Source organism: Triturus cristatus, chromosome 2_1 (genome assembly GCF_964204655.1).
Source record: "Triturus cristatus chromosome 2_1, aTriCri1.1, whole genome shotgun sequence".
NCBI classification, from domain to species: Eukaryota; Metazoa; Chordata; class Amphibia; order Caudata; family Salamandridae; genus Triturus; species Triturus cristatus.
The window spans coordinates 52,206,440-52,278,528 of NC_140581.1; the positions used below are offsets into that span (position 1 = coordinate 52,206,440).

At 44.3% G+C, this 72,089-nt stretch overlaps 1 protein-coding gene across 1 annotated transcript; it reads left to right on the top strand.

Annotated features, from left to right (window-relative positions):
* Positions 1-18,259: 18,259 nt before the first annotated feature.
* LOC146863715 (vomeronasal type-2 receptor 26-like) lies at positions 18,260-43,405 on the top strand. Its single transcript, XM_085640672.1, has 2 exons — positions 18,260-18,383; positions 42,501-43,405. Exons 1-2 carry the CDS (start codon positions 18,260-18,262, stop codon positions 43,403-43,405), a joined length of 1,029 nt encoding a protein of 342 aa, XP_085496798.1.
* The last annotated feature ends 28,684 nt before the right edge of the window (positions 43,406-72,089 follow it).

Sequence of the window (72,089 nt, forward strand, 5' to 3'; positions counted from 1 at the left end):
TCCTGGGCTTCCTGGGTACTAAGGTGGCAGGAGGACTCAGTCCCGATATACCAAGGTGCTAGAATCCTATGCACAGTTCTGTTCTGAGGCAGAATCCCTGCAACATTAAATGAGCTACAACAAGTAGAAAAATTCCTAACACGAAGATGGTTAGCAAATAAGTAGTCTGTGAATAATAAAAGATGCTGGCATTATATGCATCAGTGTTGCCTATCCTCCCTCCCCTTCTAAAGAAGCAAAACGATTATATCAGAAGGTCTCTGGGTGTTCATGGCAGACTCTGTACCTATAGATGAAAGATCTCCATCACAGGTGTGTCATGTTCCCTTCTCTGGAAAGATCTCTCTCCAAGTGTGTGTCACCCACTCGTGCATACCTATATGACCAAAGTGTATTTTCCCAAACAACAGCTGCATCTGCATATTTTGTCTAGATGCTGGGACCTGATCAGAACAAAATAAGAAGGGTAATTGTTGTTCAACCTTGTCTACAGTGTTCAGTCAAAATCTCAGGAAAGAACAGAATGCAAAAAAACAGCGGAATATTCTATGTGAATGTTGAAGTTGCACAAAGCAAAATACGTTTGTGTAGTAACGTGCACAAAGCAGAGACACTGCCACTGACTCGGGCTCACATAAGGAAAACAACAATGACCACATGGGCCACGTCACACCCTTTGGTTTAAAAAAACACCTACGATAAAAAGTCTGTGACATTGGCTATCAAGAGTTCCCTGCACTAGCCAAGGGATGACACGATTTCTGGACACGAAGGGACAGCAGCTCTGATGATGGGCCATCTGTTAATGGGCTATTTTGTTAGGTTAGGATAGTACTCCTTTATTGAATAGTAAAAACACTTGAAGAATGGTTGTAATAGGTGACTGGTTTTGATTAGTGCAGTTTTGCATCCAGGGGATCCGTTTGTGACATCATTGCATCAGATATTGTGGCTTTTCTGAGTTTTTTACAGCTCCAGTACAACCCTTTGCTTCTGCTGACGCATTCCCATGCCAAGGTTTTATGGAGCTTGCCCTGGGGATCTTCTATTGCATGTGGAGAACCCTAGGAGACAGGGCTGAACACCAGATGATGAAAGAGTGGATGAAAATGTCCTACTCTAGGGAAAAGGAGAAGCATTTTACAAGTTTCTCATAAGGGTTCCATTGCAGCACTGTCCTGATCTAAAAAATCGGAACGCTTGGCCAGGCATGAGGGAACACATGACACCACCGGCACATGTTTAGGGAGGAGGCTTGCATGCAATACATTGCTGTAGAAATGAAGGTAAAACTTTTCAAATGTATTAAAATATGTTAATGCACATTAGAGAAGCATCAATCAATCAATCAGGGGTTTATAAAGTGCACTACTCACCTGTGAGGGTCTCAAGGCGCTGGGGGGGCCCAGTTACGGATCAGTCGAAGAGCCAGGTCTTGACTTCCTTCCTGAACATGTGCAGGGTCGGGAGCATCTGATGTTCACAGCGAGGTCGTTCCAGGTCTTGGCCGTGATGTAGGAGAAGGCTCTTCCGCCAGTTCTGTTTTTGCTGATGCGGGGGACCTCTGCCAGGGCGAGTTCGGGGGAGCAGAGGTTCCTCTTGGGTACGTGAAAGGATACTCTTTCGTTGAGGTATTTGGGCCCGATGTTGTTGAAAGATTTGTAGGCATGGGTGAGAACTTTGAAGGTGACCAGGTTCTCCACAGGGAGCCAGTGGAGGTCTCGTAGGTGCTTGGTCATGTGTTTGTGGCGCGGAGTCCCGAGGATAAGTCTGGCTGCGGCGTTCTGGATGGTTTGGAGTCTGTGTAGAAGGGTTCTGTTGATTCCGACGTATGGACGTTGCCGTAGTCGAGTCTGCTGAGTGTGTGGGTGACGGTCCTTCTGCAGTCGGGGGGACCCATTTGAATGTCTTGCGGAGGATGCGTAGGCAGTTGAAACTGGGGGAGGAGACAGCGTTTCTCTGGCGGTTCATGGAGAGGGTGGAGTCGAGGATGATGCTGAGGTTTCATGCATGGTCTGTAGTGGTGGGTGGGTTTGCTGAGGGTGGAGGGCCACCAGGTGTTGTCCCAGGCGGAGGTGCAGGGTCCGAGGATGAGGGCCTCGGTCTTCTCTGATTTGAGCTTCAGACAGCTGTCTTTCATCCAAGCTGCCATGTTCTTCATTCCTTCCTGGAAGCAGAGTCTGGTGTCTTCAGTTTTTTTTTTTAGTGAGAGGATGAGCTGGGTGTCATCTGCGTAGGATACAATGCTGAGCCCATGCTGTCTGACGATGTCGGTGAGGGGGGCCATGTAGATGTTGTAGAGTGTGGGGCTGAGCGATGATCCTTGGGGTACTCTGCAATTGATATCAGGGGGTTCGGAGAGGAAGGGAGGGAGTCTGAACTTCTGGGTTTGGCCGGAGAGAAAGGAATGGATCCAGTCGAGGGCAGTTCCTTGTATCTCTGCGTAGTGAAGTCTGGCTTTGAGTGTGCGAAGTGAGATGGTGTCAAAGGCTGCGGAGAGGTCTAGCAGGATGAGGGACGCAGTGTGTCCCTGGTCAAGTAGCATGCGGATGTTGTCGGTGGCTGAGAGGAGAGCAGTCTCGGTAGTGTGGTTTCTGTGGAATCAAGACTGGGAGGCGTCCAGGATGAAGTTCTCTTCGATGAAGGCTGTCAGTTGTGGGTTTACGAGTCTCTCTGTGACTTTGGCCGCAAAGGGGAGGAGAGAGATGGGCCGGTAGTTTTTCCAGTCTGATGGGTCAGCCGTTGGCTTCTTGAGGAGGGGTTTAACTTCTGCCCGCTTCCAGTCATCTCAGAAAATGCCAGACCTGAAGGAGGCGTTGGTGGTCCGTCCTAGTTTGGGTGTGATGGCGATGGTGGCCCTGTGGAATATGTGCGGTGCGTAGCGGTCTGTAGGGGCTACTGAGTGGGTTTTCTTCATGGTCGCTGTGATGTGTTCTACGGTGGCGGGATTCCAGGTTTTGATGGATGGCTTATCGGTGGCATGGGGGGGTGGTGGTGTCCGGTGTCTGTTCACTGAAGATGTCATAGAGGGCCTTGATCTTCAGATGGAAATAGGATCTGAGCTTGTCGCTGAGTTCCTGGGAAGGAGTGAAGTCCGTGGCTTTGCTGGGGGGTTTTGGGAACTGCTGTATGATGCTGAACAGTTCCTTGGCGTTGGTCGAGTTGGTCTGGACTTTGTTTCTTATGGAGGTCCATTTGGTGTCTCTTATGGGCTGGTGGTATTCCTTCAGGGCGAGCCTGTGGTTGTTCTGTGCTACAGTAGCATCTGCAGGAGCGTCTGGCTTCTTGCAGTCCTGTGGTGAAACAGGCGGCCTTCATATGTCATTGTTTGGCAGGGTGGCGGAGGGGTGATAGCTTGTCGGCGCAGCTGTCAATCCAGAGATGAAATTCCATAGCTGAGGAGTTGGTATCAGTCGTGGCACTGGGGGGGGTCTTGGAGGAGGGTGGTGTTGAGGAGTTCCTCAGTTACCTTGCTCCAGTTCCTTCGTGGCGGGTGCCAGGTGGGCTTAGGTGCAGAGTTGGTTTTGAAGTGGTCCGAAGGTCTTTTGCAGCGTGTTTACTCCTTCCTGACGGCTACTGACAACTGCTGCCCTGACTACCGCCCTGCCTTGGCCCTCTTTTGGTGATGTATGGTAAAGCGAGACGATAGACGGGCCTCTGTTGGCGTAAGAAGACATCTTAGTTAAGTATTGGTGGGTAGCTCCCACAATTTTGTTTGGTCTTTGGGTCTTTGATTCGGCTATTGCAAATGCCGAATCCGAGGGGTGAGTACATTTGGGCTGTGTTAATTGATTTAACCCCCTTGATGTTTGTAAACAGTCCAGTGAAATAACGATGCCTGGTCTGAGTAAGTTTAGGAAACTTTGTTGTTTTGGTTGTGATAGGGATTGGGGTTGGAACTCCCACTTATGAGCTCTATTCTAAACATGGTGTTGGCCCCATTGCCTTTAACGAGGCATGGATCCGATACACGAAGAATGATGGTGTTTTAAAGTAGCCAGAAAATGGTAGCTTTGAGCCTGATATACTAGATAATTTGGAAGCAATTTTATTTAAAAGAAAAGCCCGGCCGGCAATGTTTGACTCTTTCCGCCTTTGGCATAAGGAAGCCAAACAAAGAGAAATTAAGCAAGCAAAACGAGATAAGAAAGCACACGGTATGATGATTATACAGGCTGCTCAGCAGTTTAAAGATGATAAAGTTGATAATGCGATAGAAATTTCAGAGAGACAGCATCGTATGGCGATAGATAAATGCTATCCGGTGTTGCCTACTTCCCCTCCTGATAAAAGAATAAAAGAAAGGACTTAGAGGAAGATCCCTTGATGTCTCACTTATTGAGATTGCCTCCGCCCTATGTACAAGGTGCTAATGCACCCCCGTTGTTACAGCCTGTTCAGCCGCCAGTTGTACCTCCGCCTGCACCGGCTCTTCCACATTTGCCCCTTCATGTATTGCCCCTACCAGCTTTGCCTTCGACTCCTTTGCCCTCATCTCCTGAACTTCGATCTCCTTTGCCTTCTGCTCCTCCTGTAATTACTGGTTCCCCTTCTGTCAGTTCGCCTAATACCTTGTCCCCTATCCTTATGTCCAATTCTCCGTCTGTGCGTAAACGACTCACAGATATTGTCTCTGGTCTTTTATCTCCTTTCTTTGAGGCTTTAAATGTGTCTCCGGCTTTTTCTCAAAGACAGTCTCATAGTCAGTTTCCAGATTCCGAAGAACGGGAAAGGTTGGACTCTCTCACTCGCAAATGGATCAAGTAGGGTCCCCAATATAGTGTGCTCGATATTATGTCCACCTTTTCACAATGGAATGCGCCCACGCAGAGATATGTTTTCAATGTTATGTGTGACACTCTCGTTAAAGAATGGGAAGACATGGATTTGGGTTCGGTTCCTCAGGGTCTGTTAGATGTTCAGGCTGACTTCGATAAAGGACTCATTGTGGGTTCCAAGGTTGAGGACGCTGTAAGGACACTTGTTACCTTTAGATCCTTATTTTCCTCGCAGACTTTTCTTGACTCCGATCCTTCGGTTAGGCTAACATTAAAAAATTATCCAATGAGAGAGGTTCCTCCAGTGTGGAAAGAAGCGGTTGCAGCCCAGGTTGTTAATCCAGCTGTTCCCGCTCACTTCCAGCGTATATGGGTACATGTCCCCTGGAAGAGATCTGAAGTTTTGGCTCTTAAACAGTCTCTACCGGATCCTCGTAAGAATCCTGCGGGTTAATATAAAGAATTGTCTCAGACTGTTGATGCCTGTATTATGAATCTATCCAATATTGATATGTTGATGGGAAATGTAGTCCCACAAGCGTTATGGGCTAGGATTCGTAGAGAGGATCACGCTCAAGAGTTGGGTGGCGATTGGGACGCTATAATTGCCGCAGATATAGCCCAAGTGGGTGGTGCTAAGCCTGAGGCTTGATTTCAGAACTCCCTGGTAGGATTATTACTTTAATGAAAACGATGATGCCCGCCTTGCGAGTTAATTGGGATAAACTAGCGGCGTGTAAACAGAAGAAAGATGAGAGTGTCTCTGATTTCTTCACTCGTTTTGAGGAGACGTTTATTGATCATAGTGGCCAAGATATGACTACAGAGGGTGGACAGCGATTATTTGTAGATAAGTTCGTATTTAATTTACTTCCCACAAGTTGAAGGATTCAGAGAGTATATGGGCTGTTTCTTCTTCTGCCCAGATATTGGCTGCTGCTCAATATTATGGGAACAGAGATAAAGAGGAGAAAGAAAAGCAAGAGAAAAAGACTAGAGAATTGAAAACGAAGGTTCTTCTACAACAGGCTTATCCTCCTCGTTATGCTCAGCCCCAGTTTCAACAGCCTTCGCAGTTTCAAAGGGTGTATCAAAAGCCTGAGCCGTTTATTCCGCTGCCTTTGTTAGGTCCTAATCAATGTGCCTATTGTAGGGAGGAAGGACATTTTAAGAATAGTTGTCCGGTTTTATTACAGCGAAATGGAGCACTATCTGCTCCACAAGGTCGTGGTGGCCTCCAGTCAGCAAACAGAGGTAGAGGTCGAGCTGTGTTGACCCAAGAACAGCGTTCCCTTCCTCCTCCAAATTCCATGAACTACTTTGATCAGCAAAACGCTCGGTCTACACAGTATTACAATGATGACCATTATGTTGAAGGCGAAAATAAAAGTCTTCATGCTAACTAGGACAGCCATGGACAAAGTAAGGGAGATGTGTCGATTCCAGTAGATCAGAATGGACCTTATGTTAATGTCACTACAATGGGTGTTTCAAAGCCATTTCTTTTAGATACTGGTGCGATGAGAAGTTCTATCATTCATTCTAAACTCCCTGGGGCACCTTTGTCTGGCTTAACAAATATATCTGTAGGATTTTCTGGCGCCCCAGTTCGTAATCCGGTCTCTTGCCCTCTGCCTATTTCAATTGGCCCTTATGATTTGGAAGCTCCGCTTCTCTTGACGAATGGTTGCGGCGAGAATCTGTTGGGCTTGGATTTATTGAAAAGAATGCATGCCACGATATATTGTTCTTCTTCTGGTGTACATCTTACTTTAGGACAAAAATTGACTTCTCCAATGTATTTGTCTAAAGATCAATTTCCACCCGAATTGCTCTCTCTTCCTGCAACGCTTTGGGCTACGGGTCCAAATGATGTTGGTTGTCTTGAGATCCCACCTTATGTTGTTACTCTCAAGCCCAATGCTGAATTGCCACGCATTCCTCAATACAGAATTTCCACTGAAGGTGAAAGAGCGCTTTTGGAAATCATTCATGATTTGATTCAGAAGGGTGTAGTTGAGGAAACAAGAGGAAACATATGTAGTAGTCCTATTCTTCCTGTTCTTAAACGCACTGATCCTTCTCAGCCTCCTGTTTATCGCTTTGTAATTGATGTTCGGGAGGTAAACAAAATTGTTGTACCGCAGTTTCCTGTTGTCCCAGATATCACTGCTCTGTTGACAATGATACCTTCCACAGCGGCTTGGTTTTCCGTTATTGATCTTAAAAATGCTTTCTTTAGTATTCCCATTGCCGAAGAGAGTAGGGATATTTTTGGCTTCTCTCTTGGAGGCCGAAGCTTCCGGTTCAAGCGCGCACACCAAGGCTATTGTGAGAGCCCCTCTATTTACAGTCAAGCTCTGAAATGTCAGTTTGATGCTTTTCCTTTGCCGTCTGGTGCTACTCTTATACAGTACATGGACGACTTGTTAATCGCTGCTGATACAGAGGATATATGTAAGAATGTGACTGTTGCATTGTTGCATCACTTGTATGATCTTAATCATAAGGTTTCACCTTCTAAGCTACAATATGTTCGCCGAGAGGTTACCTACTTGGGTCATCTCTTATCAAAGGAGGGAAGGCGATTAACCCCAGACCGTATTCAAGCAATTGCGCAAATGTCTGTGCCATCCACACAAAGAGAGGTGCGTGCCTTTCTGGGCATTACTTCTTATTGTAGGCAGTGGATTCCGAACTTTTCTTTGTTGGCCAAACCTCTGTTGGCACTCACTTTGAAAGATACACCTCAGCCCCTTCCGTGGACTGACGAATGTCAGAGGAGTTTTACTGACTTACGCGCTGCTCTGTGCTCTGCTCCTGTGTTGGGTACTCCTGATTACAGTAAGCCTTTCATGCTCTATGTCCATGAGAGAGAAGGTTGTGCGTTGTCAGTCTTAACGCAACGATTTGGAGACAAACAGCGACCGTGTGCCTATTTTTCGGCTATGTTAGATCCAGTAGCTAAGGCATTGCCTAGTTGTCTTAAAGCAACAGCAGCAGCAGCAATTTCTATTCGTCAGTCTGCTGGAGTGGTGCTAGATAATATTCTCATTGTTATGGTACCACATGCAGTGGATACCTTGCTAAATAGGACGAAAACGCAGCATCTTACAAGTGCTCGTTTGTCTGGATATGAGCTGACACTCGGGGCTAGTCACGTGCACATCAAACGATGTAACACTTTAAATCCAGCTACTTTGTTGCCTCTTCTGGAAGAGAAAGGTGTTCAAGAACAACATGATTGCTTTCTCCGTACTGAGGAAGAGACAAAAGGTAGAATTGACTTAAAAGATACGCCACTAGTGAATCCGGATGGAATCCTATGGGTGGATGGTTCTTGTTTTAAGCTCCCTAATGGAGAGACAACTTCAGCTTATGCTGTTACTACCTTGCATACAATCGTAGAGACAGCACGCATCAGACATAATTCAGCTCAAGCAGCTGAACTGATAGCTTTGACCAGAGCGTGTGTGTTATCTAAAGGAAAAAGAGTGAATGTATATACCGACAGCCAGTACGCGTTTGGTGTGGCGTTTAACTTTGGGCGTCTGTGGAAGGAAAGGGGATTTCTTACCTCCCACGGCACTAAGATACAGCATGGTCAGTTGGTAACTGACCTTCTTGAGTCGCTTGCTTTGCCTACCCAGGGTCATGATAGGAGTCTTGGTTGTGACCTGAGTAGTGGCAATAGGCCTGCAGGACGTGCAGTGTCATAGGACGGCAGATAATCATAACCAAGTGATTGAGGAAGATTGCCGTGAGCATCCACTTAGAAGATGGAGACTACATTAGGAGAAAGAGAGAAAAAGGACAAGATGAGAGAAAAGTATTGTAAACTAATGTACAGTCGTTGTGGTGTAACGTTATATGTTTTTAGATTATTGTGTATTTTGTTGGCGTGTATAGGTTGTATTATTCACGCTATGCAGCCAAAAGTTGTCCCTACTTCTATCTCTTTGCCTTTTTTATTCTACTATCTCTCCACATCTATTTTATACACTTCCTCAACATGAACTCATCAGAAGAACCGAATACTACAATAATTCATTTATCCTGTCATTGCACCAGCACCAATTAATAATCAATACAACCGACTGATGGGTGTGTGGACTTATGCCTCATACCACAGATAAAGGGATGCCATATTTAGTCCTTCCGTTCTCTTATGAAGGTTCCGCTTCGGCTTATTTTGTGATATTCTCCAACGCATATCAGAGCCGATTTAAACGACCTGTCAGTTCATATATTGGTGGACCAGATTTTAGTCATAGTTCGTTGATAAAGGGAATGGTAGCTATGGCTAAAATCATGGAGAATAGTAAAATTTCTGTTGATGAGAGAAAAGCATATACTGATTGGAACGTCACTCATTACATCACTAGCCTTAGTGATAAAGTTAAACAGGGAAAATCTCCACCAATATGGACTATTCCTCATCAAGGCAATTTCTGTTTGCAAATAAATGGCCAGACTACTGACACCGAACAAAGAAAAAGCTTATGTTCCTATACATACATCCACTCATCTCCGAAGTCGCCGCCGCTAGTACCATCTAGGGCACGTATTTTATCTGCCACGAAAGAGCCTATACGTGGTTGCCGACTGGTTTTTCTGGAACATGCTATATAGCATTCCTTCTTCCCCCTACATACACTGCTTTTTCAAATCTTCCTTTTTGGGGTCCTATGGCCAACAGCAGAAATATGAGACAACTGGTTCGTGTTGTAGAGACTACTATAGACATCACTGTAGGAGTTTTGAGTAATATCACAGCAGAACTACAGGCGGATCGTCTTATGACATTACAGAACCGAGTTGCCTTTGATGTTGTTCTTGCGGACCGTGGTGGAGTCTGTAAACTGATCAGATCTAGTTGCTGTATTTATATACCTGACGATGCCCCGACGGTATACCAAGCTATCTCTAAATTACATGTAATCTCCGAGTCGATTCATCAGGACGAAGAAGATTGGTTGTTATTGGGATGGTTTTGGGGATTACTGTCTAAATGGGGATGGAAGGTATTAACATTCCTTGGAATGGTTTTAGCCATCATTTTCTCTTGTTGTCTCTGTATGCACTGTGGCCCCGCCATCTGCGATCTTTGTGCTACTGTGTGCATCCCAAGACCAAAGTCACAGAAAACAGAGAACATTAAAATGATGTTGCAGCAACAGCTTGATGACCTCATGGCCATTGATATCGACTCAGATTAACGTGAGTCTGTGTCTTTTGCCTGAGTTCTGGCAAAAGGAGGGTCTGAGGAAATTCGATTTTCGATCTCGATCGTATTGAGCCGCCATTTTGTGTACCGCCGCCATTTTGTGTTGCCCTCACTCAGGCAGCACGGCAAACAAAGTCTTTTCTGCTTTTCCTGCGGCATCGTGTCAAAATAGCCTTCTGCCTCTGTTTACGAAGCTGGTGTCAGGGACTGGCCGAGTACACTAATCCCCGTCTGGTTTTCCTAATCCCTGTCTCAACTATCTGTTGGTTCACACTATTCTCTTCTGACTTTATCTTATCTTCTGGCCTTCGCTGTTCTCTGCTTGTATTCTCTCATTTCACAACTGTCCTCCAAAACACACAAATGTGTCCTGCCACCTGCAAGTCAGCTACAGGCGATAATTAATTAACCTGTGGGGAGGGGTGACAAACACAGTTGGAGGAGAGATTTATTTGGGTTACTCGATATCTTGTTTTTGAACTCTTTTCATTGGATATGTCTTGTTTTCGAACTTTCCTTATTGGTTCTTCATGTATGCATTGGGAGTGTTCTTTGTTAATCTGTATGCTATCTATGCGCTATAAAAGATTGTGCGCCACGGAGTAAAGTGGCAGTCTCCTGAGAACATACCGTGTGTACTTATGGGACAAGTGTACTTGCTGCAGCTAATAAATCTGATCTTATACGCCTAACAGAGTGTCCCGTGTCTCTGTTCGATGAAGCAGGTGAACCCAGGAGATTAAGGTGTACCCTGCGCCGCCAGACCCATAAGGTTCTGGTTCTTCAGAGTGAGTGTGTTGACCAGCTGCTTCAGTCTTAGGTTGTCGAGTTTTTCAAGGAGAGTGGTGGAGTCGGGGTTGTCGCAGTTGCCAATGTGGAAGTTCAGGTCCCCGAGCAGGACATAGTCCATGAAGGTGATGGCGTGGGGTGCAGTGAGCTTGGTAGGTAGTTGCGGACTGGGTGAGAGGTCCCAGCAGTCTATAGATGAGGATGCCGCGTAGCATGGTTCTGGGGCTGGTCTGGATCTGGAAGTGGAGGTTTTCTGTGTTGCAGTGGGGGTCACTTGTGCTGGATGTGGAAAGTCATAGGGGGTCTTGTGTGCGATGGTGAGTCCTCCTCCTGGGCAGTGGGGGTGGTCCTTTCTCTGGATCTTGTAGCCCTCTGGGATGGCAGTGGCGATGTCGGGGCTGGAGGTGGCGTTGGTCCAGGTTTCCACGATGAAGGCAATGTCGGACAAGGTGGTGTTGATCAGGTCCCAGATCTCTACAGCGTGTCAGTGCAGGGAGTGCAGGTTGAGGACAATGCAAGTCAGGGTTTCGGTGGCAAGTGCGTCCGGTGGGTCTTTGGTGGTTGTGGGGGTTTTGTCGATGGTAAAGGATTTTCGGCAGCATCTGCATGAGATCTGTCCATGGAGTTCAGCAGAGTTGTGTCGGTGGGGTCCCGGAGATCCAGGGTTCCAGGTGCTAGCCGTGTTCGGGTTGTGGACGGGCGCAGACGGGCTTGCCTTAGGTGCGCCTTTGGTGCGCCAGTGGCGCGACTGTGCTTCGGTCGCCATTAAGTAGAGAAGGGGGCAGGGACGTGCAGCAGGAAGGCGGGAGCGGGGGTGGGTTGCGACAGGAGAAAAGATTAGCATTGCGAATATGAGGAAAAGGCACAGACTACAGAGTTGCCTACAGTGCAAGGACAATTCCACAATTACACAATGGAACAGTGGGTACAGTCAGCGAGATTCTGACACGGACACAATTTAGTCAGGGGGAACAGCATTATTGGCTACAGTGGGGGGATGCAGGGGGAAAATAAAGAAAAGAAAAAAGAAAGAATTACTGGGGAAAAATAAGGAAAAGAAAAATGAAAGAATTACTGGCGCGGCAGCAAAGCACAAGCGGGACCGAGCAGTGTGCGGTCTCAAACCCTGCCTGGGTGGGACAGAAAGGCCAAGCACAGTAAGGCAGAGCTACTGGGAAAGAGTTTGGTAGGCAAATGCTGCAGAGTCTATATGGAGCCCCTCTCAATTATAAAACAAGAAAATAAATCATTACATTAATGACAATGTGTGTATGATCATCCACAAAATGGCTGATACCACTACTGATTGGCCACCCCATTGTCCAATGCGTAGTGCCAGGTGAAAGGGAATGTGCAAAAGCCCCTTTCCGTATCTGTAAGCATGAATATATGTATGTCTTTTCTTATATTTTGTGTGTTATGTAGTGATGGATGTTTGTTAAGCCATGGCAGGACCTCATGCAGGACATCTAAAGTTGTCTGCAAACAAGAGATTAAAAGGATGCCCTTGCATTTGATCAAAAAATCACATAATTAGCATTTGTTAAATCAATGTAAGAACTAGAGTACACACAAAAGGGCTTGACTGACTTAATCTCAGCCACTGGTAATTACTTAGGGGGTTTTGTGACAACTTTTTGATCCCCTTAACATCAGGGATCATTATTAGGACAATACAATATTTTCTTTGCTACATAATAAATATACAATAAATCAGTAAATATGCGTTGTAACCTAATGCAAGGTGAATTACAGCCAATGATGATGGTGATCCCAGATGTTAAGGGGACCGCATGGATTTGAAAAAATGCACTTTGGGTGCAGTTGTGTTTTATTTTATTAAGAAATGTGACTTTTTGATTCTGTATAATTTTTGATCTCACAACCCTTTTCTTTTGTCTGTTTGTTTCTGCAGTACCTGTTTTGGTGCATCCCATAGGGGTTCATATCCCTAAAAGAATGAATTTTAACTTTGCATACAAATAAATTACTGATTATTTGACTTCCTCCATGTGCATTATAAGTGTGTAGCAAGGATTTCACTTGTATGCCTAGGGACCCTTGTTCCTCATTGGTCTAAGATTTCCCTTGGTCCCTTGGTATCCTCGGGTTTCCTTCTCTGTCTGCAATGCATCCCAGTCTCAAGTAATTGGCAGTTGCTGGGATTAATTCAAGCATTCCATCCATCACCTTGTTTTTGTTGCCATAAGAGTGTTTGTTTTGGCTTGCAAGATAATCACACATGCCTTGCCGACTTCAAAATGGTTCTTCAGCAGGCGCCATAATAAACAAACTGTCCAGCACAGAGATGATTAGCCTTGCACTACTCTGTGGAGCTCTTACCTGCTCTCATCTGTTGACACCCCCACCTACTATTATGTGGTGCTTGACGTTTGCAGCACAAGCTCTGAGGTGCTAATGTGTTCCATTGCCTGCTTCCTGTAGAATGTTACCCCATGTTTATATTGATTGAGTGAAGACATTTAGAATTCAGGACCCCACTATCCCCTGTTCTTCTCTTTGATCTCAGCTGCAGAGGAAACTGGCTTTCACACTAAGCATTCAGACCAAAATAAACTTAAATATGGCTGCAGTCTTTACACATTCTTTAAAAGACCACAGATGTGGGCAGGTGAGACTGCTCCTAATGTTATCAGAGCCTAACCTCGCTTTTGTTTTCAATTATGCTGATGGTTTCTTACTTGTCCCAGGCATTGAAACAAGAGGTGATACAAGCTCCTTAGCAGTCATTCTCTTGGCTTTCAGAAATAATGTTTTGCAAAGCAACAAACCCCAGAAAGGTAGACCATGCACACCTCTCTTCCTGCTCATAAGCAGCAAACCTCAAATCAATGACCCAGTCCAAAAAGAAGGGTGATGGGAAGGAAGGCTTTCAATGAAGAGGAAAGCAACAGATAATGGGGATCACTGGGAAGTAATATAGGCAATACCTTTCATCTATGATCCTTGTCCCCATCATTTACACAGGATGAAATTCTCAAGCCCTTAGCAGTGTCAGAATTGTACCTTACAAACCAAAATGTATGAACATTAAAAAAGAGTGAAGCACCCAGTGGACCTTTAGTAACAGTTACTGGACCCTGCACAGATCATGCGTCAGCAGATACAATACTGGTGATAAAGAATCCTGGGAAGTCATATCCAGAATGTAATTTGTCCCAGACATAGAACATGAAGATCAAGTTTTGACGGAGCACATGTCACCATAAGAGGTAGTCTGCACCACTGTTTAAAAAAAATTCCATGCCTCTAATAGAACATGCCTGAACAGGCCTAGGCAGTTTCCTACTCAACACATTACAAGCAAAGGAGAGAGCAAACAGACTAAATCTATCAATCTAAAGTACCTGATGAAGGTCATAATCCTTGATGGGTTTCACCAAAGTACAGAATGAGATTTTCACAATGACAAAAAAGGGCTCTGAATTCCAAATAAATGGAAACCACCCTACATACATCACGCAAATGTAAGACATATTCTTCAGGCCAATCAGGTTCTGGGTAAAAACAGATAGAACCTCTTTGTGGAATGTCTGAGTCACGTTATGAATATATCCTGGACCTGTTCTAAGGATCATGTGTTAAAAAACAAATAGGGGACCTGACAGACTATGGACCCCAATTACCCATATTTCCTTGAAGGGTTTATGGCAATCGTGGAATAAGACTCAGGAGCAAAATCCGAAGGAACAGATTCCTTGGCAAACTCCCTGGATAGTGAAATGATTTGATGATTTATGACCAGTGTTTAATTTTTAATTTTGCTACATTTATAACAACAATGAATATACGTTGTGAAGGTTAATGAGCTTTGGTAATACAGTCAGCATCTTGTTTATTGCTTCTAATCTGTACTTTAATAGCTGAACAGATTCCTTCAGAGGATTCATTTTAAGACACCTTCTGGAGTTGATTTTGAATTTGATGACGCAGGCGATGGGCCGCCTCAGTATGACATATTAAACTGGATTATCTATCCTAATGGAACCTCCAGAGAAATCCAAGTTGGCACGTTTGACCCGTCCGCTCCCACTGGTCATCAACTTGTCATCAACAAAAGCTCGATCATCTGGGGCTCTGCATTGTACAACCTTGGTCAGGTCAGTTTGAAAATTGCCATCTTACAAAAAGTATTTCTCAAGACATCACATAATTTAACATCTAACTGAATCTTACCTACAAAATATTTCAGCCTAAGGTTAGAGATGTCATATGAGGTGTGTGTTACACAATAATTCCGTAGAACAAGCTCCCAGAGGATGGCTTAAAGTCTTCTTGCTACTGTGACATTTGTTGTACTGCCTTTTTTCAGAAGTTATACTACAATTTATCAGCAACAACGTGGTGCACACAGTAAATATATCACACCAGCATTACATCTGATTGACACAACTCTAAATCAACATTAATTCTACCCCTTGTACTTTCACTGCCTTTTTAGGTTTCGCCTGCACAGCGCTTGTGCTGTGCTAATGAAATCTAATGTTTTTAATATGACCTGAAAAGGGCTTCCATTCCGCTTTCTCTTTTCTTGCTTTTCATTGTTTCCTGTGCATGCCACTTACTTTTCCTCCATTTCTATTGGTTGTAGCATTATTTCCTCTATTTACCAATGTGTGTTCCTCCTGTTGCTTCTCTTATGAATTTCCCATCGGCAAACTACTGTATCCATCTACTTTTGGAGAACTATTTTTTTAATGTTTTCCACCAGAGCGCTTGTGCTGTGCTTGTTTACCTAATCTCTCCTGCACAATGCGGTAACAATTGTACCACAATGCGTTTACCTACTTATTCTCCTCCTTGCTGCATGCATTTTAAGTTAGCTCTGTTTTTTTTTCTGTCATATAGTGGTATATGAGGCTTTGAACACATCGTGTGGCAAGCCTCTTTTTTAGCTGAGCCCTCCCTCACTAAGCCTCAAAGTACAGCTTGGTTTGCCTGCACTTCTTTATTTGTACTTGAAGCTTGGAATGCATAGCGCTCCAAGGCTCTCTTTCAGCCGAGCCCACCCTTTTAAAGACTCAAACTAATTTCCCTATTTGAGACCCACCCGCAGTGTAGTTAATGTCTCACCACATACGAATAGCCATACATACAGACATTTGTTGTATTGTCTAATGCTTGTTCCCTATGCTTCTGTCAATATTCTCTTTCTCAGCAACCCGTCCCTAATCCAAATGTCCTATTCTAACCCCCCCTTAACTCCACTTCTCTCGGTGTCCATTTTTGCAGAGTGCCCAGGAGTTTTGAACAGCCCATCTCTCAAACCACAAAAATAAAATCTTTTGGAGGTTTTTGCAGATAAAGGACACAATACGTAGCACATGTGCACTGAAACCATGCCCATTTTGCAAATGGGGATTGCATCATGTATTTTTCATATAGTTATTAGTGAAATTGTATGCCAATTATTTTTTACAGTGCAACATAACAAAAAGTTTAAGAACAAGCTATAAAGAGGTCAGCATTGTCAGTGTTGTATTGTGTTTTTTTCAAACTTTAGGCCAAGTTGGAAAGCAACTTTAATACTTGTTTTCAGCTGATTCATGCCACATCTCCCCTGTCCTTTGATGCCCTTTCTTCTCCACAGTAGTGAGCTACTCATACTGCACCATCAGTGTTACCAGTAATCTCTCACTACTCCTAAGGCAGCAGCCTCTCTATTGCTCCTAACCCACCAGCCCCCCAAAACACACCCCATCCAGGCAATAGCCTGTACGACTGCTGGTCTGCTTCCATGCGGCACAGTATGCAAGCAGTAGTATAACTGCTTTTATGCTTTACAGTATGCTACATGCAGTTGGTGACATCTGCTTCTTTACTCCATAGCATGCAGGCTGTGGCACATCTGCTTCTGTACTCCATAGTATGCAGGATGTGGCGCATCTGCTTCTGTGCTCCACAGTATGCAGGCTGTGACGCATCTGCTTCTGTACTCCATAGCATGCAGACTGTGACGCATCACCTTCTGTACTCCATAGTATGCAGGCTGTGACACATCTGCTTCTGTACTCCATAGTCTGCAGGCTGTGACACATCACCTTCTGTACTCCATAGTCTGCAGACTGTGATGCATCTGCTTCTGTACTCCATAGCATGCAGGCTGTGACACATCTTCTTCGGTACTCCATGGCATGCAGGCTGTGATGCATCTGCTTCTGTACCCCATAGTATGCAGACTGTGATGCATCTGCTTCTGTACACCATAGTATGCAGACTGTGACGCATCACCTTCTGTACTCCATAGTATGCAGGCTGTGACACATCTGCTTCTGTACTCCATAGTCTGCAGGCTGTGACACATCACCTTCTGTACTCCATAGTCTGCAGACTGTGATGCATCTGCTTCTGTACTCCATAGCATGCAGGCTGTGACACATCTGCTTCTGTACTCCATAGTATTCAGACTGTGACGCATCTGCTATTGTACTCCATAGCATGCAGGCTTTGATATATCTGCTTCTGTACCCCATAGTATGCAGACTGTGATGCATCTGCTTCTGTACACCATAGTATGCAGACTGTGACGCATCACCTTCTGTACTCCATAGTATGCAGGCTGTGACACATCTGCTTCTGTACTCCATAGTCTGCAGGCTGTGACACATCACCTTCTGTACTCCATAGTCTGCAGACTGTGATGCATCTGCTTCTGTACTCCATAGCATGCAGGCTGTGACACATCTGCTTCTGTACTCCATAGTCTGCAGACTGTGATGCATCTGCTTCTGTTCTCCATAGTATGCAGACTGTCACACATTTGCTTCTGTACTCCATAGTATGCAGACTGTGATACATTTGCCTCTGTACTCCATAGTATGCAGACTGTGATGCATCTGCTTCTGTACTCCATAGTATGCAGGCTGTGATGCATATACCTCTGTACTCCATAGCATGCAGGGTGTGACACATCTGCTTCTGTGCTCCAAACCATGCAGGCTGTGATGCATCTGCTTCTGTACACCATAGTATGCAGGCTCTGACGCATCTTCTTCGGTACTCCATGGCATGCAGGCTGTGACGCATCTGCTCCAGTGCTGCAATGTATGCACCAGTAACATTTGTTCATGTGCTGCACAGTATGCAGGCAGTGACATCTCTTTCTGCAGCTCATTATGGAGCCCTTATATTTAAGTCGGATAACTGGTTTCATTTCATGGTATATTGCCACTCTCGTTAGCTTTTATATGAGGCGATGATCAGAAAGTCACTGGCCAGTCATACCAGCCTCATGGTTCATGCGACAAACACATATTTGCTGACAAATAACTCAGATCACTTTTAAGTAATGGACATTTAACCAAACATTGAGTAATTTCCTTGATGGTCTTCTAAATAGAGCTCTGAACTATAATATGTGTCTCTTCTGAATAGTGTTGGCCTTTTACAGTTCTCATGTCAGTCCTTAAAATTGGTCTCTCCTCCTCACCCCTTTTTTTCGCAGATGCCCTCCTCTGTCTGTAGTAAGAGCTGCACCCCTGGGTACCGGAAGGCTCTCATAGAAGGAAAGCCCATCTGCTGCTTTGAATGTGTGCCCTGTGCAGAGGGGGAGTTTTCAAACTCTTCTGGTGAGTGAAGACTTTATAACTGATAATATTTGTAGGGCATTAACAAGAATGACTGCATTAAATACAGGAGAGAATCTTTCAGAAGAGGTGCCTTCCGATTACGTGCCTTCAGAGCAAATATTCATGTTATCTGCCCAGCTCGTGAAGTGCTTGTGTGAGCCCTCTGTGCTAGAAAATAATGAATAATTATCGTGGAACTCCGTGGTTCTCAATATAATGTTATAGCTTGTTTTGTCCTACTTAGACAACAGATGCTCCCCTGCCTTTATTGTACAGTCTCAAATTGTTGAAATGTATACCCGACGAACCCAGAGTCAAAAACTAAGCAGCAATTTGCAATGCTTTTGTATTATGTTCTGGGTATATAGCAATTATTGTGGCAAAATGTATACATGGAAAAATCTGTATGAAAGACACCTATGTATTTCTGAAATGGGAACAAATTATAGAGTTTAGAAACAGTACATATTTGCACATTTTCGAAATTGGGAATATTCATACTAGCATGAGAATTATCGGTCATTTTTCAAAATGACTTCTTTTTTACACAATGTCTTTCATTTGGAAGGCAGAAATGCCTTAAAAATCATTAGGTAAAAACAGTTGCTTTACAAATCTAAATTACCCTAAGTCTTTTGATAAAAATGGTACCTCACTTGTGTGGGTAGGCATAGTGCCCACAACAGGAAATGGCTCAAACCCAACGTGAACACACCACATTTTCAAAATGAAATTTTTTTTTTTTTTTTGCAAAGTGTCTAGCTGTAGTTTTTGAACCCTAGCTCTGCCGGCACCTAGGGAAACCTACTGAACATATACATTTGTGAAAACTAGACACCCAGGGGAATCCAGGATGTGGTGACTTGACTGCCTCCCACCAGGTTCTGTTACCCAGAATCCCTTGCAAACCTCAACAATTGACCCAAAAAACAAATTTTCCCCACATTTCTGTGGTGGAAAGTTCTGGAATCTGCGTGGATCCACAAATTTCCACCCACCCCGTGTTCCCCAAAGTCTTACGAGTAAATAGTACCTCACTTGTGTGGGTCAGCCTAGTGTCCGCGACAGGAAACGGCGCAAAACGCAACCTGGTCAAACCTCAATTTTGCAGTGAAAAATGACCCAGTTTTGGCAAAGTGCCTAGCTGTCGTTTTTTAACCATAGGTCTGCCGGGACCTAGGGAAACCTAGCAAATCTATACATTTTTGAAAACTAGACACCCAGGAGAATCCAGGATAGGGTGACTTAGCTGCCTCCCACCAGGTTCTGTTACCCAGATTCCCTTGCAAACCTAAAAAATAGTCCAAAAAAACACATTTTCCCCACATTTCTGTGTTGGAAAGTTTTGGAATCTACGTGGATCCACAAATTTCCACGCACCCCGCATTCCTCAATGTCTTCCGAGAAAAATGGTACCTCAATTGTGTGGGTCAGCCTAGTGCCCGCGACAGGAAAAGGTGCAAAACGCAACGTAGTCACACCTCAATTTCGCAGGGAAATATAAACCTTTTTTGGCAAAGTGCCTAGCTGTAGTTTTTTAACCCTAGCTCTGTCGGCACCTAGGGAAACCTAGCAAACCTATATATTTTTGAAAACTAGACACCCAGGGGAATCCGGTATGGGGTGACTTGACTGCCTCCCACCAGGGTCTGTTGCCCAGAATCCCTCGCAAACCTAAAAAACTGTCCAAAAAAACACAATTTCCCCATATTTCTGTCGTGGAAAGTTCTGGAATCTGCATGGATCCACAAATTTCCACTCACCCCGCGTTACCCAAAGTCTTACAAGAAAAATGGTACCGTACTTGTGCGGGTCGGCCTAGTGCCAGCGATAGGAAATGGCGCAAAACGCAACATGGTCACACCTCAATTTCGCAGTGAAAAATGACCCTTTTTTGGCAAAGTGCCTAGCTGTAGTTTTTTAACCCTAGCTCTGCCGGCACCTTGGGAAACCTAGCAACCCTATACATTTTTGAAAACTAGACACCCAGGGGAATCCGGGATGGGATGACTCGACTGCGTCCCACCAGGGTCTGTTACCCAGAATCCCTCGCAAACCTAAACAATTGTCAAAAAAAACACATTTTCCCCACATTTCTGAGGTGGAAAGTTCTGGAATCTGCGTGGATCCACAAATTTCCACCCACCCCGCATTCCCCAAAGTCTTACAAGAAAAATGGTACCTCACTTGTATGGGTCGGCCTAGTGCCCGTGACAGTAAACGGCACAAAAACGAAACGTGGTCACACCTCAATTTCTCAGTGAAAAATTACCCTTTTTTGGCAAAGTGCCTAGCTATAGTTTGCAAACTCTAGCTCTGCCGGCACCTAGGGAAACCTAGTAAACCTATACATTTTTGAAAACTAGATACCCAGGGGAATCCAGGATGGGGTGACTTGACTGCCTTCCACCAGGGTCTGGTACCCAGAATCCCTTGCAAACCTAAAAAATTGTCCAAAAAAACACATTTTTCTGTGTTGGAAAGTTCTGGAATCTGCGTGGATCCACAAATTTCCACCCACCCCACGTTCCCCAAAGTCTTACGAGAAGAATGGTACCTCACTTGTGTGGGTTGGCCTAGTGCTCGTGACAGGAAACATGCAACGTAGTCACGTCTCAATTTCGCAGTTAAAAATGACCCTTTTTTGGCAAAGTGCCTAGCTATAGTTTGTGAACCCTAGCTCTGCCGGCACCTAAGGAAACTTAGAAAACCTATACATTTTTTAAAACTAGACACCCAGGGGTATCCAGTATGGGGTGTCTTGACTGCCTCCCACCAGGGTCTGTTACCCAGAATCCCTTATAGACCTAAAAAATTGTAAGAAAAACCACATTTTCCCCACATTTCTGTGGTGGAAAGTTCTGGAATCTGCGTGGATTCACAATTTTCCACCCTGCCCGCATTCCCCAAAGTCTTCAGAGAAAAATGGTACCTCACTTGTGTGGGTTGGCCTAGTGCCCGTGACAGGAAACGGTGCAAAATGCAATGTGGTCACATCTCAATTTCGCAGTGAAAAATGACCCTTTTTTGGCAAAGTGCCTAGCTGTAGTTTGTGAACCCTAGCTCTGCCGGCACCTAGGGAAACCTACCAAACCCACACATTTCTGAACTACGTCTTGTGCCCTTGCGTGTCACGGGTACTTGGGCCTCCCACACAAGTGAGGCACCATTTTTTCCGGGAGACCTGGGGGAACACTGGGTGGTGGAAAATTTGTGTGAGCCTGGTGATGCCACAAATTTCCCACACAAAAATGTGTGAAAAAAGTGATTTTTTCAGCTAAAATTGAGGTTTGCAGGGGATTCTGGGTAAGGAAACATTGGGGGATCCACGCAAGCCATACCTCCCTGGAAGCCCCCGGGTGTCTATTTTTCAGAAATGTGTGGGTTTGGTAGGTTTCCCTAGATGGCCGCCGAGTACAGGGCCAAAAACCCAGGTAACCCCACTTGCAAAACCAGGTTGTTTGTTGATAGGCAATTTTGATGTCGCCTCAATACGTTTTGGGCCCCTGCCTTTCGCGGGTACTTGGGCTTTCAACACGAGTGAGGCACCATTTTATCGGGAGACCTGGGGGAACGCTGTGTGGTAGCAAATTTGTGTCAGCCCGGTGATGCCACAACTTTCCCCCACAGAAATGTGTGAAAAAGTGATTTTTTCTTCTAAAATTGAGGTTTTCAGGGGATTCTTGGTAAGGAAACTTTGGGGGATCCACACAAGTCATACCTTCCTGGAATCCTCCGGGAGTCTAGTTTTCAGAAATGTGTGGGTTTGGTAGGTTTCCCTAGATGGTCGCCGAGCACAGTGCCAAAAACCCAGGTGACCCCCCCTTGCAAAACCAGGTTGTTTGGTGATAGGCAATTTTGATGTCGCCTTAATACGTTTTGGGTCCCTGCCTGTCTTGGGTACTTGGACCTCCTACACGTGTGAGGCACCGTTCTTATCGGAAGGCTTTGGGGAACGTGAGGTGGGGGGAATTTTGTGAATCCACGCAGATTCCAGAACTTTCCACAACAGAAATGTAAGGAAAATGTGGGTTTTATTTTTACAAATTTTTAGGTTTGCAAGGGATTCTGGGTACCAGAACCTGGTGAGAGCCAATCAAGTAACCCCATCCTGGATTCCCCTGGGTGTCTAGGTTTCCCTATGTGCCGGTTGCGCTAGGGCCTGAAATTGACAGGTAGGCATATTGCTAAAAACGAATCCGTGCCTAGTCCGTTTCTGCCGCCCTGGGGGGGATATCGGGGGGGTGGGGTTTCCCTGATATGCCCCCAAGGGTGGCAGAAACACTGTGGCTATTTGTTTAGGGGGTGGGGGCAAGGGCATGCACGTTTTGGGCAGGCCCACTCTAATTCAAATTTGCCCCCAAAAAAACCCTGACATCTGGTCAGCTTTTTGCCCGCCCAGGTGGGACACATTGGGGGCCAATGCCCCCATCTGCCCCCCAGGGGGGCTGAAAGTCCAATAGATGCCAGGGAGTTTTTTGGGCAAATTTTAATTAGGGTGGGGGCTTCCCAAAATAGTCATGCCAATGCCCCCACCCTAATTAAAATTTGCCCAAAAAATCCCTGGAGTTTACTGGGCTTTTTGCCCCCCGGGGGGCAGATTGGTGGCTAATGCCCCATCTGCCCCTCGGGGGCAGGAAGGCTGTATTTTTTGCGGGGGAGTGGGTGGGGGCATGGGCATGCCCGTTTTGGACTACCCCACTCTAATTCAAATTTGTCCCAAAAAAAACTCTGGCATCTAGAGGGTTTTTTGCCCCCCCCCCCGGTGGGGCAGATTGGGGGCTGATGCCCCCATTTGTCCCGGGCTAAAAGTCCACTAGATGCCAGGTAGTTTTTTGGGCAACTTTTATTAAGGGTGGGGGCTGCCCAAAACGGGCATGCCAATGCCCCCACCCTAATTAAAATGTGCCCAAAAAATCCCTGGTGTCTACTGGGCTGTTTGCCCCCCGGGCATTTTGGGGGATAATGCCCCCATGTGCCACCCAGGAGGGCAGGAAGGCTGTCATTTTTGCAGGGGAGGGGGTGGGGGCATGGGCATGCCCCCACTCTGATTCAATTTTGCCCCAAACTAACCCTGGCGTCTAGTGGGCTTTTTACCCCCTGGGGGGGCAGAAAGGCAGTAATGGTGGTGGGGGTTGGGGGCATTGGCGTGCCCATTTCGGGCAGCCCCACCCTAAAAAAATGTGCATGAAAAAAAATCCCTGGCGTCAAGTGGGCTTTCTGCCCCCCTGGGGTGGCAGATTGGGGGCTACTGCCCCATCTGCTCCCCAGGGGGGGGCAGAAAGGCTGTAATGGTGGTAGGGGTGGGGGCATAGGCATGCCCTTTTCAGGCAGCCCCCACCCTAAAAAAAAATGGTGCAAAAACATAATCCCTGGCGTTTAGTGGGCTTTCTGCCCCCCGGGGGGCAGATTGGGGGCTACTGCCCCATCTGCCCCCAGGGGGGGCAGAAAGACTAATTTTGGGGCTGGGGGGCTCAGGGCATCGGCATGCCCATTTTGTGCAGCCCCCACCGCTTATTAATACCTGAGAAGAAAATTCCTGGTGTCTAGTGGGCTTTCTACCCCCAGGGGGGCAGATTGGGGGCTACTACCCCCATCTACCCCCCAGGGGGGCAGAAAGGCTATAATGGTGGTGGGGGCATTGGCATGTCCATTTCGGCCAGCCTCCATCCCCCCCAAAAATGGGGCAAAAACATAATCCCTGGCATTTAGTGGGCTTTCTGCCCCCCCTGGGGGGGCATATTGGGGGCTACTGCCCCATATGCCCCCCAGGGGGGGCAGAAACACTGATTTTGTGCTGGGGTGGTGGGGGCATTGGCATGCCCATTTTGGGCAACCCCACCCCTAATGAATAACAATGCAAAATCCCTGGTGTCTAGTGGGCTTTCTACCCCCCCGGGGGGCAGATTGGGGGCTACTGCCCCATCTACCCCCCAGGGGGGGCAGAAAGACTAATGGTGCCCAAAAAAATATGGGTGGAGCAAAGGCCCTTGCCCAAGGGGCCGCTCTCCCCTCCCTGGTGCCTAGCAGGTGGATCCTGAGTTTCTACGTGTTCAGGGGGCTGAGATAGCCCCCTGAGTACGTAGAAACTGAAACTGAAATGAGCCTCTTGGCTCATTTCAGTTTCGGTTTCACTGAAATGACGTCAGCAAGATGTGCGCGCCGATCATCATTTCAGGGAAACCAGGGTGGGGGTCTCGGGAGCTGAGGAAACTCTTCCCCAGCTCCCCAGGCTATTTTAGCTTAAAGGAAATCCCTCTGGTGCCCACACAAGAGGGATTTCTGACGCGATGTTTCATGACGAGCTGGACTCGTCATGAGCACACAACCACTGTGTGCCATGACAAGTCCAGCTCGTCATGAGCATCGTAGGGGTTAATCCATTGTTATTTTGCTCACCACGCCACCCCAGTTCAGACATTACCATATGCAAATCAGTCTTGACCCATGGCCAGATGCAAATAAGTCATGATTAGACAACCCAGAACAAGCGACTTAGAGTACTCTCGGGAATGGTGGGAATCAGAAAAACCTTTTCGTTATTATTCTCATGTCAGTCCAAAACAAGAGTAATCAGAGACACTGTAAAGTTTGAAATGTTTATTTTTAACTACGTGTCCTAAGGAGCAGTACTTTGGCTAACATAAGCAGACAAATGATTAAAAACAAAACCATCAGCATTGTTACAATACCATAGAAAATGAAGGGAGAAATCATATGTCAAATGATAGTGAAAAACAACCACCCTCCCTTGCATATGGCTGGATTCAAACTGGAACGGCATGGTGAGCAAAAAAACAATGGATTTAGGCCCAGATCTCTGTACTGGGGTGAATGTATGAAATGGTTCTGCACTCTGTCCATCAACTGTTGTTTTTGCATTTGTCACCCCGAGTGGGAAGGGTATGCCCAGACGTGGGTCCTGTGCTCTCCATGCCACTGGAATCAAGCTATCCTGGCTGAAGAGGGGTGAAACCCCAAAACCGGTCCTAGGATGCTTGTTTCCAGTCCAGGGAGGACCTGGCTTGGCAGTTCCGGCTGGACTGTAACCATGAGACACAGGGTCAAGACTAATTTGCATATGGCTGGGTTCAAACTGGATCAGCATGGTGAGCAAAAAAAGATGGATTTAGGCCCAGATCTCTGTACTGGGGTGAATGTATGACATTGTTCTGCATTCTGTCCATCAATTGTTGTTTTTGCATTTGTCTCCCCGAGTGGGAAAGGTATGCCCAGACGTGGGTCCCGTGTTCTCCATGCCACTGAAATCAAGCTATCCTGGCTGAAGAGGGGTGAAACCCCAAAACCGGTCCTAGGATGCTTGTTTCCAGTCCAGGGAGGACCTGGCTTGGTAGTTCGGGCTGGACTGTACCCATGAGGCACAGGGTCAAGACTGATTTGCATATGGCTGGGTTCAAACTGGAACGGCATGGTGAGCAAAAGAACGATGAATTTAGGCCCAGATCTCTGTACTGGGGTGAATGTATGACATTGTTCTGCATTCTTTCCATCAACTGTTGTTTTTGCATTTGTCACCACAAGTGGGATGGGTATGCCCAGACTTGGGTCCCGTGCTCTCCATGCCACTGGAATTAAGCTATCCTGGCTGAAGAGGGGTGAAACCCTGAAAACGGTCCGAGGATGCTTGTTTCCAGTCCAGAAAGGACCTGCCTTGGCAGTTCAGGCTGGACTGTACCCATGAGGCACAGGGTCAAGACTGATTTGCATATGGCTGGGTTCAAACTGGAACGGCATGGTGAGCAAAAAAACTATGGATTTAGGCCCATATCTCTGCACTGGGGTGAATGTATGACATTGTTCTGCATTCTGTCCATCAACTATTGTTTTTGCAAATCCAAGCTCATACCACTGACTTGGGAAATCAGGAAGGAATTCAGTGTTTTAGCCAATTTAAAAAGGCATTTGTGGCACTTATACAGGTAATGCAACTTTCGACTAAACTGCTAGCATATATTTAGAGCAAACACAACAAATGATGGGCGTAGTGTTGAAACCTTTCAGCCACTCACCCCCAGTCAAGAGATCTGGGTTTAATCCAGTGTTCATTTGCTCACTATGCCACCCCAGTTTGGACCCAGCCATATGCACATAAGTCTTGACCCTGTTTCTCATGGGAACAGTCCTGCCTGAACTTCCAGGCCAGGTCCTCCCTGGACCAGAAATAAGCATCCTCTGACCGGTTTTAGGGAATTAGCCCGCATCAACCAGGCTAGCTTGAATTCAGTGGCGCAGTCTGTGCTTAATTTGAGCCGGTGCTTTCCGGTGCATCGCACCGTCACCTAATTGTTAGCACCACACTTAGGGCAGTCTGCCACATGGTGTCCATGCTCATGTAATTTAGAGATGAGCAGTAAAATAGTTGTTTTGGAAACAATATACAATAAAATATTGCTAATACCTGCCTCCCCAGCCATTCCTTCAGCTTTGGGGACCCGGAAAAATCTGAACTGTCGCATATACATGCAAGGAAAATGGTTAGTAGTTGTTTTGGCAGTGATGACATGGGCGATAGGTTGTGCAAGCTGCAATTGCCTTCTGGTCAGAGCCCTGGTACTTAATATTTTACAAATTAAGCACTGGGCATAGTGTGCAAGGAACCCATGTCTAGGGATATCCTTGGCCACTTTGGGCAAACACAGCGAACACAACAAGATGATGGACGGAGTGCTGAAACTTTTAAACCACTCACCCCAAGAGCCTATGTTTAGAGGCACAAGCGCCATCTCCTTCCTCAGCTCTCAAGCCAGAGTGGTGCTACTCTGAGTCGAATGGGTCACATTGTGAGGGTGGTGGAAACCTTTGCTCAAGATGATTTGATTTGATTTAAAGATTTATAAAGCGCACGAATGCCCATGGGCGTCTTGGCACTACATAGAAACAGAGAATACCCGGGGATAGCATATATGTGGTGCCAGTATGTGAGACTGATGGGGAGAAAATGGCCCTAATTTCCACATAAGGGCTAATCTTCCACCCACAATCTTTGGAAACCTTTAATGTGTTAGTACCTTTTTGGGGGGACAAGGGGGTCTCAATTGTATCTTGCAAGCTGACTCTTCCAGAAAACAATCAACAAAAGGTTTTAAACTAAATCAGATACTCAACAATGATCCACTATTAGACATATTGAGGCACAGAAAATCTACACTGAAAACTGTAAGCTCTATTTTATTGTGCTTGTAGGGCATTCTTGCATTGACTACTTCCTGATGTTTAACGGTGCAATGAGCCTCGGTTACACACACTCTGACTTTTCCCCTACTAACTAAAGTTTCTGGACAGACGTCCCCCCTGCTACTAACAAACATTTCCTACTGAGTCCTTGTTGGACACTGCATTTCTATCAAAAATAGACATAGCTATCATTTAATGCAAAGATCATAATATGGTCACTACTGAAAATTATGAAACTGTGTGCGAGGCCTTCAGGTATACATTCAAGGTGTTAGTAATGCTAAACACACCGGTGTAATACGACCTAGAAGTCATAGTCTAACTCAGTTGGAAATTGGCCTCTTTGAGTGATTCCCTTAGCAGACGGAAACAATATGCATATGTAACATAAAATTCAGTCCAAGCTACATATATTTTATGAATTTGCAGACAAAGAGATTAGTTATACGGCCAAATATACTGCAGCCAGAACATATGGAGAGACCAAGGGTCCTGGTGAACTCTACTGCGATCGATGTGCCCTAGGCAGACTGAAGATATAGTAACTTGTGTATAATCCTCCCAGGAGACACCTCTGTATGACTTTTCCATGATAGTTAAGCACTTTAGCCAATATTATTCAGAACTATACATCTCCCAAAGTAAACCTATACTGATGAATATTACTCACTACCTTAATGTACTGTAATGTACTGACCATAGCATGCTTGGAGGGTGAACAATGATGAACTCATTGACTCTTGAACAAATCGATAATATCATCAGGGAAAGGACTAATGAATGTGTAACCAGCACAAAAGACGTCTATCCTAACTATTCTAAAGAATATGTAAAAGCAATGCACTCCCACATCAAAACACTCTTTGAAAGCATGGTAGATGTAGTGTCCTCCCCGGCCCGGAGGCATGCAAATGAATTTGCCACACACGGAGCTCTGTCACAGACATCTTTATTCCTCAGCATACGATCATACACTGCAAACTTATTACATCAAAACCATTAGTAACCATACCCTAACAACTCCCAGCAGGTTAAATAATTCCTCTGTCCAGAGCCGCAGGATCCTAGTGCACATAGTCTCAAAATACTACCTCTCCCCCTTTGCTAAATAAAAAGTAGAAACCACAGTCACACCGGATTTCTTCAATAAGTCGTTGCAGCGCATGCACCATTAGACCATATTGAGTGGTATGAGTTAGTTTAGATGATATTCTGATTGGGTACCGATGGTTCAAGTTCTGACTCTTGATATGGAGCGTCAGGTGGGGTCTCCTCATTCACGATTGCAAGAGCTGATAAACATCAAGTGAGGTGCTTAAAGAGTGTTGAGTCCTGGGTGATGAACTTTCTGGAACAATGTGCTATCATCATGTTTACTTTGCATGTCACAATAATCAGAGGATCAACAGCAAATGGAGTACCCACTTTAGCTTCTGTTGGACAAAGACTGAGTCACATTAATTGAAGACTGTTTTCTGAGCTTGTTGGCACCGATCGGCATAGATCTTCATTGTTTATGCTTTTGAGCAGTGCCCGTGACACAAACCTCATTGCCATTCTGTGATCGGTCTGCTGTCCACTTTGGTAGTTTGGTTCCAATGGCTCTTCCAGCTAGCAAGATGGCAGGATTCCCACAAGTTGTGTAGTTAGGAGTTGAGCAATAAGCAAGGATGGCTTGACACAGGGCCTGATTGGGCTCGATTCCCCCCATTGCTGCTCACTGAATTAACCTTTTAAGGGTAATCATGAATCGTTCCACAACACCATTGGCTTGAAGCCACTGAGGTGTACACTTCTGATGCTTGCCACAGAGTCAGACCAGAAACTCTTTGAATGCTACTAAACGATGGACCATTTTGAGATTTAAGAATGGCTGGGGCACCTCGTGCTGCCATGATGTAACTCAGCAACTCGATGAACTTGCCATGAATTATTGATGACAACACCTCTAGTAAAGGAAAGCATGAACACTCATCAATGACTATCATAAGATGATGTCCATTTCCTAAGGGCCCAAAGAAATCAACTGCAACTCATTCCCAGGCATATGCAGGAAGGTCCGCCATTGTCAATGGATTCTGCGTGACTTTGGGGGAAAGGCAGTTGCAAAGATAGCACTCTTTTAGTTACCTCCCAAATTGCTCATCGAGGCCTGGAAACCAAACTCGATCTCACAAAGCTCCCTTGGTGGCTACAATGACACAATGTCCTTCATAGGCTAAATCAATACATTTCTGCCTTTGACTCTCAAGTATTACATCTCAATATAACACTTTCATTGGTAACAGAGAGTTCATCCTGTACATTTTTAAATTTTTTTAACTCAACATCGTCAACAATGATGCAAGTACTTTTCTTCCATGATTGAATCAAAATGATGGTTTTAAGTATAAGCATGATCTCATTTGCATTGGTAGCAGCAATAATCTGTTCAATAGATAGCGCTGTTGGCCTGCTTGACCTCACAATCAAATTGATGTACTCCTCAACAGCTTTGGATGTCGAACTTTGTCAATGTAGAGGTACTTGTTAAAAGTATTCAGCAGGGATCTGATCTTTACCCAGCTTGTGTACAATTGCATACTCGTACTCTTGCAGTCACAATCCCCACTTCTCAGTGCGGGCAGAGATCTTGGCTTTCGGCTTTCTAAAAATAGTGAGCAGTGCTTGTTGTTATGTAATGATAGTGAACAGTTTTCCAAATTGAAACACATGAAAATATTTGCAGGCCAACACTACAGTCAGCCCTCCTTCTCGGGTTGAGAATAGGCTTGTCTTCTGTAAGTCAGCCTTCGACTGGCAAAGGCCAGAGTGAGTCTCTCAACATTGGAATGACAATTATGTTGCACAAGGATTTCCCACAGTCCCACCAGACTTGCATCTACTGTGATCAGTGGGGCAGATTTACAGGTCCCTTGCAACACTTTTGCGCTACTGTTGTGTCACTTTTGTGATGCAAGGGCCGCATATAAAATGCTGCAAATTTACAACGTGGCGCATCTAGGGACATGCGTCACATTGTAAAGCCCTGTGGGACATTATACCTGCATCAGATATTATGTATGCAGGGTGGGAGTTCCATGCAGTAAAGCCTCGTAAAAGTAAGGCAGTGAAATCTACAAGATTTCATTTCGTCACTTTTAGGACGCCGCTGCGTCAAAACCTTACGCCTGCTTGAAGCAGGCATAAGGATTGATGCAGTGTACTGGGAATAGGCTGCAACATGCATATCTTCAGTTTCATCATGCTTGCGATACGACTCCAGCAATGCCTGACTTTTCCACCAACAGTTGCATCAGAATTTGTGACGCATCTGTCAATCCTTTCACCATAGTGCGCCGTATTGTAAATAAGGCGCAACTTTGGTGGCGTAAGGGTTTCTCACGCAGATGCAGGGAAACTGACGCATCTGCAGATGCGTAAGATTCTTGTAACTCTACACCTCAGTATTTATCATGGGGTTCATTTAGGTGATTTCAGTTGAGGGAAGAGGTGTGGCGCTGCGGCCAGGGTGACTGACACCAGTCACTGGGGCTCACGGTTCGATCCTCAGCACCAGTGGCAGGCAAGCCCAGCACCATGTGACTCTGGGCAATAGCTCGCTGAAACTTCCCGACGGCCCCCAGCGCCGGGATGCCCCCGGGTAGCTGTGCGCTTTACAAATACTGTTTTTAAAAAAAAAATTAATTAAATGCTTTGGCTCGGAATACAGTTACAGACTTGGGGTCTGAGAACTGTCTCAAAGTACACTTGTTCTAAGCACCATCATATACATTTCTTTAAGCGTCAAAAAACAATTTTGGGAAAAGGAATGCAAGGGTAGTCTTGGAGCCATAAAGTAGGCCACCTGGAAACAAATACAGGTAAACCTTGACCTTGCGTGGACACAATGGTGACTAGTGGGTAACCTATCCAGATGCCCGGCATGAGGAGCACATGATGACTGCATGCACTCTGTGGGCTATGTTCTGATTGTTTGAGTGTTCCTTCCTTCATGTGGCATCTAACTTTATGGTGTTTTTAGGAATGCATGCACCTCTCTGCCCGAATGGTGTTTTACTGGTGCCAGTCTCCCTGGACCACTATTGGTGTCACTGCCTATCTGTGGGCTTGATCTAGGTTTTTCCTGTTGGCATGCTTGTCTACAAGCTACGTTTCAGCACACCTGTGATCTGTTGAGCAGTTGACTCAGGCCTAATTCCCAGTGCCTGTCTGACCACGTATTTCTGCCTCAGGTCTGATGGAGAGGTCAACAGTGATGCAATCATGTTTTTACATACAAATAAATCACTGCGTATATCAACACTGACTTTTCAATATTAACACAATGACGGGAACTGACTCACAATTTGAGAGTGACTTTGGCTGTTATAATTGAGGGTTATCAGTCCCATGTCAGCAGCCGTGGAAAAACTGAGTAGCCATTCACTGCATGAACTTCCTTGAAGAACATGAATTGACACTTGCATTGATGTTGTTTCCTGCATGGTTGCTGTGAACGACTCTTGACTCTGCAAGGGTTTGATAGCAGCCCACATGAATACATTTGTGTTTAACAGGTCAAGAGTATCCCTGGGCAGTGAACTTCTCTCAGTTTGTGGAAGTTACGGAGTGTTCTGCACTTCGAGCTCTGCGGAGCTTGAGGAGAATAGAAAACTGCATTCCGCGTAGTGCAGCAGAAGTTTTTTCCACGCTCACCTTCTCGAACGGTAAGTGCACGAGCACGAGCTGCCAATCGGGTAGAATTTCTACCCGAATGGTAGGAAGACCAGCGTGAATGGCAATTCGCACAGCACTCCGCCACTTGCGGAACTTCACAGAGTTTTTTGTCACTTCTGGGAGTTTTGTGTAGCAAAACTCCGCAAACTACTCCCAGGCCTGGTCGAGACTTGGCACAGTAGACAGGCTGTTAATCTTTTCAACAGGCATGACGCCAATCAATGCACCACTGTCGATAATAAAGGTTATGGGGCAACCGTTGACCTTTATTGTAATCTTGGTGCATTGTCCAAATTAATTCTGTTGTTTCTTTGTTGGTTTATCTTTGTTGGTTTATCTTTGTTGGTTTATCTTTATTCTTTGCAAGCAGCCAAACCTTCTTGTGCATATCGTTCTTTGCTCACTGCCAGTATCTCACATTCATCTTCCTCATTGGTGCTCAATAGTAATGTTGAAGAGCATTTGTAAGATAAGCTTGATGACAAACAACTTTGTCTGGTTTCTACTTTTCATAACTGGTGTTACTTTTGTCCTTGTGGGTATGGCAAGAATGCTTCTGGAATCATCTGGCATCCATTTTCTCCTCTTGATGTGGCATAGTTGATTTCTCTTTTGCCTCGCAAACTGTTTAGAAGTGTTTTTCTTTTTTGTGACCTTTGTATGTCTGTTTATCGGCTGGACATTTAACTTCATGAGGAAACAAAAACTCACATTGAAAACACAACTTGTCAGGTCTAAAAGTATTCTGAGACAAGTTCATTCTTTTCCCATTGACCATATTCACTCAGCCTTGCTGCAGGAAATGTCCATCTTGTGTGCGCTGTACCTCAAGATATTTGCTGTGTTTGTTTTTGTAAACAATTAGTAAATTGCCTGTGTTCCCCCTTGTAAGATGGTTGAATGGCCATAGCCTGCGTAGGTCAATACCATTCAGATGCATGGTAGGCCTTGGTGGTGAACTGCGCTGTGTTCACAGAGTTTGCAGAGCTTTTAGCACTCCATTCTTCACAGAACTCACAGAGTACTGCCAGTGGCATAACAAAAGTTGAGGGAGCCCCCATGCATGGTACGTGGGGGGCCCTGCTCCAGATTTATTCTGGGGCTGTCAGGCCTGAGTACTGTACTGAGAGGGCCCCCCTGCTGCTTGGTGCCCCTCTACAGTTTCAGGCCACCCGTACTGCGGAGGTTGTGGGGGCCTGTGTTACTCCCCTGAGTACTGCTCGCTCACCGAGTACCACTCATTTGTGGAGTTCCGCTCACGCCCTCTCATCAATGTTAAGTTGGCTAGCGTAAGTGAGGAAAATCCAATGCTCTACCACTGCCAAGTGAGATTTCTCTATGCGGGCAGGTGGAGATGTTTGCTACCGGTCACACTGAGCATCTTATGTTAGTGTTGAGGAAGCTTCTGCTCAAGTACAACAATTTGAGTGACGGAAAGAATCAGCACCCTCAAACGCTTCACTTAATGCCATCTGCGCTGATTTTACAGCAGGGGAAAACCAGATTGAACAAAAAATGTGCGTGAACAGTATGAGGTAATGCACTCTACCGCTTGTGGAACTCACCGTAGCGCAGTGGAAATTTGATGTCACTGTGAAGATTTGCATAGTGGAACTCTGAGAACAATGGCCAGGCCTAATGCATGGGCAGATCATTTATACAGTTACTCTATCCGTGGATTGTGTCTGCAAGACAGCGTATTTGATCGCTTATTAAGGCGAAGATCTCCCAGTTGGGGATCGAAGGCATTCATCCTTCTGACCTTCTATAAACTACTGTTACATATTGATTTGACTTGACACAGATTGGATGATAGATTTCCGGTGTTTGATTACTGAACCCGGTATTTGAACTAACGCAGAGGACTATTAAATCGGTGTGTGTAATTTGAAAAGCCCTGAAGAAGATCTGTTGGCGATGTACCGAATTGAACGAAACACGTTGGCTGCTTGGCTGCTTTTTCATGAAACTTCATTTGAAATTGAAAATAAAGGACTGAAAGAAATATTTAAAAGACTGAATAAGTTATTTTTGTTCAAGTGCACTGCTCTATATGTAAAGTGACCACATTAAGTAAAGGACTGACCCAGCAATATTATCCTAGTATGACTGCCCTTAACTTGAAGTGGTAGATGAATCCAGACAGAGAATTAATAGAGAGAGAATAGATAACAGTATTGATACAAGTAAAGAGTAACTAGGAAACAACAATACACAAGATTTAACTAACTGCACCAAGCAACTCTAGCACCTGCTAGGATTGCCCATATATTTCCGGCAACGAATGACCAATGCTCTAAATGGAAAACTCCAGGGGAAGACTTCCATCATATGGGATGTAAATGTGACTGTATGCATGAATATTGGAAAGAGATTATTAAACGGAAAGCCACAATGACAGGAGGTAAAATGATGTGTTCACCATTCATGTGTCTGTTGTGGTTAATGATGTGCACTAAAAAGAACAAACAGATATGTAAATTCATTAACCTTGCTTTATCATCTGCCGAAATAAACTTTGAACTGAACTGGAAGGCTAATGAGCCACCAAGCTTGGAATCCTGGCAATCAGACTTGAGCAAGTAGACTAGGACTGAATTAGACCTGTCATTCTTAGAGTGTTCTTCTCCCAAACCTTTTACCTGCTCACCTCCACTTTTTGCTGTATCATTTTGTTGGCCTTAGGACTCCGAGCACTTTACCACTGCTAACCAGTGCTAAAGTGCATGTGCTTCTCACCTAAACTGGTGACATTGGTGTATACCTGATTGGCATATTTTATTTTGTTCACTTATAAGTCGCTTGTAAAGTGGTAGGCCACATACCCACGTCCTGTAATCTAAATGCTGCTAGTGGTTCCTGCATATATATATAGAAAAGGGGTATCACGGAAAAAATACGTACAATTATTCATAGAGAGAGCACATTTAATTACCCTTTCAGAATTATTAAATAATAATAGCATACATCTGGCATCATTTACAGTATATCACAAGGAAACAGGCGTTTATACAAAGAAAGATACAGACACATATATAACATACCATCAATACAATATATAACAACAGACAATTAACCCAAAAGAAAACATTTTTATGGGAGTGTCCCCTTAAGAGGTATCAGGCGGACCACTCGGAGGTAGTCAAACTGAATAATAGGGAACACAAGCAATGTGGGCAAATATAACCCGAACTTTGTAACATGTGTCCCAGCGACAGTCTGTAAATCACTGAAACTCAAGTGACTCCTCCATTCAATATCTGTCGACGTGACCACGTTTCAGCCACAATGAACTTCAGGCCTCTTCAGGACAGGGGTTAAATGGCAACTAAAAAAAAAAAAATAAAAAAAAAAAATGTATATATATATATATATAAGAGGGGGGTTGCCAATAAAATATTTACAATAATATAGAACTAAGGGTGGTTACCAAGTCGTGCGCACAAGCCCAATAGCCAACAAAAAAACAGATAACACCCTGTATGCCAACGTGATTTATAAAGAGAAGAAAGTGATAAATATTAGTCATGCAACGCAAGGTGCCTGGGAATATCTAATAACAACCCTAACCTTAGTGTCAACAGACATTAATAAAGTGTAGGCCAAACTTCCAATGAAATCTCTTATATAGCCACCATCCTTGCGTGCTGTATATGTGTGCCCAATAAGAAACCTTATATCCCTACTCATACAGAACATGGATACACTTACATGTATCTTCCAAATTTAGATCCAAAAGTAAACTCACTCGCAATTGATGGGAGCGTTCTGTAATGGAGGTCAAAAAGGAGCAACAACGTGTCAGCAACGCTGCTGGGGGGGAAAATATAAAGTCCACAGGGCATACTATCGTGACAAACATCAAAATGCACCTACCTAGTGGTGACTTAATTGCGCTTCAAAATTATGCCTACGGCAGAGATCGAAACACCGTTTCACCGACTGATTCGCACTTCGTCACTAAGCCTTCGTCAAAGCTCAAAGCACCGTATCGCCAACAGATTCTGAAATAGGAATGGAGACAGCTATTTCAATGTGCTCCGTTTTTTACTAAGCCTATCTAAGACGATCTGTCCAGGGAGAGGGGGGCACTTACTAGGTCGAACACGGGCAGTCTATAGACTCGAATCCTCAAAGTAACGCCAATCCACACACACGCGGGTTCCGAAGTAACGGAGCCAGACGCGTCCGACCCGGAACTAAATACTCGCGCTGTACATGGGTCCCTCCCGCTGCCAACGAAAACATGGATATGGAGATAGGACTGCAAGGCATCTAAGGCTCATAGCGATCTCGGGTGTTCGAGTTCCATGAGTTGTAGGTAAACTCCTTAGATTATGTTCAATCATAGGACAAAGATATATCCAGGCACATACAGAGAAAGTCTATTTAAACTAACTTTAAAACTAACGCCACCATAGCGCAAGGAATCTCAGGCTCATAGGAATCTCGTGTCTTCGAGTTCCATAAGTAGGGAACGAACACGGGGCACCAATATACACAAAACCATTCAATAAAGATATATTGAAATAACGACACCGTAGCAAAAAGAATTCTCAGCTACATTCATTACAACTACTCACTCAGTCCCTCAAAAAAAGAAAGAAAGAAGAGGAAATTTATGAGTGGGCATTGTGAGCACAACACGGTAACACACCAAGGAAATCCCACCACTCACTAATATACAAAGAATCTGTATAATATATACAGTTACACTGAACAAATCTCTTTACAAAAAAATCTAAGTACATAGCCACAAATGAGGGGAGAAGCGCCCTACAGGTGGCTCATCAGTCTGGTACAGCAAGGTCATATAACGGTCAGTTTATAGTTTTGGCCAAGATAAACTTACATACAGAACCTTACGAAAGCAAGAGTCCCCTTAGACAATTATATAGCACATCCAGTCAGAAATTGCCTAGGGAAAATCAAATCTAAGTAGGATTAATTTCCAATCAACGACCAAACCTCATCGCGGTCATTGAGCCCCCTACTACTAGAGGTCTGAAATCTTTCAATAAGACGTGCTTCTAGAGTATTCAGTTTTTTCTGTAGTAGTATTTTAGTGGTAGCCTTCACTATTGCAAGGACAGTCCACTCCAGCTCGTTTTCACCATGTTCTTTTTCCAAAAAGTGTTGGACCATGGGAGCCCCCAAGGTCTTGCACCGAATGCGGGATTTGTGTTGGATAATCCGCATTTTGACTGCTTGTGTGGTCTGTCCTATATAAGAACACCCACACGGACATGTTACGCAATATACGACATTTTTCGTATTGCAATTTGAAAACATCATCTGTCTATGTATTTTACCATGAATCGTGACTGTTTTGGAATCCTTGGTATGTACACATACAGCACAATTGTTACACTTGAAGTGTCCTACAATTTTAGGTAACCCCAGTAGACCTCTAGTATCTGTGGGCATAGGTGCTTGCCTGGAAGCTTTAACAAGCTGGTTTCTCAAGTTCCTACCGCGCCTGAAGGCGAACAGTGGCTTGGGAATATTTAGATGGTCCAGTAATCTCAAGTTCCTCAAGATAATCTGTTTGACTTTGTTGGCTTTCGGGCTGAAGGTCAATACACATACCAATTGTTCTGTGTCCTTTTTAGTTTTAGGTGTAAGGAGATTTTCCCGGGGTGTGTACCACGCCCGTTTAAGTGCTCCCTTTACCAATCGCTTGGGGTAACCTCTATTTACCAATTTTTCTTGTAGATTTTTTGCATTCCTGAAGTAGTCGTGTTTTTCTGTGCAGTTCCGTCGTACCCTCAGGAACTGCCCGTAAGGCAAGTTGTCCCTGAGGTTACGCGGGTGTCCGGATGAATAGTCTAATAAAGTATTTCTATCAGTAGGCTTAGTGAATAAATCCACTTCCAACTTGCCGTTTCTAGCAATAATCCATACGTCCAGAAAGTTAATGCGTATATTGCTCACATTTTTGGTAAATTTGAGGTCAGGAGTACGGTTATTGAGCCATATGTGGAATAGTTCTAGTTCTTCATGCGTGCCCTTCCATACCATAAATACATCGTCAATGAAGCGTACCCACTCATGGATGTGCTCCCTGAATGGGGTCTCCTCATTGAAGATGTACCTATTTTCAAAGAAATCCATCACCAGATTAGCGATTTCGGGGGCAAAACAACATCCCATCCCTACACCTTTAACTTGCAAAAACAAATCGGATTTAAAGGCAAAGAAATTGTTTTTCAAACAGAGAGTGGCCAATTCAAGAAGGAATTCTGAAGGAACTTGGTGAGGTCTCTGTCTAGTGTCCAATACATGTCTCATCACCAGTAGTGCTTCATCTTGTGGTATATTCGTGTAGAGACTCTCGATGTCCAAGGAGACCAGCAACTGTTGGTCTCCATCGAACTCCGAGAGCTCCACTTTAGAGATGAGGTCCATTGTATCTCTCACGTAAGCTTTCGTTAACGGGACGAATGGCTTAAGGAACACATCAATGTATTTTGCTAGTGGTTCCAAAATTGAACCACAAGCGGCAATAATGGGTCTACCTGGGGGTTTGGAAGCATCTTTATGTATTTTTGGTAATACATATATATTTGGTATTTTCTGTTCGGTGACATTTAGAAACTCGTATTCCTTTTGACATAGATATCCTGCTTCCATAGCTTCTGTAGTTAAATGTAAGATTTGGGCTTTTAATCTAGCTGTGGGGTTGTCATTTATCGGTCGATAGTGCTCTCTGTTACTTAACTGCTTATTAATTTCCTCATCATAGTTTTTTGCATCCCAAAGAACTATTCCTCCGCCCTTATCCGCTGGCTTAATAACCGTAAGGGGGTTGCTAGCTAGTTCTTGTAGCGCCAGTTGTTCTTGTTTATTAAAGTTAGATCTGAACGCAATATGTTTAGCGTTCAACAGATCTATTTCGCGCAAGGTTTGATCTTCAAAGAACAAAATTTCTTCAGGCATGGCTAAGCGTTGTGGGCAAAACGTGGACTTCTTTTTGAGGCCACTAAAGTTTCTTTCATTGCTCTCATTATATTCTGCAAAAAAGATTTTCAATCTAATTTTCCTGAGGAAATGTAATACTTCAGTTTTGGTATCTACAGGGTCTTGCATAACTGTAGGTACAAACGACAACCCTTTACGGAGAACTGCAGTTTCTACATCAGACAAAGGGTGTTGAGACAAATTATATATAGGCATTAACTCCAGACTCGTATTAATGTGACTCTCATTGTGATTCATCGTCTGTACACTCTCTGACGTGTCCTGAAGAATCCCTGCTCTTGATTCTGTGGCATCGGAGTGCCCCATCCTCTTCGAAACCCGCGGCCCCTGGGCCTGCCTCTGTCTAAAAAAGGGGGTGGGTGTTGGTAAGACTGAGGATATTGATAATAGGGCTGGTACGTCGGGTAGGTTTGGGCGGGGGTACCTTCTCCTGATTCTGAGTCAGATGAAGAAGTGGAGAAGGTTACAAATTTGGTACGGGATCTGCCTCTATATTGTAAATTGAGGTTACTTGGATTATTGTTTTTGAAGAAATCCTCTTTTAAATATGGATACACCCACTCTAGTTTGTAATTCTTGATGTCTTTCACTACTTTAGTAGTTTTCAAATTAACTGTGTGGGTTTTGAAATCCGCCAATGTTTTTTCGATAGTTTCTAACAGTGATTTTGCATCTGTTATAGTTGTATCGTCTCCAATTTCTTCTTCTAATCTCTTAATTTCCTTAAGTTCCTCTTCACTAATCCTTAAAGCAGTTTGGATAGATAACACAATCCAATCCCGGGAACACTTAGTTCCTACCCCACTAAAATCAACCAAGTAAGTTTTGTCGTTTATGAAAATCACAGGAATATTTTTGACCTGCAAGCCTGCAGGTATGGTGTTGGATTTTAGATATTCCAGTAATACTTGTGCATGTAGTTGCGTCCTAGTGTTCTTTTTTCTAAGTTGGATCAACCGTTCACCTTTGTCTGAACTCAAGTTGGTTAATCCAGCAGTATCTACTCCCAACAGTGATGGTATCTGCTTCAGTTTGTTAATGTCCTCCTCTGAATAACTCACCATATAGGGCTCAGACATCCTCAACAATAATGGCTAAAACACAGCACAAATTATACATCAACATTCACTTAACACAAAAAGTGACATATAACAATTTTAACAAAGAAGAAAAAAATCTGTCTCTCAATTGCAAGACGTCGTACCTGTGAAAACAAGTGTATAACTTACTATCCACATCCAATGTGTTATAATTTGAGACGAACCTCACACTTAACAAAGTGTAACAAAACTGATCAAGAACAACAGGGCTATACCCAAATCACCCTATGATACCTGGGTATAAGGGACAATATATATATATAGAAAAGGGGTATCACGGAAAAAATACGTACAATTATTCATAGAGAGAGCACATTTAATTACCCTTTCAGAATTATTAAATAATAATAGCATACATCTGGCATCATTTACAGTATATCACAATGAAACAGGCGTTTATACAAAGAAAGATACAGACACATATATAACATACCATCAATACAATATATAACAACAGACAATTAACCCAAAAGAAAACATTTTTATGGGAGTGTCCCCTTAAGAGGTATCAGGCGGACCACTCGGAGGTAGTCAAACTGAATAATAGGGAACACAAGCAATGTGGGCAAATATAACCCGAACTTTGTAACATGTGTCCCAGCGACAGTCTGTAAATCACTGAAACTCAAGTGACTCCTCCATTCAATATCTGTCGACGTGACCACGTTTCAGCCACAATGAACTTCAGGCCTCTTCAGGACAGGGGTTAAATGGCAACTAGTGGTTCCTGCAGCAATGGTTTTGCCACCCAAACAACTAGCCTTTTAAACCTGTATCTGACCTGCCATTGCTAGGCCTATGTGTGCAGTTAACTGCCACTTCGACATGGCAGTAAAAATCACTTGCCAAGCCTTAAACTCCTCTTTTATTGCACATAAGCCCCCTTCCCCTAAGGTAGGCCCTAGGTAGCCCTATGGGCAGGGTGCTGTGTAAATACAAGTTATGACATATACCTTTTTGTTTGACATGTCATAGTAATGACAAACAGCAAAATAAGTTTTTACTCTTGTGAGAACTACTCCTCTCATATTCCTTAAAATATTTTTAATATGTAATTCCTGATTGGAAAGGAGTAGTTAAATCAAGATTCATATCTTTGGAGTGCTAATGATAAATCCTCTTTACTGGTAAAGCTGGATTTAACATTACTGTTTTAGAAATTGCATTTTTTTAAAAAGAGCACATGTCTCTGCCCTTACTAATCTCTGTGCCTTTCATCCTGTCTCCAATACACATCTGGGATTGGTGATAGTCAGACTTTATGCATTCCCTCTAGACTGCCAGAAACACCGGGTGGGAGTGACAGAGAACGCCTCTGCATTCTGATAGCCTTCCTGGGCAGGAAGGGCTATGGGGAGCTGAGGCTTGCAGCTGAATAGGTAGGGTCATGTGTCTAACCCAAAGGGCTGATTACCCACTACAAATTGCCTGGCTGACAAGGCTAGGAATGAAAGGGGACCTGTGCAATTTGAGGCCTTGCTTTAAAGTTATCCCCACTTCAAAGGAACTTTTGGATAGAAGTACTGGGGCTCTGACCGTACCAAGACAGTGCACTACTGGAACTGTGAAGAACTATGCCATGAGTAAGTACTGCTGTACTATAAGGATTGCACACTGGCACTGACCCTTCTGATAGCCACCTTTTGGAGGGGAAAACATCCACTTGCAGGCAGGTGTAGTTACTCAACTAATCCACCTGCAATTGTCTCTCTCTGCCTTGTTGCTGAGTTCTTGAATGGCAAATATAAATCCATCTTGTCAAATTTGCACATAATGAATGTAGATTCTATAATATGGATGCGTATTTATAAATCATAAACAGCATTTTGAACAATGGAGTGAGCAAAAACCTTTTGCAAACCTGATCTTGTTACTTGATTTGGGGGTTGTGCAGCTTTACCTTAATCCATGGCACTCTCAGTCACACATGTATTTTTTATTTATTCCATTAATATTTGCAAAGTTAACTTTAGCTTATATGAAAATCATATGGTCGCTCAGAGTTCACCTGTGAGTTCTAGAGACTTATCCTTCAATAACAAACCATTATTATAGAGCAGACAGTGGCTTAATTAATGATACTATTTCTATTACAAATGGGACACATGTTGTTTTCTTTTAGACATGGAAAACTGCTTGGAATGCTCCGATGACCAGTGGCCCAATAAGAGGAAGGACGGCTGCACGCAGAGGGATATTGTGCATCTTTCATACACTGATGGACTTGGTGTGAGTTTAGTCTCCATATCTATTTGTTGCTCCATAGTCACAGCTGGAGTGTTGGGAATCTTTCTCAGATACCGGGACACACCAATAGTCAAAGCCAATAACCGAGATCTCAGCTACACCCTGCTTGTCTCTCTAATGTTGGCCTTTCTCTGCTCCCTCCTATTCATCGGACGCCCTACCTCATGGACCTGCCTGATCCAACAAGGGGCATTTGGGATTATTTTTACTGTTGCTGTATCTTGTGTATTAGCAAAAACCATCACTGTTGTAATTGCCTTTAATGCCACAAAGCCAGGCAGCAGCTTAAGCAGATGGCTGGGATCCCGAGTATCTGCCTCTATGGTCCTCCTGTGCACGATAGGTCAACTAGTAATTTGTGTCACTTGGCTGCTCACCTTACCACCTCATCCAGACACTGACACTCAGTCTGAAACTGGCAAGATGGTCCTATTGTGTGCCCAGGGTTCTACCACTGCCTTCTACAGTCTGATTGGATACATGGGCCTGTTGGCCTTTATGAGCTTTATCGTGGCCTTCCTAGCCCGGGACCTGCCTGATAGATTCAATGAAGCCAAGTTCATCACATTCAGCATGCTGGTGTTCTGCAGTGTCTGGGTGTCTTTCCTCCCAGCCTACCTCAGTACTAAGGGCAGGTACATGGTGGCTGTGGAGATCTTTGCTATCTTGGCTTCCAGCGCTGGACTGCTTGGCTGTATATTCTTTCCCAAGTGTTACATTATTCTGCTCAGACCAAATTTAAACGCAAGAGAAAATTTGTTGGATAGGAGCAATTTATAGCAAGAAAACGTTTTAATGTGACTTTTTAAGCTGCAGTTTAGTTTTTTTTCAAATAAGTGTTGGCAGAACTTTAAAATACTTTGTACAACAAGGTAGGAATTTATATGCAATGAATTCCCATAAGTTAAAACAAAATGTTGCTGCAAGATTACTACAATATCAATATGCATTTTGAATTCTTTAATGTGAACTCATCTGTATTTTGTTAGTATAATATCAGAATGTTTGTGATTCTCACTGTCAGTATCTTTAAGTCTTGTGCTTTGTCTCCAAACTCAATATTATTATACTGCAGTATGTATGGATTTTAGTCTGACATTTAAAGGTTGAAATGTGGTGACCCCACCCCCACTTGCAGCATTTCAAACACTGATCACTGAAGAATGATTTAGCAAACGTGTCTTCTGATTGTGGATTGGCCAGTCAGTGATGGAAAATGATGGTGGCTCTGAGGCCCTCCAGGTACTTCTGGGGGTATCCCTGTGGTTCCATGCCTTAATATTAGGGAGTTCCCAGGAATTCCCCCACCTACTATGCTTGTGTGGCCTGCCAGGAGGAAATCCCAAGAAAATGCTGACCAATGGCAAGATGCTTCGAGATATTGTGAGTTTAATTACATATTTCAGCTTTTTAGATGGTTTATTGGAATATTATTTGTTCTGGATTGTTGTCTTCGTTGACATTCTCTATTTTCCTTAACTATATTTCAAGAATTGCTGTCTTTGTTTTCCGAAAGTTTGCATCCAAGTTGAACTGACTGACCCTGTGGGTGTGTTAGTGATGGTGTGAGATTCTGAGAGGACAACTGCTATTAAGGAATTGTTTTACTGGCATCGGATGGTCCAAATGCAGAGTAGCACAGTTTTGTCTAGCAGAAGTCTTGGGTAAAGTTATTTCAGGGTCTAAAGTAAAAGGAATTTGATAAAAGAAAGCAAGGTACTTAATTTTAGATGGATGTCACAGCTCTGCAGATTCCATCCCTGACCATTATTCCCAGACACCAGACTGCAGCCAGACATGCATATTCATACCTTTTTTGTTTCTGTAAAACCAATGGAAATATTTAAATCATGTCACACCAGGACGACAACTCACATGGTCTCCTACCACACTGTGTATCCACTCTGTCTGGAAGGGACTGGAGCAGCAGTACCCTGATACCACTCATGATTGCCCAATGTAACCCTTTTCTTGTTTGTTTCATTTCTGAAAAACAATACATAGATTTAAACTTGGAACCAGACATTTGTTTTGTAGTATATATTCACATGTGCAAAATGCACTGGGAAATATTGTCTGCGGTGTCATCAGGGCGGATTTTGAGATCTCTACTTGTATTCCTCAAAGAAAGGTTGTTTGGTTCAGAAAAAGTCCATGAGGTAATGTCCTTTAAAGAGAACTCATTGTAAACAGATCCCTGATTTTTTCATATTTTTAAATAATTGAATGCTTGATTATCACAGATCTGGTATAATTAATTGTTTGCAGCTAAATAGTTTCTTACAAATTGCATTCTTGAAGAATGGTTTACGAATCTGTGCACGACAGGGAAAGGGCAGAATGTGCCACATTCAAGCCAATTCGGGGCATTCCTGCCTTTACCTTTCGACTGGAGCACATGGGCCCTTGTACAAGGGTGCCTGTGTGGCATACATGATTGTTTTTATGCTGGAAGGGGCACTTTCCTGCACAAAAACAATCCTGAGAGTCAAATTCCTCTTTCTATGTGTGCTGCAGAATGCAGCACAGACAGAACCAAAAAGTAACCAGGATAAACAAAGATATTTGTCCTCTTTACGCCACTCTGGGAAGGTGCATCTTGTTGGCACATTCTTGCAGAAAAATAATCCTGAAAGTCAAATTCCTCCTTCTATATTGTTCTGCTTTTAATTGACATGGGTGCCGTATGTAAGAGCGGGCCCACCTGTACAAGGTCAGTGCTCTAGTCATTGGGGCACGTGGGGGATAAAATAGCATGCTGACATTACCGAGCAGCGGGCGAGCTGCTGCCACGCCAAAGGAGAGCGAAAGGCAAGCCCGTCCGTGCCCATCTGCGCCTGTCTGTTCCTGTCGGAGCCAGGAATGGGCCATGCGCCAGGACCGCTAGTAATTTTCCTCACCATGTCTACACAAGAGACCATCTACATGCACTTAATAATGGTATAAGCTGCAATCCTCCATTATGGAAGGCAAGAAGGATAATGTCCCCTATTACTGTAATGGTTGTGGCCTCTCATTTTCGACTAAGGACATAGCTGCAACACACACGGTGGGCCCGACACTAGTATTCACTAAAAGGGAAAACATCCTCTCAGATAGTGCTTTAGCAGTAAAACATACGTCAGAACATCCACCCCACCCTGCGTTGAGCGAAAAGAAAACCCATGATCTAGGAGGAAAGCCAATAAGCTGTATGTTGCTGAACACTAGATCTCTGATCAAGCCCAAATATGAGTTTGAGTGCTTGATGCAGACTTGTAACCCTGAATTGATTTTCCTTACTGAAACCTGGGCCAAGGAAACGTCAGAGCCTGACTGGAATGAGGCGCTGCCAGTAGGTTTTGAACTGGCTAGCGTTGACAGGGAAAATAGTAGGGAAGGTGTCATAGCAATCATATAGCGCTCATGCTTCAAGGCCACTTTTGACCTTATTCAGCTTCTGGGAGCTGAAGCTATGATTTTTAATATTAAAATAGGCAACACCCTGGCATTCCCTGGCTTACTCCTCTACCAGCCACAAGGGCCTGGAGCCCCGTTCATACAAGCATTGCAAACACTTATGGAATCCTGTTTAGATTTTCCTACTTTCACAGCACTCGGTGACTTTAAGTTTCACCTTGAGTGTGGGAACAGTGAAGACACCTGCATCTTGTTAGACAATATGTATGGAGGGCTTTGGGCTTACCCAGATTGTCACAGAGCCCACGCATAACACCGGCCACACACTGGATGGCATCTTTAAGAACAACCCCAATATATTTCATGGACAAAGTATTGCTCCTAACATAGACAGACCATAAGGCGGTTTTCTTTAATCTTCTTTGTCCAGAGAGGAAAGTGAGAGCCCAAAGCAGATTGCCACTGGTCAAGACTCTACCTTAGCATAAAATCAGCAAAGAGGGTCTGGAGGAAGCCCTTGATAGACACCCAGTTTAGTCCCTGACAACAATAAAGCAGCTGACAGTTTCAATAAGTGGATCAGATCAGCATTAGACCTACTGGCCCCCCAAAAATCAAGCAAACAATGAAGAAGTCAACACTCAGCACCATGGTACAATTCAGAAATCAAAATCATAAAAGGCAAGTGGAGATTAGACTACGATGAGCAGGAAAAATGGATTACAGACTACCCTCAGCAAAATACAAAGGAGCAATCTTCAGCGCCAAAAATAATTACTACACTACTAAAATAGACACGGCTAAAAGCTCAATGAGGGAACCTTTTAAAACCATTAACACTGTCTAAACTGCAGCGGGTGAATCAATTCGCTCCAGATCAAGCCTTCTGCAATAAAATTGCTAACTTCTTCCAGGCCAAAGTTCAAAGTGTCTACAACAAGCTTGCAGCTAACACACCTGACACAGGTAATAAGAGGTTAACAGAGGTCACAATCTTTGATAATCCTTCCTCCTACTAGCTGTCAGTTTTTCACCGGAACGCAGGGGATAGTAAATAAACTGCTAAAAGCCAATAAATCTGGCTCCCTGGTGGATCCCTGTCCACCCACTCTACTTCATATGGCCTCGGACAGGGTTAGCACATACCTGGCCCCTCTCCTTAACAACATTTGCATATCAGGTACATTCCCATCCTCATGGAAGAAAGTCTGTATTAGGCCCATTCTGAAGAAACCCTCCTTAAACCCCACTGAGGTGAAAACTACCGGCCGATATCCTGCCTACTGCTGTCAGCTAAAATCCTAGAAAAATCCATCAATCAGTAGTTAACAGGTTACCATTAACCCAACGGCCTCCCAGATTCTGCCCATCATGGTTTCAGACCACATCACTCCACAGAATCAGCTTTAGCCTTGGCCGCTGAGGAGATTCTCAAGCAGTTGGACAGTGGGGGGAGAGCCCTTCTCATCCTACTGGACTTTTCAGCAGCATTTGGTACTGTGAACCATCTAGTATTATCGCAGAGACTGAAAGAAATAGGAATCAAAGGGAGGGCACTAACACTACTCACCTTGTTTCTTACTTTTAGGGAACAAAGGTTGTGCTGGGGTAACCTAACAACTGAGGCCTTCTACCTCCTATGTGGAGTCCCAAAAAGATCAGCTTCATCACAGACACTGTTTAACATATATGTCACTCCACTGGCTAAAGTGATCAAGGCACATGGTTTCTCGCTGATCTCGTATGCTGACGACACTCAGATAGTAATATCTATATCCTCATGTGTTGAAACATTGGCAGCGAGGTTTCACAACGGTATGAAACACATTATTAGGTGAATGCATCTGAACTACCTGAAACTAAATACAGATAAAACAGAGGTGGTGGAGTTTGGAAAGGGACCATCAATCTGGAATCATGTATGGTGTCCTGAACCCACCAGGAAGACTAGGAATTTAAGACTCATGTTTGAGGATCAGCTGAACTTTGCAGGCCAGTGCAATCTCTTGACATCCTTCTGTTTCGTCCCCCTAAAGATTCTGCACAAAATTCTTCCATTTATTCCCAAAGACCTTAGCATAACAGTAGTGGTCACACTGATTCTTTTAAGAATCGATTACTGCAATGCGCTTTTTCTTGGAACTGACAATTGGCAAGTGCTAAAACTCCAGTCTCTGCAGAATGCAGCAGCACGGGTGTTACTCAAAATCCCGAAATACCATTCCATTTCTAACAGTATTAGGGAACTTCACTGGCTTCCAGTCCAGCAAGAATTGAATTGAAAGCTATGTGTTCGGTGCACAAAGAGCTTTATGGCGGTGGCTCGTCGGACATTCAGAAACTTTTTCTATGGTACATTCTGGGGCGAGATCTTAGATCAGCCAACAGAGGACTAGGTCAGGTCCCAAAAAAATGATGAGCTAGATGGGGGAAGAATCCTCTCTTATCATACGGCTAAAGTTTGGAACTCGCTCCTGGTTGCAATTAGGCTACAGGTAAACAGACTCCTGTTCAGAAGAATGCTCAAAGCCTGGTTGTTTCCGACCAAGCAAATTTAATCCTCTTTTTCTTCAACAGTTCCAAGACTCGTTACATTTCAGCGCCAAGACGCCTTACATTCTTGTGCTCTATAAATGATTAACATGCTTACTTACTGCAGAATGCAGCACAGACTAAAAGAGAAAGTAACCAGGAGAAACAAAAATATTTCTTCTTGTTACATCTCTCTGGGAAGGTGCATCTTTTTGTGCGTTCCCAGATTCACCACTTCTGGTAAATCTAGGAATGCATCAAAAACCATGGGAGTTGCGAGGGGAAGATCAGCCATGACACTCTCATGGAACGCCTTCCTAGAAAAGTAAGGCACTGCAGCAATTTGCTTGCCATTGCTTTACTCCAGATTCATGGAGCCACTCAGCGCCACACAAAGTGACCTTGCATAGCTTCATAAATTGCATTTAAGGTGTGTGTCACTCTTGCACCATGTTGTAAGTGCAAGAGTGATGCAAACAGGCTCATAAATATGCCCCTTGGTCTTTAACTCTTTAAATCAAAGACACATAACATTTGTATAGGTTTTGTTCAATCGTGTTTGTGATTAAATATTTAGTTTGGACTGTTTGGAGCCTTTTATAGATGGCATGCCTGGAGCTGGGTACATCAAATCCACCATTTTTTTCTGTTCCCCACAGAGGCTACAGACACATTGGTTCATGTAATCAAATGTTGCAAAGTAGAAACAACATCCTCATCAAGAGGGATGCAAATGCATTAGGGTATCTGTGAGAGCCGTCACATCAGGAGCACTATTATTGTAGTAAAATAACTTGTACTAAAGGATATTCTCTACCATCACACTAAATTCACGGTGGAAGTGGCACCGCCCAACTAGTTTTCGGCTGTTCCACTCCTAGAATTCATATGTGACTGCCAGGAAGGCAGTCAGAAATATGCCTTTTCAAATTTCGGCTCGTGCTATGGCCTAAAAAAGAAATTGAAAAGGGCATATTTTACACATCCAGGCACCTTTTGCCAGGCGCCACATGGTGCATGTCACACTTCACATGGATGTGTGTGGACAACCACATGGGCCGCGAGGCCTCAAAGTGGAGGCCAAGGGAGCATGGGGCCCTGCTAGGAGCCCCCAAAGTACCTTTCCATCTACAATTTCATGGCAGTTGGAACACCATGAAAAGGCAGAGGGAAACAGGCATTGTAATCCCTAGGATGGTGCATGAGCAGGCACTTTCCCGATTGTAGGGATTACTGACCATCCGCTGCACCGACAGGCTCCTTGAGCCAGTTGGGAAAGCAGCGGTGAGACCCAATGTCTCCGACCTCTAGATCAGAATCCAGCTGTCAGACCGCTCCTCTAGATGGTTGTGGGTCCGCCACCATTGGCGGGCCCACTGACATCGAAATAAACCCCTTTGAGTCATTATGAACAGGGTGACACCGGATTCATCTAAGAACAAGAATGCACAATCCCTCCTCTTCCTTGGAAGGGTAAGAAGGTGGGACAAATGCAGGTAATTTAAGGATTTATGAAAGAGGGATCTCTGGTACAAGCTAGGCTGAAAAGATGTTTCACTTGATTGCCACTTTGTTTTTGAGAACTGCTAAGAGTGGAGAAGTGAACAGGCTTGTATTACACTCACCGCTCCGTATTCAGCAATTGTGAACAGGAAAGCAAATTTCTGTGTTGGATATTTCAAATTGCAACTGGGTGAGAATATCAAAGGAAACTTTATATATATACAAATCAAGTGGATATGGTGAATATTATAACCCCAACTGACACGGTCGTCATTGCCGGTAAGTTAGACACCTATCCCTATTTATCAACGCAGCTACCATGCAGAAGTCAATACAGTAGGAAGTGTTCAGTAGTAGGGTATGTATGGAAAATGAAGGAATGTCATAATCAGTTATGTACCGTCAGACCGAAAAATACTAGAGTTGTGTAGTTGCTAGGACCCCACAGGACCTGTGCGTTTTGAATGAACTAAACTGAGGGCTTGGTGTGAAGACAGACTCTGGACACCCCCACAAGATGAGTCAATCATTAGACCTGCTAGCTCTTCAGTGCCACTATAAACCCTCTCTACTAGACAGTGTGGTAGGTACTGGTTTCTGGCAACCACTGAACATGACAACCCCGATTCCTCAGGTATTGTGGAAACAATATGGTATCTTTCATTCAGTCACTTTTGATTGCTTTACCCAGAATACATAGAATGACGATTAGAATGGTTTCAATATTTATTTATTGGACAAGCGTCAGTCTAGTATGAAACATGTTAGCTGCGATAATCAAAAGACAGGAGCAGACAAAGGTGATCGCTAGTACCAATATCATGAATAGCAGATACATTTATACCATAGTGCTAACACGATGAATAAAAGCATATTACATAAAACATTAGCATTGGCATACTCCTATGATGCGTGTCCAACTAACTGTGCCTAGCCTAGAGGTGTAGGTGCAGCATGTTTGTGTAAGTGCTAGGATATGTCCTAATGGAGCCAAGAATTCCCAGGGGAAGCGCTAACCCCTCACTTGATGTTCCTGAATAAAGGAACCCATCGCTGTGTTGAGGATGGCACCCCACAAGGGATATCAGGTCTCTGCTTGTCGAAGGATCAGCCTGGAAGGAATTCTTCCTCTGCCTTGGTAAGGGGGAGTGAGAGTCTTTTATACTAAAGTGGGCACTCTGTTTTGAAAACATTCGCTAATCCCCTGCTAATCGTTTTCCAAAAAACATGAGCACATGTGGCTGGCTGTTGGCCATGAATGAAAAAAAGTGGTGACCCTTGTACAGAACAAATCTACTGTGCCTGGGGACATGCTTTGTGTACGTCAGGTACAGGGATCAAGATATGGTACCAAACGCCTGCTGTCGGAGAGACATTAGTCATCTGCTGGTAAAAGGTCATCTGTGTAAGACTGTTATATCGTGTGGATGTGACTTAATGTATGTAATCATTATATACATGGTGATACTAACCTAAGGGACATGTCACTAGGAGGAGCACACATTTGACATTGGAACAAGAATGTCCATAGATACAGATATGCATGTCTAATGAAATCAATGCATTAGTATACCAAAGCACACAAGAAACATCACAGGGCAACAGAACGTCAAAGCACTCACAAACGTTAACTTACAGACACATGTGCACTGGCACCATGTCTGCAACTACTTGCATCATTTCCCAAGGAAAAATCCCAAATACCTGAAATGCATACAAAAACCACATCTCATGACATAGGAAGTCACATTGCAGGAAGTGACACCATTTATCCTAATTGTCTTGCCATTTCCATAACACCATAGCAATAAGCATATTACCTATTCTGAATAGCCAGAAATTAAACAACACGTATAAACCACACAGAAAATAAAGTCCAAATATATGGCTGATCCACCAAGTAGCAATACTATACATCCACTCATTGAGATTGAAAACCTAGGCCTATCTTGTTTACTATCTCACACCTCACGTTTCCTGATGTAACAATTGTTGATAGATCAATATATCTCTCCAAACAACAAATTGACAACTACAGTACAACCTGGCCTGCCACTCCCCCATCAGCCCAATTCCATAGTCCCTTATCCTGTGTCCTGATGAGTACAGCAGTGTATGAGCAGGTATCCACCAAAGCCTATGTCCACCATCATTTCAGCCTCACCACAGGACAGGTAGTCAGGTCACCACAGGGCACAATATCAGCTCATCATCATACTACGACAGAACCAGAATGGGATGTGTCCTGAATAACAACATGTGAAGGATCCAGCACAGATTCAGAGCAGGACTCAGACAGATGAATCCCTTACATATAATCCCTAGAATGTACACAGTTCTGATAGCACGCACACCACACTTAAATACATTGGGACACAATATCTTGGGGCCCCATATGCTTTGCCAGGCCAGGTTTACATACCCCTGGTGAGCCCCTGCTATTAACACACCACTGTTCACTCAGGCCAGCCAGCAGGTCATGGGATAGGATATCTACCTGTAAAGTCGGGACATGGTATCCAAATGTCCCACTTGGAGTCACAGCACTCAAAAAGGTACAAAGTGATAACAGTCCACACAGAGCAAGCATCAAATCTGAAGAAACACAAAGGATGGTTCATCATCCAAGACCTTGGCAAAGAAAGACACACATCTTAAAACAAAGACAATTTCCCACATTTAAAAGACAGTGACAGGGAAATGTGTTTGCTGGCAAATAGCACAATAAATATCTCTGCACACAAGTCACACAACCTTTCAACATCCAAACCAAAAGCTCACTATCGGCTCATTATCATGTCCTGGACACAAATTGGGATGGATGTAAATAATCTTTCATTAAGCAGGCAATGCAGATCTGGTCAGATGGCCATAGCAAACATTCATCAACAACCAAACAGATAGAACAGCACAGAGGGATCATGTGCATATAGAAGGTCAGCAATCCAGATACCTCACAGGCCACACATGGGGGGTGAAAATGCCATTGTCAAAAGTTGACATAGTTGCACATTTTAACTCTAAAAAACACCCCTACAAGTGAACAAAGGAGGAAATGTCATGACAGTCTGCCTCACATGACAGAGCAGCTGTCTCATCTAGCTGTATCTGGAACAACTCTGATAGGTCCATCACAACATGTCTGTGACCCTCACCCTACAAAGTCTGAGACCAATCCAGTGGCTCTTCATGTAACACATTGTCCTACCGCTTAGCTATTGTAATCCTGTGGAGGCACACAACTCACTCCCTGCACTGTGCAGTAGCCCCAGCCCTACACCATTAGTGAGATGCTGCACCCAAGTGTTGCAATGTTGGGATGCAGTGGCCTAACAATGCATGCAAATGGCCTGGCATGTGATGAGCACTCGTAAATCTATCCTTTCGTTGGATAACTTCAAAAACATAATCTGCAGGAATATCTCTCTCTCTATATCCCCTCCAATTGAAGGAGGTTAAACCAACCTCTCACTGGGCCTAGTACATCTGTAACTCAGGCACACAGGTTTGCAGCATACAGCCATGTGCAGAACATACGTATCAATTACAAAATAGGAGCATTATGTCATGTGCAAAGATGGCAGGACACAAGCTTTCATGGTCAGACAGCTGAGGTGAGACATGCCCTCTGCTAGATGTCAAATTGAACGGAATAGAGTTTGGCTTTGTGACCTACTGTACATCAGTACATCAGTAGTGCCTAGTCTATTCTCACTCCTCACCAGTGGATGACTCATATTATATAAGTGTCCCATAGCTAGCAAGCAGGTAACAGTGGGTCATTCTTCATGTGTCCATACACAATAACAAACAAATACAATTGCCAGTCTCAGAACTCCACCCATGGCGTGCAGGACAATTTCTGATTCAGTGTCTGTCACTCTCAACATGTGTGCAATTTCAGTCATCAGTGTGCCATGTGCCAATAAATTGATCCCTGCAGTGTCAGGATCTTCCTGCATCTGGACAAAGATAATATGCTCCAAGATCCTGATTAGGTCCCCCACTGAGCTCAATCCTGGGCCTTTCAATGCTGTCAGTACTTTACAACAATGCTTCTATGGAAATGAGCCAGGACAGATCATGTGTTCTACAGTTCTCTGTCTACCCCTTTTAAACAAGTCTTTAAGCTGTTGCTCCTTAACTGTAGATCTTTACCGAAGCACCAGCTCGAATTCAAGCTGCTGTTGGAGGAACACAAACCCGACGTATGCTTCTTGACAGAGACCTGGCTTACGCCACACTCCGACCCAGACACCGTTGCAGCCTTGCCTCTGGGCTTCCAGATTTTACGCAAGGATCGCTTGACTGGTAGAGGAGGCGGCCTGGCAATCGTTTATAAGGAAGAATATCCCTGTAGAAGTATGACCAGTGTCATTCCCGATTGCGAAAGCCTTGCCTTCGGCATCAACTTTTCCCCCAATACCTGCTTCTCGGGCACCTTGGTCTACAGGCCCCCGGGCTCCTCGAGTCAGTTCCATACGGCCTTGCCTTCGCTCTTAGCTGAAGACGTCACCACATTTTCAAATTATACAATGTTGGGTGACCTTAACCTCCACTTCGATACTGTTCATGACCACATCGCCACTGAGCTGTTGAATGATCTAGCGGCTCTTCAACTGGAGCAGCTGGTTGATTCTGCCACTCATGCTAAGGGCCATTTACTGGATCCTGTGTTCAGCAACTGTCCCGACCTTAAGGCTGAACCCCCTATTGCTCTGCCATGGACAGATCACCTGCTTGTCCCCCTTTCGTGGTCTACCTATACCTCTCCCCGGGCTGCTCACCAGGAAAAGAACTTCAGGAACTGGGGAAAACTCCCTACAATACCCTGGTCCAAGTGCCTCGCGAGTTCACGTCCTTGCCCCAATAGAGATCTCAATGTAGCCAATCGGGAATATGAAGAATGGATCGCGCGTTCTCTTGAGACCATCCTCCCCCTCCAAAAAATTACCACCAAACGCTTGCAAAAGTCCGCTCCCTGGTTCTCTGAGGAACTCAGGGAAAAAAAGAGGGACTGTAGGAAAATTGAGAGGCGATGGCGACTTGATTTTCTTTCAAGTGAGAAAATACGGTATAAAAAGGCTATTAGAGCGTATAAAAATGAGGTTAAACTCGCTCAAGCTACCTATTTTTCCGCTCAAATCCTGCAGGCCAAATCCAAACCTAAGGAAATTTTTAAAGTAGTAAAAAGCCTTATCAAACCTCCCCCGCCGCCCATATTACTGGATAACACTCTACTACACTGTAACAACTTAGCAACGTTCTTCCATCAAAAAGTTCTTCAAATATATTCCTCCTTCTCTGCCGCTGACGCAGATCAGACTTCTCATACTCAGCCCTGCCATGTGGAATCTCCCCCCCAACCCATGGCTAATTTGGAATGTTTCCCCATATTGGAACAGGACGCTGTTGAGTCACTAGCACGACAGGTGAAATCTGGATCTCCCTGCGACCCTGCCCCTCCTAAGGCCATGATGTCGGTTATTCAGACGGTCCTTCCCACCATCAAGGACCTTCTCAACGCCTCCCTTACGGCAGGCATCGTCCCAGCACCTTGGAAGCAGGCCATGGTTCGTGCCTTGCTTAAAAAGCCCAATCTGGACCCCGACGACTTCGGTAATTATCGCCCCATCTCCCTGCTCCCATGGATAAGTAAAATCTTGGAGAAGCACGTCAACATCCACCTTATGGCTTTCCTGGAGACCAATCAGCTGCTAGACATCACCCAGACTGGCTTCCGACCAAAACATGGGACGGAGACTGCCTTACTGGCGGTAACCGAAGAAGCCAGGAGGATGATGGATCAGGGAGGATCAGTGGCAGTGATCCTCCTTGATCTAAGCGCAGCTTTTGACACAGTGAGTCATGACGTGCTTCTCCGTCGTCTCTCTGAAACAGGAATCTCGGGCAAGGCTCTAAGTTGGTTCACATCCTTTTTAAGCAACAGATCCTTTCGGGTCTTTGAGGGAGACACTGTCTCCACCAGTAAACCTCTCACCTGTGGGGTCCCGCAGGGCTCATCATTGAGCCCCGCACTGTTCAATATTTACATGCGACCGCTGGCTGAGATCGTCCGCCCATTTGGCATCAAAATAGTTTCTTACGCGGACGATACTCAGCTAGTGGTATCCCTTGCACAGGAGAACAACGGCCCCATGCAAAAAGGACTAAGGGACTGTCTGGAAGCTGTGAAAGTGTGGATGACAAGATCTTTCCTCAAACTCAATGGGAGCAAAACAGAGCTGATGTTCCTGGGACCCGCTGTCCCCACTTCCTTCGACCCTTTTTGGCCACCCTGCCTTGGCACCCCGCCTGTCCCTAAGGACAATATAAAAAGTCTGGGCATTTGGCTGGATAAGGCTCTAACACTCAACACCCAAGCCACGAAGTTGTCTGCAACCTGTTTCGGCCTGCTCAGGATGCTTAGGAAAGTGCTTCCATTACTACCCATGGAGGCCAGGCAAGTCACTATACAGGGCTTGATACAGTCTCGACTTGACTTCAATAATTCTCTATACCTAGGCGCCCCCGAATACACCCTCTGCAAGCTGCAGACAGTGCAAAATTGTGCTGCCCGCACACTACTCCAACTACCCCGGATAATATCAGTAAAACCCGGACTGAGGAAACTGCACTGGCTCCCGGTCCGTCAAAGAATTTTTTTTAAAGCGCTGTGCATTGCTCATCAGGCCTTCTGGGATACTGGCCCGGCAATCTGCCGGAACCTCATGTCTCATTATCATCCCACAAAGCACCTCCGATCCAGTCAGGCCTACTTAGCAACTGTACCAAGAGTTAGAAGAATGCGGTCTGGTGGCAGGATGTTTTCATTCAATGCCGCCAAACTTTGGAACCTCCTGCCCCTTCAACTCTGATCCAACTCCAATCTTTCTTCATTCCGTAAACTCTTGAAAACTTTTCTTTTTACTTTCCAAAATTAGCTTCCCGAAGTGTTCCCGGCCAGCCCTCACTCCATTCTTCAAGTAGCGCTTGGACGCCTTCTGGCAGCAACTGCGCTTTATAAATCCACTTTTCATTTCATTTCACATTTAGAATAGGAAATGCAGAGTATGGGATCAAGTCGCTCAGTAGCCACAGGACCACAACCCCAAAAACATGCTTTCACTCAGCTGTCAGCTCCACAGGGGAGCTGTGCTTCAGGGAGCAACATTGATCCTGCACTTTCGTGTGCCCTGCATTTTGAGAACATGCTCACTTTGTATAACTGCCTACCAAACACACTTCGCATTGGCCATTGCAGTCGCCCTGCCACATAAAAGTGCTTTTAAAATGCACAACCTGGACAACCATTGCTTTGGCGGATGCAGCCTCCACAGAGACACACTTATCGTGCTACTATTGCAGATCAACACTCACAGCATGTTGTCAAACTCCCTGGAGTTGGCCCCAGGCACAACCACTGTATGGTGATGGCAAAAAGACAAGATGCAGGGGAGCATTAACTTCTTAGAAAGTGAAATACAGCCTTGGCCAGTAACAGGAAAAGTGAACATAAAAACATCTGTGGACATAATGAGGATATGGCCCTGCTAAGATTCACAAAATAAGATACTTTGCATCATCACGGTTACAGATCCAAAATTTCCCAAAAACATGAAGCTCACACATCACACTCTACTCATCTGCCATTACCTCTTGTGGAGGATAATCCAGACAGAGGGCAAAAAGACAACGTTTGGCCCAGTCAACACACAAACTCGGCACACCCTGCAAACCTGATTGTCTCACAGAAATATGTGGAATGTCCCTGCAGATAGACTGAATATAGAGCAGCATGTCGTCTGCATCAATGGATTCTACATGTACCTCATTGCCCTGTGGAACTCACCATGATTAACACCCCTGAAAAAGTATCTCTGCTACCGGCTACATTGTCAGGGCAATGAAAAGTTGGAAAAGGAGACAAACCAATGAGTCCCCCTGCACAATCTAAAACAGGGTGACACTTATTTGGGCAGTTGGCTTGGCATGAAAAACACATATGTGTTTTTGCAGCTGGCCTGCTATGTCCAGTATTGTCAGTGGCAAACATGTATATACAATCAACGGTATTGTATGCTTTCAGCAATTACAGCACTAAGCAGACTACGTAGGGACACCTCCCATGTACCAGTTAAAGCATACAATTTTGAATTAAAATGTTAAGCCTTGTGGATCTATCAGGGATAGAATGCTTTTGGGCACCATGCACTAGATGCCGTCGGTGTACCATCAGGCAAAGCACCACTACTATACTAAGGATTAACAATTCCCTGCAAGCAAGGACAAAGGAGTTTGTGACCATAAGTTCAGCTAGATCACTGTTGTGTTTTAACAATGCAAACGCAAAAACTTGACACATGGATTATGAGTGTCTCCAATCACTCAAGGTGGCCCGAGGAGGCCAGAGAGAGATACAATCACTTGATTTTCTGTACAAGCTCATAGGCATTATCGTGCTTGGCGGGAGGCTGTCCAACACATAAGTGGTCAATGTGGCAGTGCACAGAGTATCTCTTGCACCAGCCAACAGGTTGTTGATCACTGCATGTGCTGCCAGATCAAGCACATGTGCATTTAATCCAGTCAGGAATCAGGAAACATCTACCTTGCATTCAGACTAGGGGGGGGATGTATAGGCCACAACAATACACCATGAAGGATTCATGGATTGTTGCCTGACTATTGTTCATCTGGTACACGTAATCCATAATCATCAACATCTGCTTGGTTGTTGTTAAGAAACAAAGAAGGCAGGACAGGAGTTGCCCTGAGGTATCTCACTCTGTGTGCATTCCAGCTTGTCATGTTGCAAAGTGAAAGCAACACAGTTGCTCAATCAGATGGTTGTGGTGTGTCATCATAGCTAGCATCACAGCCTGCAAACGGCCCGCAAACTATTGATAACCAACTGATGCCTCTGTTTACAGCAGAACCCTGTGAATAGTTGCCTTAGACACAACACCCCCCAAGCACACACCACTCAGTACTGTTTCAGTGCTTATCACTCACACAACATACAAGTGGTTGTGTCCTAGAATTCAGTGAAATATTTGGAAACTGAACCCTCAGGAATGAGAAAAATGCATGGCCCAAAAACAACATAGGATGCAGTCACTATATGTGTACTGGGGCGTTGCACACTGCACCCAATCTGTATATGTATTGGGTCATCTTCTGAGAATGTCAATCATAGCTCCTCATGCTGTAGTGTGCGCTGCTAACAAATATTCAATTCAGAATGTGCAAATTGTGTACTGCATAGTAGTAGGATTGCTCATGAGTCTTGGGATGTAGGATCCACTAAAAGTGTTGAAGGGACCAGTGCGCAGACCATTGTGTAAGATAAGTGACAAGCACTCGTGAGGGTGCTGGGGGGCACTTAATCTTTTGCTCTTGGGGACAATTGCCATTGACATCCTCAAGCCAGGAGATATGGGCACCCCCTGTGGGGATATGCGCGGAAGGAAGTCAGCTTTGTCAACATTTGGCACTGCCCCCCTGGTCTTTGAAAACATCAGGGAGACCCTCTACAAAGACATTTTGCCCTCCAGCTCCATGGCAGTGTCTAATGGGCTAAATGGTTCCCCTGTATGGACCCACTTAAGGTCTACGTTTGCCAAACCAGAGAACAGGATGCATAAATATTTGCAATGCAAACACTCATGGAACTGGGTATAATGTCCTGGCATCACATGTGTCTCTTGTAACAGTCCACATGCACAACTTTCATCCACATGTGTATATTTCAACATTACCTCTTGCCCTCCATAATCTCTACTTGTGCTGGTCTGACCCCTCTCACATCTACCTCAAAGTACATGATCATCTCTTCACCTTTTCAACATACACACGTTCTTCATAATCACCCTCTGGTGCAGTTATCCTTAAAAACAAGTCTGCTCTCCAAGCTCCACCATTACAATCCACCTCTTACACCCAGACTCTCACAAACTCATTCTGGTGCTTTAACTCTTACATCCACACCTGCATTCCCAGCACAACTCTTCATTACTATGTACACAATACCTCTCTCATTCATGCTATGTACACAATTTACTGTACTCATCACCTCCTCAGCAGACGTTAAACGTATCATGTCAAATGTGCACCTCTCTTCTCATTTTGACCCTCACTAATGTCTTATGTTTATGTTACATAAACATACACATAAACTAATGTGCAGCATCACATCCATCTTTTTACATTCACACTTAATGCCTCACCACATCTCTCACTCAGACACTTATATTGCTCAATGAATATGCCTGCATTTATTCGCATTTCACCATTCACTCACTCCACTCTGCTTAGTGTCTACTGATAGCCATTTCACAAACTACTGCATTCACAGATTCAAACACAAAATACATCAACTGGAGAACACCTTGGGGAGAGGATGTAGCCAAACGTCTAGGGAGGTCAATCTCAAATCTGGGGAATAAAGTTTGAGTCTCGGCTATGTTGCTCAACATCCTGAGATTCTGGGCAAATCACTTAATCTCCCAGTGCCTAACAAAAAGAATGTATGTGTCATTGTGTAACACAGGGAAAAAAAATACCTCACATCTCCCCATAGAATACCCTAACTTACATAACTGGTGTATATCCTTGACATACACGTGTCCGCTTTTTTACAAATAATAAGTTTAACCTTGTCTCACTGCGGCCCTGTCACATCCACATCTCATTTTCATGCTCCATACATCCATTGACTTCTGCACATTAACAACTACCTTTATCAATGACACTGCCCTGTCGCAGTCATCTCTCACCATAATGCCACAGACTACATCTCTCATCTCCCGCCAGACTCTAATCTTGTCTAGCTGGTTCTACCTCAATCACATCTACCTATTCCTAGCATACCTTATCCAGGCTTTAACCAGTCTTACGAGGTCACACACTCTGATTTCCACACTCCAGCATTTCCAAAAATTCACGTTGTAAGAATGAGGATACTTCATGTTTCTTATCCAAGAACTATGTTTGCACTTAACTCCTCACTTCCACTCTCAAAAAAATACTAACTTGTTCTGCCCCCATTACCTATGAGGCTTCACTCAATTTCCAAATGGAAACACAAGTCTCTTTCACCTCCACCCTTGTTATACTAGCTCAGTCCATGCAACATTAACCTTGCAAAACACATCTGCAGCTAGCCCTCACATCCTACCATCCACTTCGCCCCCTGTCTGTCAACTTAGTGCATGGTATAACACAGGCTTCTATAGCTTCTTCACAGCAGACGGGCCTTCAACACTTCTGTGCACTCATTGTCCAGACTACTTACCACATTTAGCACAGGGCAATCCACTAGACAGAACAGCAATCCAAGTTCATCTCTGTGTGATCTTGGCCAGCCTCAGTCATTGCTCAAAAGTACTCCATTGTCGTCAATGCAAAAATGACAATATACACACAAATCATATGCTCATCTAAAAATTATGTGTGAATAACATTTTAAAGTGCTAGCTTAGCTTGTACAGACAAAAAATTGTCAGTAGAAAAGTGTGCAAAAATAAAAAAAAATCAACCATTCTCAACTCTTCTCACGCAGGACTCATCCTGTTGAGCAGTGCACGATTATATTACGGTTGTAACGTCAGTTTTGGGGGCGTACCATAGATTCCCTGATGTTCATCCAGGCAGGGGCAGGTTGTAGACACATCCATTGCACTCACAAGTGATATGGCCACATGTCATAATGATAACGATGCATTGTGTATGCTGAGTGAGGGGCAACTTGCTGGTGTGACGAGCAGGGTGCGGCCTATTGGATTTGATTTATTACGGCTCCCTTGAGCTATCGGGCTGACGAGCCTTGGACCTGCACCTGCGCGCCGTGAGAGGTACTCTACCTGTTTTAATTACTTTTTGGCAGTCCACGCGGCACCCCTATACACTTACCTGCTCCCTGCTGACGAGAGGCAACTACCTCGAAACACGTGTCCAGGGATGGCTAATGCGACACATACTTTTTTGTAAACACTGTGGCACAGGCGTACTCGCCGTCGCCACTACATTGACCACAGTTCCTTGGGGCAACTTGCTGGTGTGACGAGCAGGGTGCGGCCTATTGGATTTGACAAGTCAAGTGTGGCATGAAAGTTTTCAAAATTAACATTCAAGGCCGTAAATGGAAGGTGTGTTTGTACCCAACACTTTGACATTACAGCCCATTCCTAAGCGTCCCAGGTAAGGGATGTTGAGTGTTGATTCTGCATCACCCTGATGAACTATGGATGCCAACCCAAAGGAGGGGTCTGTCGACCTGTAGCTCGTAACAATGACAGCACACTAAAGGCAGTAGTCATGTAGTCATTAGCATTTGTGAGGTCCTGGGCAGCTGGGCATGGTCAGCCTGGACTGGCACACAGCATCCACCCTTAAGTAAATCCACTCCACAGCACTCCTGTTACAAACAAGTGAGGTTCAGACTGCTTGCATGAACTGAACAAAGAAGGAGATAGTTGCGGTGAACTGTCATGCTGAAAAGCTACACCTTTGGCTGTCACATGAGGGGCCAAACTTGTCATGGAGTTCCTATATTACCTATACAGGATCTGCACGTTTGGATAACAAACTGTGGGATTGATGGTGGACTGATTCTGTGCACCCCCCAACACATTAGCCTGTCTGTATTAGCTAGCTTAGAGTACCACTAGAATCTTTTCTTATTAGGGAGAGAATATTTTCTGACAACCTCAGAACATGACAACCCTGATCCCCCAGGATCGTGGAAACAATATACTACTTTTTCATCTGTCACTTGTGCTTACTTTGTTTGTATCAGAGTTACACAGAATAAACAGGCTGGGCGTTTCAATAGGATTTATTGAACAGTTATTGTTCTAGTGTAGAACAGATGAGCTGCAGCGACCATTAAACAGTAGCAGAGATATATGATTAACAATACTACAAAAGTAAAAGGATGGTATAGTTCTAACATCTTGCAGTAACCATGAAAATATACGAGTACATGGAATTCATGATAATAAATGCGTACTCCTACGATGCCTCCCTAACTAAATGTACCTAAATGTACCTAGCATCTGTGTAGGTGTTATGCCAAGAGTCCCTCTAGGATCTAGTCGACCCCCTTTACCTTAAATAGGAGAGAGTGGTACCCCATCCTGGGCTTGAGTTGGACACCCCGCAAGGGATAGTAGACCACTGCTAGCTGGAGCATCTGCATGCAGGAATCTCAACGTCTCTTGTCAGTGTGTCAGCCTGGAAGTCACGGCCTCCTCTGTCTCTCTAAACAAAACATGATGTATATATACCCATAGGTGTCCCCAGGGGTCCTACCTTGCTGTGTTACTGTGTCGGGCAAAAGGATGACGATGGCCCTGAACTTTATACAGAGATATTATACAGGAGATATCAGCCCTGCTGTTAGTCCCGCTGTGCTTCCAAGAAGCCTCATGCATAGTGTATGAGATTTGAACTAGGGGAAAACCTGTATTCTGAATGCAGTGTCATATCAAGGTAAATGGTCAGTGCCTAAGAACCGTTATCTATGTAATTTATGGAAGAATATGGGTGAACGGTTGTGATGTCACCTGTGAATATGACCAAGCACACACAAAGGTCGTTTACTCAGAATATACCAACAGGACTTGATAAAGCCTAGCATTCCCAACTGGACAATTAGATGGACATCAAAAATCCCCGTTGAAATAATAAACTTTGCTCAAATCAAATGTCTGAATCATAAATGTTACACAAAGACCATGCAGAACCCAGCTTTGTCCCTGAGCAAGTCTATGAAAATATTGGACAGAACAGGCACAATCCACTCTTGATAGTATTGTGATAACTCCTAATCCATATGTAGCTAAGTCACATATGTGTCACCTAACTGATATGATTATTGCAGTCTTTGTCAAATGCAAACTGTCTGCCATCTTAGCTACAATGTTAGGTGTGTTATATCCCATCTCTGAATTAGATGCCTGAAACAACAACATTTAGAACATGGGCCCATTTGTGAAATGCAAAAGTAACTTGCTTGGTTGGGTGCAAAAGGTAGCCCCATATACATGATACATATCCCTATGATGACACATAAACAAACCCTTGTCCAACCAGGATACACAGTAGGTTTCATTGAGGCAACAAAATAATTCTTATTACAATACAAGAAACAACAAAACCACAAGCCATAAGTACTTGCATTGGGTCTTGGTTACAGTTAGCTTGTCACACATCATCCCCAGCCATGTAGACACACTCAAAGTCACTCTTTGCACAAATACTCATTGAAAAGCTCGGACAACATATTGCAACTAACATCAGCCTGGGATAGACCATACATCCCCGTACCTCTGCTAACATACACTAGTGCATATGTCTGCCTGTAGGAGAAATCGCACAGCTATGTGTGCCCGAATATACAATCCAAATAAACATCACATGAGAATGAAAGTCCATTTCCCTGAATTATGAAATGGCCAGACTCTCACAATCTAACTCTGGTATAAGGCCACAATGAAATGCACATTACAATGCTAGGTACTGTGCAAGTCTACACTCACTGCATGTCATCATTAGCATTCTAATTGTGTGACAATCATTTATGCAACATAAGCTGTGTACACATGCAACTAAAAAATACAACAATTGAGTCTTGGTAAGGACTGTAAAACGCCATGCTGAGATATGTCCTGGACACACACCATCCACATGATGTCCCCAAACAAAATCAGGTTGGAATCTCACTGTACAGACCACAGAAACCTTGACCAACATGAATTTCTGCAGAAAGTGGAGTCCTGGGAGGCAACAGGATTGGGATAATGTATGAATAATGCATTCTTTACATTTACCATGGGCACAGGAAATGTATCATATAGGTCCACAGCCTTGAAGGGTATTGGCCTACAGTGGCATGCCACCTGTTGCAAGGCTGTCATTGCCACTAGTTTGACACAGACATGGATCCACCACTATCAAGTCACACACAAGTATTGTTCCATTACTTTGTGTACATGGGTGTGTCCAAAGTTATTACCATGTAGTCAAAGTCCATATCTATCCAGGTGTAATGGGGCAGTAGTCTTTCTGCACATTACAAACATATGCAGCATGCTTCTCCTAAACTGTTGCACTTTGAGACACTTGCACTAAGTAGACATCTGAAAGCATGAACTATGTGGAAGTTTGAATAAAAAATAAAAAGGTTTGTGACTTCATGTCACACTCATTGTCAAAACTAATGTTGACATTGACACCCAGCCAATGTATGCACCAAAATCTTGACTACATACGACCAAATGCTTATACTCCATGGACCATATGCAATCAATGCCATACCAACATCATTGTGTACTTACACATGATTCACAGTTGACTAAAATTCAATTTGGAGGAGACAGAAATCTATAGATGAAAATGGGAACCTGCATATTCAGCATTATTAGAGAAGTGGATACATATCAAAAGGTCAATGGCCACCCTAAACATCTCGGACACATGGGCCAGAAGAGTCATGCCCATCAACTCTTACCTGCACAGCTTCTGCAAAGGGACACCAAGGGGGCAGCCCAGGGTTGAGTTTTGGGAGAGATGGAATCAGGAGGGGGATGGTTGGCCACCTGCTGTGTCAGCGTCCGATTGAGAGGGGTGGATCAACTGCAGTGGGAGGGCTAGAAGCCTGGGCTTTACAAGCCTGGGGATTTTGTAATTGTCTATGGTGTGAACATGGATAGGGAGGGTAAGTGACTTCGTAGGGCAGGTGCTTTTTTTGGGTATGGAGGTACTGTGCTGGGATGGGGAAGCATAGGTTTCTGGAGGGGATTGGCACTTTGGAGACTAGGGGGATTTTCTTCTGGGGGTGATTTAGAGCTTTTTTCTGTGGATTGGGGGCATATGGCGATGGATGGGTTGGTGAATTTCTTCTTGGGTAGGCAAAAGGCAAAGAGGTGGAGTGTCTGGTCAGAGGGGTAAGAGTAGAGGTAAGGGTACTGGTTGTGGAGGTAGAGGGTTGTGAGGTCTGTGGCGTGTCTGTGGATGCTAGTGTGATATCTGGTGGTATGTCTGTGGTGTGCTGTCTGCCATGTGATTGTACATGCGTGTAGGTTTATCCTTGTGTGCTTGTATGATGCATGTGGCTGTTGAGGTGGATGCATGCCTACGTTTGCATGTACTTGGGTCAGGGAGGGTAGTCGGTACTGTGGAGGGGTAAGAGGCAGGAGAGGGTGGGAAGCTTAAGCTGGAACCCTACTGCCATCAGTGCGGAGGCCAGAGCCTGATTAGATCTCTGTAGGGCAGACAAGTCAGATTGAATGCCCTCCAGGAATGATACCATTTGCATAAGAGGATTGGTATGCACCAGGAGGACATTCAGCACAGCTGTCTGCCTCACAGAGATCTGTCCCAGTATGTTGATGGCCTCCACACTCAGGCAGCAGGAGAGACAGGGGTAGGGGATGAGACGGCTCTCCTTCAATGAGAATGGCCACAGACACTATGCTTGGGAGCAGTTGGGTAGGTAGAGGTGGAAGTGGTGGTGGTAGACTCGGCAGTAGAGGATTCAGTGCCTGGGTCATCCTCCATCACATGGGAGTCCTCACTGGAGCTTGAGCTAGTCGGGGATCTGACAGATGTTGCGCCCCATGTGTCCTGAGTGAGATTCCCCTCACCCTCCATGCCAATGGTTCCCTCCTGGTCTGACTCAGCACTGTAACCAGTCTGGCGATCTGCTTCCTCTTGTTCTGTGGCGCTGCCTCCTCTGCTGCCCAGTTCTGATGCTGTGAAGAAGAGGGAAAATTTATCATGAGTCATCCATATGCACTTGACACATAGGTATCATCACAAATCTTCACAGATCAACCAACTACATCAATTCAACTTGTGCAATTATTTTTGATACTCTTCCTTAAATACAACATGTTAGTATGCATTTGACATATGCACCCTCACACATGATGTTGTCTGCTACATTGGGTGTAGCCATATCAAAATCCACAACCACAATGTCATCTATTTCAATATGTACGAGCTGATGTATTACCTCTGTACATGTCATCGCATTCTTGCGCGGAAAGCGCCGGCACCACTCCAGAACCTAGCCACCAAGTATGTACCCTCACGTGCTTTGCGTTCTTCTCACAGAGGTCTACTGGTGGTCCCTAGGATCAGAAAGGCCCGCATGGGTGGACGCTCTTTTCGCCATTTGGCAGCAAAATGCTGGAATGCCCTGCCTCTTAATCTCCGCCTAGACCCTTCGGAATCCAGTTTCCGGAAAAACCTAAAAACTCACCTTTTCTCAAGGTAACTGATCCCCTCCTTACTTCTGCTCTGAGTTTGCAAATGTAGCGCGGGGACACGCTTCCTGCGTAACCAAGCGCTTTATAAACTTCCCTAATAATAATTATAATAATCTTTCGCTACTGACGGTCTTGTGCCATGACACACCAGTCTCATCTAATACAAGGGATTTTAGATCTCACAATGGAAATAGGAGTCACGCAATCAAATTGAGACATGGTATCCATTCTGCAATCCCTAGGCATCCATTTGGGAATCATTACGTCCACTATCAAAGATCATATAATTTTATTGTCAAACATCAAGCTAATCTAGTCATTGTCTAAGTCATATCACACAGATAACAGTAAGTGTGCTCATTTGCCTGCAGCTTAAGTTCTTTCCCATCAGGTCACACATCTGACTCATATTGTGGAGACACCAAGGTAGTAGGCAGAGCTAGGGTGAGAGGTACGTGGCCCACAGTCTTGTATCATCTATGCACAGTGTTAGGAATATGAATAAGAATGTTGTGCACATTGGAAACATCTCACCAGTTTCACATGTGAACAATGGTGAACACACTGTCAAGTCCAATGACTGCATCAAAATGCTTCAGGTGGATCCCTATGCCACTAGGCTATCTGGGTGCATCGTCTGTACAGACTATTAGTAATGAACATCTTTACTTTAAAGGCTTACTCAACACTGTGTACCATTATGTCCATACTGCAGAAGCTCACATTTGTAGAGGCCTAGTCTGAATGTCCTCACTTCTTTTAGTCATTACGCACACTTTGAATAGCTTAATTTGCTCTTGTTTACAATCTTGTTTTGTTTAATTACTTCCAAACAATGCACATGTGACATCTCTGATCCCAAAAGTGATGTATCAAACGCATGGTTTAAAAAGGCTCAAGAATGAATAGTCAAGAGCATTTCCACAGATGGTAACGGTTGTGAACGTGTATCTAACATCATACCTTACAATTCAAGACCTGTTTCCACCAGTGACCAACTTTGTTTTCCACAGAATGGCATGTGTTGTCGCCATTGCAGAGTTAGAAACATGGACTCATTCTTTGGAATAGAATGGAATCTTGCAACCAATCATATGAAAGGCCAGTGTGAAAGGTGACCTGATTTAGCAAACCTGTAATTAGCCCATGTAATACCTTGTAATACACTGGGCACCAGGGCTTGGACCTAACATTGGCACACTGATAAATCAAAACTCACCAAACCCTCAACCTAGACATTACCTGGTACCTGGATGTATAGCATGAGCTTTTAAACTTGAGTGTTCCAACAACAACATACTTCACATTAGTTAATATTACTGAAGGCTTTCTCCAGGCACATGTTGTTGTAATGCGTTCTGCTCACAGGATCATGGCACTACTGTCAATACCCGGAACATATTATCCTCACATGTTCCAGATGAAAGGGGAATAACCAGGCATCTACTTATCCTTGTGCATATGCATCTTTTAACACTGAACAGTGGTTTTGTGTGTCTTAGAACCTGCAAAAGGGCCAGCAGGCTAAAATACTTCAACATGTATGGTTAAAAATATTGTGCAAAAAGGCACTTACTTACCCCCTCCTTGCTGCTGTCTGGCTTTCAACCACCCATCCAGGTAAGGGAAGACCACCGCCAGGCTGCGGAACATTTGAAACGCCATGGTTTGGCGTGTGCCGCTCTTGCCTCGAGGTGATAGGCTGTGCTGGACTTCCGTATTCTTCTTCGTCAGCCTCTCAGTTCAAGCCACTGTTTGTGACAAAAGTGACTACGCCCATTGGCGACCCTCACATAGCGCACCTTCTGGGTGATGGTCCTCTACATCTCAGCCTTCTGACGGGACCTGTGAGGGTGACACGGTGATAGAGCCTTAATTCACAAACAACATGTTTCTGAGTCAAAAACTGGTACACATCGATCATGGTCAGATTGGCAAGAATGTCTAAAGGTTAGCCAAGTGGTGTTATATGTGGTTCTCCTGTATTCAATGCTGACTCTATCCCATGAGAATAGTGATAAGATGTTAACCACAGTATACACAATTCTGCAGCAGTGTACTTGCCCAGAAAAGTTATCTAACCACTTTGAAACTTACATGCTCGTCTGTGAGATTCCTAATGCTAGTACTTAATGGTTATTGCTGATGTCAAATAACAATGCTGTGTGATCATCACTCTCCTGCTCCTCTGGTTTGCCCCAGGAGAGTATCCAGCAGCATCTGGTTTTCCTCCTAGGTGAAGGCTGGGGTTCTGCCCTCTGTAGGTGCCATAGTAGCTCCCAGAGGATGTGGACACCATCAGAGAGATGGAGAGGTGCAGGAATAATACAGTTAGTGCAGGAAAGTGAAGTCTCTAGCGAACCAACAGACTTTTATCTAAACCACAGAGGCATTCTTCAGTCCATGCGGCCAAAGCGATAGGTCCACGTCGGTCACATTTTCAGAATCGGTCCAATGCATTGCATTGCTTGCAGACGACACGCCTATCACATGGTTCAAAAATATCATCAAACCACGGGTGACTTTGATACATTGGCAATGGGATGTTACCACATCATTTTCCAGGTGATGTGGACACAATACAAAACCTGCGTCTGTCAACATAACAAATAACAGGTAATGGCTGCATCTGAATCAGTTATGATGCACCAAAGGTGTCCTTTGAATAATCGGTCGGCAGTGCAGATACTTTTGGAAATGTTGTATTTATGTGAAAATACATGGCTGGAGACAGCTTTTTCCTAGGGAAAGGACATCTAACTGAATTGCTCACACTCCCATGTGGACCTAACCTTGAGGGGCACATGGCACACTGATTGGGAGGCTAATACCAACTGGAAAACACACAACTCCATTTAGTCTCTTAGGCTTGGTCACAGTCACAATGTGTTTTTGGGGCAATACAAACACAATCTTTAATTGGTCACTGCATTACTTGACAGTGTTTCCCAGTGTGCAATCCGTGTGATGTGAGACTGGAAAGGTGGTGTGTTTTTCAAATCCTGGATAATGCATTTACCAAGGGATAACTACACAGTGACTGCTTTGAAATGTGATTTACAAGTGTATCTTTGTGTCCCACACGTAAGTGGACAACTGCATAATATGGGACTCCTACATAGGTAATGGTTTGTGTACGTGATTGTATGTGTAATGCAGATATGAAAACATGGGAGTGTCCACCCTATGCCAGCAGTGGGCAAGACAATTGTGAGATGCTGTCTGTAAGTGTTGTCCCACATATGAGACATTACATGATCCTATTGTGGTTACATTTGAATCATGTGATTGTCCCACAAAACTAATTATAGGCATACTTGGTTGTGAGTTGGGGAGTATGTCTTGCTAGCTTTATATGCACCGTGACAGACACTAGTGAAGTTTATACTACTGCACTCTAATTGCTGTGTTCCTGTACATTGGAAACAGGTCCAGCAAGGGTCAGTATGCTTTGATGTGTATGTGAGGACATACTCATTCATTGAAATGTATATTTCCATTGACATTCAGTTTTAGGTGTGGTCATTAGGTCTCGCCTAGGCAGCGCATGTGCTGTCTCGTTGAGAGATGCACTATATGCTATATGATGTTTGTAACTGCCTCTTTTTTCACGTAGTTTCTATTTGTTATTTTGTGTCCCTGTCTGATTTGTGTTTTGTCAAAATGTGTTCTGAATTCCCTCATTTTGGAGTGTTGTTCACGCCTATAGCTACAGGCCCCTTTACTCGTATTACTTTGTTGTTCTTTTTTATTTTTTTTTAAATTTCTTTATTGAATAGAGATCACGGGTACAAACAAAAAAAAAAGAAACATAACACACGATTCAATTTGTTATACAATGCAGGATCAATTCACAAAATTTAAATTGCTCTAATATTCAGCAGATTTCAGGCTGTATAGCAGCCGGTATAGCTAATATCATTCAGTACAAAGATAATAAATAAAAAAAAATAAGACCAGGTATTTAATAGGTACACCAAAAATAACTCAAGACCATCCTACTTATCCATATATGCACGGACAGCACCCCATATCATCTGCCCCAATGCCATTTTCCGCCTCCCCTTAAAAATATATAGGTTATATTCCATATTATACGTGAACAAAAAACGAGTTCTCCACATCTCAAATGGGGGGGCATCAATTTGTAGCCACACTGAGGCAGTACACATCCTAAGCACTGCTGCTGCCATAAATATCAAATACCTAACTTCCTTACTAGAGTCCATGCGTGCCCCACCTGCATCTATACCCAATAGAATCTCACTAATTGACACTTGTATAGGAACACCAAGAATCTCAGACAAAAACCTATTTATATGTCCGAGCAATTCTGATAATTTAGCACAGGTGGCAAAGATATGTGCTACATCAGCGTGTAAAATATTACATCTGAAACACTTTCCATCTGGATCTCCCCCCCACTTTGCAATTTTATCAGGCGTGCGATAAAGATAGAACATAGTCTTGTAATGTTGTGCCTTAAGATTGGCTGACCTAAATAAACAGTTAGCCCATTCCATCGAGAGCTCCAACGGTATTTCAGAGCATCCCAATCTTTCTTTCCATCTCTTTCGATGAGTTTCCAGATCGTTGGACATTGTCTCAAGAATTATATTGTACAATGCTCCTATACGAGAGCCCTTTTTATTTGCCTCAATAAGAGGGTTAGATTTATTCACAATATTTATTTTAACAAAATACTCACGCAACTGAAGATACTTAAAAAAATGCGAAGTGGGTTACAGATATTG

Excerpts from the sequence above, each read along its gene's own strand:
- LOC146863715 (XM_085640672.1), top strand. The coding sequence starts at position 18,260 with ATGCCCTCCTCTGTCTGTAGTAAGAGCTGCACCCCTGGGTACCGGAAG. Across the intron at positions 18,384-42,500 it reads GGAGTTTTCAAACTCTTCTG|ACATGGAAAACTGCTTGGAA; the intron begins GTGAGTGAAGAC and ends GTTTTCTTTTAG.